Source organism: Theropithecus gelada, chromosome 13 (assembly GCF_003255815.1).
Source record: "Theropithecus gelada isolate Dixy chromosome 13, Tgel_1.0, whole genome shotgun sequence".
Taxonomy (NCBI): Eukaryota; Metazoa; Chordata; class Mammalia; order Primates; family Cercopithecidae; genus Theropithecus; species Theropithecus gelada.
In genome coordinates this window covers 13,178,644-13,250,732 of record NC_037681.1, presented here as the reverse complement: position 1 = coordinate 13,250,732, position 72,089 = coordinate 13,178,644, and positions in this window count along the sequence as shown.

Genomic DNA, 72,089 nt, shown 5'->3' with positions numbered 1-72,089 from the left:
AAATGTTTCAAAATTGTTAAAAAATAAAAAATATTTTTCATAGAATATAGCAAAAGGAATGTTTTTATTTTCTAGAAAAGCTATTTTCATATATGTTTTGAGTTATTGTGCATTGCTTAGCAATTTATGCAAAAGATTAAAATGTATCATGAAAATCATTAAGAGAGACAGTATCAAGTAAAACAATAATTGTGATTGCAGGGGATATTCATATTAAAATAATTCAATTAGTATTGGTAAGAAACCATTATTTTAAAATACTGTCAAAATTCAAGGAGTTTAAGGGAATTTACATGTTTTCTTTTTTTCACAGGATATGAGTTCATACTGTAGATAAATAGTATTATATGAGATTTTGAGCTTAGAACATTATTTAAAATAATATGAATTATTCATTTATATTTTATAATTAAATTATTAGCAATAATCTAGACAATACACAAAAGGCCAATGTAAATTTAAAAATTGGATGTATTCTCATTGCATACTTAGAATTAGGTGTGGGCACCAATGATGCTATCTCTTGTGAGTTAAACAAGGTGGAAGTTTATTTCACCCACATGTAGCAGTTCGCCCCATGCTGTCAGGGATCCAGGTTTTAACTGTGTTGGTGCTCAGCCACAAATAACTTTGACATCATGTTGTACTCCAGGATGATAATATCCGCATTCTAGGTGACAGAAAATAAAACGGACAAAAAAGAGAGCAAACCATCACTCTGAACTTTCTTAAAGAGGGTTCGGAAAAACTGCCAGTTAGACATACTGTCTCGTAGCTACAGTAAGATTCAGACACGAAGTGTGTATCCTGAATGGACACTTGCTTGCATTTTTACGATAAAGTGGAAGGAGAATAAAGAGTGATAAAGGAAGACCAGCAATCTCTTTCACATTCATGGTGACTACAGTTAATGTAGCAATGTATTTTTCTAATATTCTTTTTGTGTTCCTGTATGTGTGATTTTATATAAAACCAAGTAATGTCTCAAACTATTTTTTCATTTAATTTAACTGAATCAATATTCTTCAATGTTAAGCATTTCAGCTTATGTTAATTTATTTACACAATTCTCTAATGTTAAAAACCTAGCCTTTCTCAGAATTGTGTTGATATAATAATTTTTTTGTGATAAACATTAGCTTACTATAATGTGTTTTGTATCTTATCATTCCCTTATAACTAACAATATTTTAATATTACAGTAAGCCTCTTCAGCATGAAATAGAATACTTACAATTAAATATATGTTCTAATGAATTGTAAATTCATTCAAGTTACATGTTTAAAATTCGGGGCTGGGCACAGTGGTTCATGCCTGTAACCCCAGCACTTTGGGAGGCCAAGGCGGGCAGATCATAAGGTCAGTAGTTCGAGACCAGCCTGACCAACATGGTGAAACCTCATCTCTACTAGAAATACAAAAATTAGCTGGGCGTGGTGGTGTGTGCCTGTAATCTCAGCTACTCAGGAGGCTAAGGCAGGAGAATCACTTAAATCCAGGAAGTGGATGTTGCAGTAAGCCGACATCACACCACTGTACTCTATCCTGGGCAACAGAGCAAGACTCCGTCTCAAAAAAAAAAAAAAAAAAAAGACAATTAAAATCTTAAAATATAGTAATGCTTTTAAATGTAAATCCAATCACTTTTTCTTGCATTTTTTACTAACTTTTGAATTACCTACATATTTTAGATACAACTTTTTCTATTATTTAATGAGATTTACCAATTTCATTAAGTATGTTCCCTTAGACATTACAAACTAAAATTTCAAGTTTAACAGACTTTATTTTTCTCTTGAAAATTTAATATGGCAGACTTACAAATCTAACACATTGATCGTTATAAACATTTAACTTCTTTAAAAAAAGACATAAACATCTTAAGAATTTTAGATAGGTTTAAAAATTTTTTAAATCTATTACAAATTTGTTACTTTTCTACTTCTTTCTAAAATACCTATTTATTATTTTATACAACTTCCTGATACTACACGTCTACTCAGACAATCAAGAAAAAGCAAAGTTACCATTATCTGGACTATGGATATGCAAATCATCAAAAAACACTATAAACTATTTTTTAAAGCCACAAACTTAACTCATTCTCAGCCATGTCTAAAATGACTCTACAACATCCAATGGATTTATATTTTAGTGACCTCATAGCCATAGTAACATGTGACAAATAGAGAAAAGAATTAGAACATACAGTTCTGTCTTGTCCTTTGGTACATAAATATATTCATTGAAAACAAGAAACTACCCTTGACACTGAAATCACTATTCCACAAATCCTTTTCAAAATGTTGTATTAAACTCATTGTTTTTGCTCTTCCATTGCATACTCATTTCTTAACTAGTTTCATGCACGGAACTAAAACTGATATTCTAGAAGTATCAATGTCTATGGTAGTTAGAATGATGGCCAAAGATTCTCATGTCCTTATCCTCAGTACCTGCTAATATATTGCTATTCATAGTGAAGCATTTAACTCCTTTAAAAATAAGACATAAGCATCTTATGTCTTATGGGCATGGTGGTTCATCCTTTAATATTATGTGTTACTATTATTTGTTTTAGGATACGTTGAACCAACCATTGTTGAATAGAAATTAATCAGTTATTGATTAGATAGTTATACATTTCAGATGTGATTAATGTTACGGACTTTGAGATGGGCAAATTATTCTGGATTATCTGGATGTCTCCAGTATAATCTTAGTCCATAAGAGTGGAGAACCTTATGCAGCTATGGTTAGAGGAAAAGAGATGTGGCGGAATGCAGTGGCTCACACCTGTAATCCCAGAATATTGGGAGGCCATAAAGGGATGGTCGCTTGAGTCCATGAGTTTGAGACCAGCCTGAGCAACAAAGTAAGACCTTGTCTTCAAAAAAAAAAAAAAAAAAAAAGCCAGGTGTGGTACTGGGTGTCTGTGGGCCCAGCTACTCAGGAGGCTGAGGCAGGAGGATTGCTTGAGCCCCAGGAGTTCAAGGCTGCAGTGAGCTGTGATCACCACTGTACTCCAGCCTGGGCAACAAAGCAAGACCTTGTCTCTAAGCATCAAATATTTATCAGCCCTCAGTAAACATGGTAGTTATATTAGATATTAAATATAACAATGACTATCCATTTGAAAAGAATAAAAATGGATCCAAGCAATTTATAGGTAGAGATATATATATATAATATAACAAAATTTGCAATAGTAATAAAATATTTTGTTCAAATTACAAAAAATAAAAAATGTTCAAATAGATAAAAGATGGAGTTACAAAAGGAAATTTCTAAGTCTTTCTCTTTAAAATAATTATTTAGGATAATCGATGAGTAAAAAACCATGTATATATATACACACACACACTGTACAACATGATGTTGGATATATATATATATACACACACACACACACACACACATTGTGTACCTCACATACATGTCATTTCTTTGTTGTAAGAGCACTTAAAATCTGCTTTCATAGCAATTTTCAAATATACAATATATTGTTATTAACTGTTGTCGCTATGAGATATATAGCAGATCTTTTGAAATTTTTAGAAACAATATATGGAGAACACACACACATATATTTTATTTACACAGATTTTTTTTTACCTCCACTGAAACACTTTTTTATGACTTCTAGTTTTCAGAAAAATAACTATTACAGCAATGCAAAGTAAGCAATGTGCCTTAGATTTTGACTTTCAAAGTGAACTCCTCAAACTTATTTGTTTAGTGAAAGTAACCAAAAGAAACTGCCAAAATCATCCGTAATTCCCCACTCTCAGTGACAGCATTAGGCTTGACTAAGCTGGGAAAGGAAATAGCAGAGAGGAAAGGGCAGAGCAAAGAAGGGTGATGTGGAGTCTCAGCAAAGGGATCCTACACCCTTTCTGTTTCCTGAAGTTGAACCCACCAGACTGGATTCTGGAACACCAGTTCAGACACTGGAACACTTGTACCTGTTCCCACTTGGTGCTCTGGAAGGGTGGTAAGCCCTGGGTAGAAAACCTTCTCTGTCTTTTGGTATGGGGGCTTAAAGTAAAGATGGCAGAGGGGTGCCTAGGTTCAAGGAGAGAGGAGCTTAATTTCCATGTATTCTGAGATGAGCAGAGAAGTGGGTAAGAGAGAGAAGGACAGAGCCAGTGGCCTGGAAGAGTTTGATGCTAGCAGAATGAATCCTGTAAGCCACAGACAAGTGGAACTGGCTGCTTCCAGAAGACGCCATCATGAAGGATGCTGATGATGTCAGCCAGCACCTCTGCAGAGAAGGGCTGACAATCACTGTTACCTTTTCAGAATATAAGCCCTATTTAGGTAGGATGCTGCTGTATTCCCAGGGCCAACCACACGGTCCACACTCAATAAATATTTGTTGATGAATAAATGCATAATATATTAGCATGGGATATGGAGTCTGCTGAGCCTGTATTTGAATCCAGAATTTCACTGCTTACTAGCTGTATGTTCTCAGTTCAATCATAAGTAAAATGCAAATAATTCCTTCCTCAACAATAGGCTCATGAATATAAAGAATTTCTTACAGAATTGGGCACATCTAGATACTCAAAAATAACAGATTTAATACACTGTGGGAAATTTATGAGAACTTTTCATAATAGTAACTTTGAGAGCTAGATGGATGTAATTACTTGGGCAATGAATTTCTGATTAGAAAATCCACAAATATTTGAACCTTTATAGTTTTTTTCCCCCAATGTTGCATAGAGGAAAATGGTCTCATCAGAGACTAGAAACAGATAAACCAAAAGACAAAGCTTGAGTAAAGAATGCATACATGTATAAACATGACATCGAAAATAACAATCATATGTTTAGTTTGGTACCTGGGTAAAATCATTTCTAATTCACTGACTTTTCTAACCAATCAGCAGCTACACCTCTGAAACCCCCTGAGTCCCAAGCTGCCACTTACTGACACAAACACACATGAGCCCACGTTAGCATGCCCTTGCCAGGATACCTGTGGGATTGTGCTGCATAGCCTGAAGTGAAAGACAAACATGAGGCCTGGAGCAACATTTCTTGATTAACAGTACACAGTCCTTTAAAGAGATCACGTAAACTTTTATCTGAAACATGGCTTGGAACAGCTAAGCTAAAATCCGTTGCTATGAGAGTTCATTCAACTTTGGTAAATTCAGTGTGTGATAGATAATAACCTCTGTACTGTTTAATACTAGATTCCCTATTTCTGACGGCAGTAAATAATCCTTACCTTTCTTTGGTGAACAGTTGCTTCATCCCAAAGCCCAAAACCATGTGTGAAAACATTTTAGCAAAGGATTTTCAAGTAAACCTCACAGATCATGAAGATCTGACTTTGTCAGTGATTGCCTTGGGCTATCTTCCGTGAGCTTTCTGGTTTTCGCATTTTCTTGTGGGGTTGTCATTATCTAACATTTGTAAATATTTCAGAAATGTGAACTGTATGTAATCAATTGTAAATGCTATAGAGCTAAGGAATCTAGCTGAGATCTACAGCTTTGAAGAGAATGCATGATCATTAAAATTATAATCAATCTGTTTTCCTTTCTCCTAATATTTTTCCTATACTGTAACATGTTTTGGTACGATAGTTCAACATTATAAAATGACAATGTGATCTTAGGAAAAACTTTCCAGGACTTTTTGAAAAAAAAAAAAACTGGGAAAAACTGCTTTGCTTTCCTTGCTTTTTCACTGCTGTGGTTTACTAGATGCTCCAAGGCGTCATGTTGCCTTAAGTGCTGTCCGAGAGCATATTGATTTCCTTCCTTGGGCTGGCTACTCTCACCTTTTGACATCAAATGGGCTATATTGAAGAAGCACCAAATATAGTTTGCAATCCCCCATAGAGAAGGCATGAGAAAATATTCATCATTTAAAAAAACTAGTGTCTACATATACACACTCATGTAATGGGCCTATTCTTAAGGATTGTATAATAAACTGCTGAGAATATTCTTGTATTATTTTTGACCAGATCTCTGAATAGTAAGCACTTCATTGTGAATTTATAGCATTAAGAATAAAAATAGAACAACTTTCTTTCCTATGAATAGCTTCTATTCCATTTGAGAACTATTTCATTGGTTAATATCACTACTTCTGCTTTTCGAGGGGCTCTCTATACACAGAATAAAGCATTCATGAGCTGATTGTAAAACATGGTGATGTTGAGGAAAATAAAACATCTTAAAAGGAGAAATAGTCCATGTTCATGTATAGGAAGACTCAATATTGTTCACGCGTCAGTTCTTTCCATCTTTATTTAACACAATCCCAATCAAAATCCTAACAAGTTATTTTGTGAAAATCTAGTGTCTAATGTTTATATAGAAAGCCAAAAGATACAGAATTAAATATGATGATGATAGAAAAAAGGAAGATATGGGCAATGTCCCCAAGTTATAGGAATCTGAAAACTCCCTGTATAACATGGTTTGGATTTGATTCTAATGCATGAGCTTAGCGCAACAGATATAGATAGATACCTACAGATGTACTTCTATATCTATACATATATATGTGTGTGTGCATGTGTGTGTATATATATATATGGCTACAAGATTCTAAAGAAACCTGGAGGTTGGGGGTTGAACAGAAGAAAGGAGTAATACATATACATTATTCTGTAAGAAATATCAGAAAACGGGCGGGGCATGGTAGCTCATGCCTGTAATCCCACCATTTTGGGTGGCCGAGGTGGACAGATCACTTGAGGTCAGGAGTTTGAGATCAGCCTGGCCAATGTAGTGAAACCCCGTCTCTACTAGAAATACAAAAATTATCTGGCCATGGTGTTGCATGCCTGTAGTCCCAGATACTGGGAAGCTGAGGTAGGACAATTGCTTGAACCCAGAAGGTGGAGGTTGCAGTGAGCCAAGATTGTGCCACTGCACTCCAGCCTGGGCGACAGAGAAAGATTTAGTTAAAAAAAAATATATATATATATATATATGAAACTATTGAAAAGAATTGAATGTGTGGTATTAAGAAAAGAAGAAAATTGGTATCTCATCTAGTATCATAGTTGGTTTCATGCTGCTTTCTTATGGATCCATTACTGTGGGAGAAAATAACTTTTTCCCCTAAGTGAAATCATAAAAACAGCCAGAGCCTTTTTATTTTAAACATTCTTTCAAAACACACAAAAAGCAGGTATTAGAAATTATGAGAAAATTTGGAAGTATATTTTTCTTTTACTCTGAAGTAAACAGTTGAAATCCATACATTCATAGCCTGCTACAAAATACTTCTCAACTTCAGTGAGTTGGTGGTCTCTGTTGGATCCCACTAGACTAGTGTCCATTAGAGCAATTAGTTCTTATTAGCACACTTATTATCAAGGTTTTATGAGATCCTGAGAATGGATGGGCAGAAAAAATAATCCCTTTATCTCCACTAGTGCTGAACCCTCCAGAAGAGAAGATCGAAAGATTATTATGAATCTGTGAGGTAATTTCACTGCCACTAGCCCATTGGCCGCAGTAGCAGAGATCTGTCTCCTGATTCCTGCCTACAGCTCTCATGAGCATTATCTTCATTCCAGAAATGGAAAATAAGATTCCAAAGAAATGATCATGTTATTTACCTTCGTGGTTGAAAGCTCCCAAGGAATTCTAATGCACATTTTACATTTTAACATAATGAAAACCACTAAGTTCTCTTGCACTTCTTCTTAATATGGTTCAATGAAATAAGCAAAGTGTTTCTTATGCAATATATTAGTAAGTTTGCAAAATGTCCTCAAGTTTAATAGCTAATAATGCTTCTCCAACTTTTTCTTATACATCTAATCAGAAAAATATTTTTCTCATCCCAATGTGGGTTAGAGAAATACACCCTGAATGAATGTTTAAACCTACTTTGTATAGTAGAATTTTTTTTCCTCTTTATTGAATGATTTTGAACTCTGAGCATGACTGTGACTAAACAGTAAAAATCAATTTGATACCATAATGTGTACGAGATTTAAGATATTTTATTAGTTTATAAAAGTTATAAATCCATTATTCCTATTCTTCAGTTAACTTGAGAACTGTTTCATTGGTTAATATGACTACATACTGTATTGTATTTATTTAATATTATACTCCCCAAACTATATAGAGTTAAGAAAGCCATTCAAATTTTAGTTAAATTATCTTAGAATCATAAACACATGTAGAAAAAATTAAGAAATACTCCTAAAGCAATATAACATGGTGAAATTTTTTGAAAAGAAAATGTGTCAATATTTGTTAAAATTAAAATGACTACACCTTTGGGAATGTGCTGTAACTAAACTGGCACAAGTACTTAAATTTGTGGATATCCTTTTAAATTTATTTTGCTAGTTCTAACAATTCTGCCAACCATACATATATTAAACACACACAAGCATAAACACGGAGGGCATTTGTCTATATATGTGTGGCATAATTGTGTGTGTAGGTATCATATATGTATTACGTATGTGTATATATGCATGTGCATTATAAAACACAAATGTATATAACCCTATGTATATAGGTAAATAGGTAGAGATATATGTATATATAGATATACATACCTATATACAACTATGTACATAGGTATATATAAATGCATATACACTGATAGCACATATATAATATACAGGGTATATATTATATAGGTATATGTACACATACATGTATTATACACAAAAATACTGCATGTGTGCAGGTAGATAGGCATATATATGCATATAAATATACACATGCATATATACACATATTATTTATAGTATATATCATGCAGGCATGTGTACACATACATATACATGTATACATATTCATAGGTATGTACATAGGTAAATAGGTAGATATATGTATGTGTAAATATACCTATGTGTATATATATATCTATGTGTGTATATATACATACATATACATATATATGTATGTACATATTTAAGTACTTGTGCCAGTTTAGTTACAGCACATTCCCAAAGGTGTAGTCATTTTAATTTTAACAAATATTGACACATTTTCTTTTCAAAAAATTTCACCATGTTATATTGCTTTAGGAGTATTTCTTAATTTTTTCTACATGTGTTTACGATTCTCAGATAATTTTTTTATTTTTTATTTATTTATTTTTATTTTTTTTTTATTATTATACTTTAAGTTCTAGGGTACGTGTGCACAACGTGCAGGTTTGTTACATATGTATACTTGTGCCATGTTGGTGTGCTGCACCCATCAACTCGTCAGCACCCATCAACTTGTCATTTACATCAGGTATAACTCCCAATGCCATCCTTCCCCCACCCACTCCCCATAATAGGCCCCAGTGTGTGATGTTCCCCTTCCCGAGTCCAAGTGATCTCATTGTTCAGTTCCCACCTACGAGTGAGAACGTGCGGTGTTTGGTTTTCTGTTCTTGCGATAGTTTGCTGAGAATGATGGTTTCCAGCTGCATCCATGTCCCTACAAAGGACACAAACTCATCCTTTTTTATGGCTACATAGTATTCCATGGTGTATATGTGCCACATTTTCTTAATCCAGTCTGTCACTGATGGACATTTGGGTTGATTCCAAATCAACCCAATTTGCTATTGTGAATAGTGCCACAATAAACATATGTGTGCATGTGTCTTTATAGCAGCGTGATTTATATTCCTTTGGGTATATCCCCAGTAATGGGATGGCTGGGTCAAATGGTATTTCTAGTTCTAGATCCTTGAGGAATCGCCACACTGTTTTCCACAATGGTTGAACTAGTTTACAGTCCCATCAACAGTGTAAAGGTGTTCCTATTTCTCCACATCCTCTCCAGCACCTGTTGTTTCCTGACTTTTTAATGATTGCCATTCTAACTGGTGTGAGATGGTATCTCATTGTGGTTTTGATTTGCATTTCTCTGATGGCCAGTGATGATGAGCATTTTTTCATGTGTCTGTTGGCTGTATGCATGTCTTCATTTGAGAAATGTCTGTTCATATACATCACCCACTTTTTGATGGGGTTGTTTTTTTCTTGTAAATTTGTTTGAGTTCTTTGTAGATGCTGTATGTTAGCCCTTTGTCAGATGAGTAGATTGCAAAACTTTTCTCCCATTCTGTAGGGTGCCTGTTCACTCTGATGGTACTTTCTTTTGCTGTGCAGAAGCTCTTTAGTTTAATTAGATCCCATTTGTCAATTTTGGCTTTTGTTGCCATTGCTTTTGGTGTTTTAGACATGAAGTCCTTGCCCATGCCTATGTCCTGAATGTATTAACTAGGTTTTCTTCTAGGGTTTTAATGGTATTAGGTCTAACATTTAAGTCGCTAATCCATCTTGAATTAATTTTTGTATAGGGAGTAAGGAAAGGATCCAGTTTCAGCTTTCTACTTATGGCTAGCCAATTTTCCCAGCACCATTTATTAAATAAGGAATCCTTTCCCCATTTCTTGTTTTTCTCAGGTTTGTCAAAGATCAGATGACTGTAGATGTGTGGTATTATTTCTGAGGACTCTGTTCTGTTCCATTGGTCTAGATCTCTGTTTTGGTACCAGTACCATGCTGTTTTGGTTACTATTGCCTTGTAGTACAGTTTGAAGTCAGGTAGCGTGATACCTCCAGCTTTGTTCTTTTGACTTAGGATTGTCTTGGCAATGTGGGCTCTTTTTTGGTTCCATATGAACTTTAAAGCAGTTTTTTCCAATTCTGTGAAGAAACTCATTGGTAGCTTGATGGGGATGGCATTGAATCTATAAATTACCTTGAGCAGTATGGCCATTTTCACGATATTGATTCTTCCTATCCATGAGCATGGTATGTTCTTCCATTTGTTTGTGTCCTCTTTAATTTCACTGAGCAGTGGTTTGTAGTTCTCCTTGAAGAGGTCCTTTACATCCCTTGTAAGTTGAATTCCTAGGTATTTTATTTTCTTTGAAGGAATTTTGAATGGAAGTTCATTCATGATTTGGCTCTCTGTCTGTTACTGGTGTATAAGAATGCTTGTGATTTTTGCACATTAATTTTGTATCCTGAGACTTTGCTGAAGTTGCTTATCTGCTTAAGGAGATTTTGGGCTGAGATGATGGGGTTTTCTAAATATACAATCATGTCATCTGCAAACAGGGACAATTCGACTTCCTCTTTTCCTAACTGAATACCTTTATTTCTTTCTCTTGCCTGATTGCCCTAGCCAGAACTTCCAACACTATGTTGAATAGGAGTGGTGAGAGAGGGCATCCCTGTCTTGTGCCAGTTTTCAAAGGGAATGCTTCCAGTTTTTGCCCATTCAGTATGATATTGGCTGTGGGTTTGTCATAAATAGCTCTTATGATTTTGAGATACGTTCCATCAATACTGAATTTATTGAGAGTTTTAGCATGAAGGGCTGTTGAATTTTGTCAAAGGCCTTTTCTGCATCTATTGAGATAATCATGAGGTTTTTGTCTTTGGTTCTGTTCATATGCTGGATTACGTTTGTTGATTTTTGTATATTGAACCAGCCTTGCATCCCAGGGATGAAGCCCACTTGATCATGGTGGATAAGCTTTTTGATGTGCTGCTGGATTTGGTTTGCCAGTATTTTACTGAGGATTTTTGCATCGATGTTCATCAGGGATATTGGTCTAAAATTCTCTTTTTTTGTTGTGTCTCTGCCAGGCTTTGGTATCAGGATGATGTTGGCCTCATAAAATGAGTTAGGGAGGATTCCCTCTTTTTTTTTATTGATTGGAATAGTTTCAGAAGGAATGGCAGCAGCACCTCCTTGTACCTCTAGTAGAATTCAGCTGTGAATCTGTCTGGTCCTGGACTTTTTTTGGTGGGTAGGCTATTAACTATTGCCTCAATTTCAGAGCCTGCTACTGGTCTATTCAGGGATTCAACTTCTTCTTGGTTTAGCCTTGGGAGAGTGTAAGTGGCCAGGAAATTATCCATTTCTTTTAGATTTTCTAGTTTATTTGCATAGAGGGGTTTATAGTATTATCTGATGGTAGTTGTATTTCTGTGGGATCGGTGGTGATTTCCCCTTTCATTTTTCATTGCATCTATTTGATTCTTCTCTCTTTTCTTCTTTATTCATCTTGCTAGCGGTCTATCAATTTGGTTGATCTTTTCAAAAAACCAGCTCCTGGATTCATTTATTTTTGGAGGGCTTTTTGTGTCTCTATCTCCTTCAGTTCTGCTCTGATCTTAGTTATTTCTTGCCTTCTGCTAGCTTTTGAGTGTGTTTGCTCTTGCTTCTCTAGTTCTTTTAATTGTGATGTTAGAGTGTCAATTTTAGATCTTTCCAGCTTTCTCTTGTGGGCATTTAGTGCTGTAAATTTCCCTCTACACACTGCTTTAAATGTGTCCCAGAGATTCTGGTATGTTGTATCTTTGTTCTCATTGGTTTCAAAGAACATCTTTTTTTCTGCCTCCATTTTGTTATGGACCCAGTAGTCATTCAGGAGCAGCTTGTTCAGTGTCCATGTAGTTGAGCGGTTTTGATTGAGTTTCTTAGTCCTGAGTTCCAGTTTGATTGCACTGTGGTCTGAGAGACAGTTTGTTATAATTTCTGTTCTTATACATTTGCTGAGGAGTGCTTTACTTCCAATTATGTGGTCAATTTTGGAATAAGTGCGATGTGGTGCTGAGAAGAATGTATATTCTGTTGATTTGGGGTGGAGAGTTCTGTAGATGTCTATTAGGTCTGCTTGGTGTAGAGTTGAGTTCAGTTCCTGGATATCCTTGTTAACTTTTCTCGTTGATCTGTCTAATATTGACAGTGGGGTGTTGAAGTCTCCCATTATTATTGTATGGGAGTCTAAGTCTCTTTGTAAGTCTCTAAGGACTTGTTTTATGAATCCGTTTGCTCCTGTATTGGGTGCGTATATATTTAGGATAGTTAACTCTTCCTGTTGAATTGATCACTTTACCATTATGTAATGGTCTTCTTTGTCTCTTGATCTTTGTTGGCTTAAAGTCTGTTTTATCAGAGACTAGGATTGCAACCCCTGCTTTTTTTGTTCTCCATTTGCTTGGTAGATCTTCCTCCATCCCTTTATTTTGAGCCTATGTGCGTCTCTGCTTGTGAGATGGATCTCCTGAATACAGCAAACTGATGGGTCTTGGCTCTTTATCCAATTTGCCAATCTGTGTCTTTTAATTGAACCATTTAGTCCGTTTACATTTAAGGTTAATATTTTTATGTGTGAACTTGATCCTATCATTGTGATATTAGCTGGTTATTTTGCTCGTTAGTTGATGCAGTTTCTTCCTAGCATCGATGGTCTTTACATTTTGGCATGTTTTTGAAATGGCTAGTACCGGTTGTTCCTTTCTATGTTTAGTGCTTCCTTCAGTGCCTCTTGTAGGGTAGGCCTGGTGGCGACAAAATCTCTAAGCATTTGCTTGTTTGTAAAGGATTTTATTTCTCCTTCACTTATGAAACTTAGTTTGGCTGGATATGAAATTCTGGGTTGAAAATTCTTTTCTTTAAGAATTTTGAATATTGGTTCCAACTCTCTTCTGGCTTGGAGAGCTTCTGCTGAGAGATCTGCTGTTAGTACTAGATGGGCTTCCCTTTGTGAGTAACCCGACATTTCTCTCTGGCTGTCCTTAACATTTTTTCCTTCTTTTCAACTTTGGTGAATCTGACAATTATGTGTCTTGGAATTGCTCTTCTCGAGGAGTATCTTTGTGGCGTTCTCTGTATTTCCTGAATTTGAATGCTGGCCTGCCTTAGTAGGTTGGGGAAGTTCTCCTGGATGTTATCCTGAAGAGTGTTTTCCAACTTGCTTCCATTTCCCCCTTCACTTTCAGGTACCCCAATCAGACGTAGATTTGGACTTTTCACATAATCCCATACTTCTGGAAGGCTTTGTTCATTTCTTTTTTGTCTTTTTTCTTTAGACTTCTCTTCCCGCTTCATTTCATTCATTTGATCCTCAATAGCTGATACTCTTTCTTCCAGTTGATCGAGTTGGTTACTGAAGCTTGGGCATTTGTCACATATTTCTCGTGTCATGGTTTTTATCTCTGTCAGTTCGTTTATGGCCTTCTCTGCATTGATTATTCTAGCTATCCATTCTTCTATTCTTTTTTCAAGATTTTTACTTTCTTTGCGCTTGGTATGTAATTCCTCTTTTAGCTCTGAGAAGTTTGATGGACTGAAGCCTTCTTCCCTCAACTCGTCAAAGTCATTCTCTGTCCAGCTTTGATCCGTTGCTGGTGATGAGCTGCTTTCCTTTGGAGGGGGAGATGCGCTCTTATGTTTTGAATTTCCAGCTTTTCTGCCCTGCTTTTTCCCCATCTTTGTGGTTTTATCTGCCTTTGGTCTTTGATGATGGTGACGTACTGATGGGGTTTTGGTGTGGGTGTCCTTTCTGTTTGTTAGTTTTCCTTCTAACAGTCGGGACCCTCAGCTATAGGTCTGTTGGAGATTGCTTGAGGTCCACTCCAGACCCTGTTTGCCTGGGTATCAGCAGCAGAGGCTGCAGAAGATAGAATATTGCCGAACAGCAAGTGTTCCTGTCTGATTCTTGCTCTGGAAGCTTTGTCTCAAGTGTGTACCCCGCCTTGTGAGGTATGGGGTGTTGATTTGCACCTCAGTTGAAAATGCAGAAATCACCTGTTTTCTGTGTCTTTCATGCTGGGAGCTGGAGACTGGAGCTATTCCTATTCGGCCATCTTGCTCCGGGTCCAATTTTAAGATAATTTAAACTAAAATTTGAATTGCTTTCTTAACTCTATATTGTTTGGGGTGTATAATATTAAATAAATACAATACAATATGTAGTTATATTAACCAATGAAATATATATGTACATATATATGTACATATATGTGTAATACATATATAATACATACATAGAGATATGTGTACATATCCTTCTGTCTATATACACAACCATGTGTATATATGTTTGTGTGTATATACATGTTTATATGGGAGAATTGTTAGAACTAGGAAAAAAATGAAATGGTTGGCAATAAACTAAATATTAACCCTCAATAGACACCATATTATTTACTGTGTAATCACTAAGATAATGAATTGTTGGTGTATGTATTAAAGTAGAATCATGTTTACATTATAATAAGTGTAAAAATTGTATAGTAATGAAAATAGCACACGACTGAAGAAAGAAGTCATTTGGTTTCCTCTTTATGTTCTTATGCACTCTTATAAGTATAAAACCACATTTCAGTGAAAAATTGAATAGACTCTCTTAAATTCAACTATGAACAAGTTGAGAAATAAACAAATGAACAAACAAATGGTATAACTAAAGATTGGCAACATCAGCAAGAACATCAGAATTTTAAACAATATGACTTGGTGTATTTTCTACATTGCTGAATGTATTCAATATGAGATATTCAAGAATGGAGGTGCTGCCTTGTAAATGTTTAAAAATGGTATTTTTTTCTTTCAAAATATTTAGTGTCTACAATTCATCAGTGAAGCAAGTAAATCATGGCTTCTTCAAGTGCAAGGATCGAAACCAATTACCATTAGTGACCATCGGGTGCAGCCGATCCTTTCTGTCCTGTTGCCTGAATCTCAATGATCTCCCAAGTGTGCCCATGCAATTTAACAGAAAGATCAATATACCACAGCAGTTAGCAGCAGCTCTCTTGAAGTGCTTCACAAAACATGCTACATTTCTCTACCGAATAAATGTCAAAACATTCCAACAGCTACAATTCTTGGGAGAAATCGTTCTTCTGAAACATTATTGACATACTTTAACCCACATTTCCCGCTGCTCGCAGGCTTCCTACTGGCCAGTCAATTCTGATTTGGCAAGAGCCACATCGACATGTGTACCCTGCTGACTTCTCAGTTGGCATAAAAGATATCAGAATCTGGTAGATAGGTCTTGGGGTTCCAGGGTCAGTGGTCTAATGCTGACCCAAGGTCAAGGTGATGGCAACCTCTCTCCAGAGACTTGGCTTCATTTCTAATATGCCCTTAAAACCGATCAATATCATCACAGAGCTTGCCTTCCTAAGCATAAAAGACCTCCTGATCTAAAGGCTTTTGAGTTACTTCTGGCACACCAAAAGCTTAAAAGCTGTGTCGGTGCATAGTGGAGCAGACTTTATTTCTCACTTCTTTGAGATACTGACAGTGATTATAATTCTTCAAATGTATCTACGAACTATGATATATGTCACATATATTTATATATGTATATATGAGAGAAAAACATAAATATATTTTCATTACATGAGTTATTTTTTGTTAGTTCACATCAGAAGCTCTCACATTGTGGCCACATTAGTCTAATTTTCATATCATGCTCTGATGTTTTGGAGAAGTTTTTCGTAGTTGCTGATATCTGAAATGGATATTTTCCTTTGATGTTTGTTTTGTTTCCCTATGTTTTATGTCCTTTATTACAACTCCTTCCCTCCAATCTTTCTGTAGACTATTTTATTTGGAAATATGAAGATCTTCCAGTGTGAGAAACATTTCAACATAAGTATGAGCAGAAAACCAATGCAGTCGGTATAAGCTTTATTTTTCTGTATGTAACAAGGACCCATTAGGGCTGTCAACCGGCTTAATGACCCTGGAGGTGTCACTGCTCTTGGGCAATAATGAAAATAGTTATCCAAATGAAATAAGGTATATCAACTATTATTCCACAGAAATTTATTATTTAAAGATTTTTGGAAACCAAGCATAATATTATTTACCTAGATTAAGCTGTAACTTCCAAATAACACCTTAGTTTTACTGACTATAACACCTTAGTTTTAGTAATTCAGAAAGTTGTAACAGGTTAGGTGAATTGACTGTTGCATTTGGCTTTTCACACAGCTCTGCTGGTAGTGTTTATTGGGTCTACACTTAATATAGATTTATTTAGTGTTAGTTAATAAGAAAGAAGAGGTCTTCACAAAAAATAAAGTATTATCTTTTTTTCTTTCAGGTACAAAATTATTTTATGGAGTAAATAAATGTATATAATTGTTAAACATTCAGCAATTGCAATGGAGATATTAAGGTTCTTTTGCCTTAATTTTTCTCAACAAATATCAGCAATTGCAATTTCAGTGATATATTTTTCATTGACTCCACTTAAAATTACACACTCTTGTAAGCAAACAAGAGCCTCCTAATATTACCCATTATTAATTAATAGACCCTGAAGATAAGATATGAAGCCAACATTTTCATAATTCTTTTTTATTACCCTTTTCTCAGGACATTTCTCAAACACAGGATTTAATATAAAAATGGAAAAATTACATGAAGTTTCAAATATAACTTCCTCATGTAGGCAGTAACTAGATATCTCAGAAAAAGATCAATGTCACCCTCTCTCTTTTTTTTCAAATGCACACGCACACACAATCAATGATGCTGTAAATAACTATTTTATATATGTATTTTAGGTTATGAAAACATATTATGGAGGTAATGTGCAAGAAATACATACAGCCACAATGTCACCAACAAGACATGAGATTAATAATACAATAATAACCAGGATAGACGTTATTACACCTACTCACAAGTATACACACAAAAAGTGTCCTTGACTTAAATTCTGAGCGCTAGTCGTTAGCCAAAGATGTAATTATTATAATTGTGTATTAGCTAATTCTTACTCTAAAAAGAAACATCTGAGACTTTGTAATTTATAAAGACAAGCAGTTTAATTGGCTCACGGTTCTTCCAACTGTACAGGAAGCATAATGCTGGCCATCTGCTCGGTGTCTGGGGAGGCCTCAGGAAACTTACAATCATTGTGAAAAGCAAAGGGGAAGCAGGTGTGTTTTACATGGTGGGCACAGGAGGAAGAGAGAGAGCAGGGAGGTGCTACACACTTTCAAACAGCCATATATCATGAGAACTCACTCTCAAGTAACACCGGGGTGGGTGTGGGGGGGTGTTAAACCATTAGAAGCCACTGCCATGCTCAAGTCACCTCCCACCAGGCCCCACCTCCAACACTGAGGATTACAATTGAACACGAGATTTGGGTGGACACGCAGATCCAAACCATATCAAATCTTATGCAGTTTGAAAATTTCTTAAAATCACATGTGTTAGATAAATTGCCAGTCTTATTCTATAACTTGGAAGAAAATGAAATCTAGCCTATTTTAGAAGAAGATTCTTGTGATTAATATATTAACATTCATACATATTTTGTGTTCCATATTTTTAAGTATTTTGAGGGCAAGTTTTATTTTCTCCTCTGTGCTATACAAAATATATTTTAATTATATGCTATGCCCCTTATGAATGCTTACTACCTTTGACATCGCCTTTGAAAATCTGAATAGCCATTTGTTGAATGTTCACATTACATTTTTTACATCAGTTAATTTTCATATCACATTTTGAAGTAGATATCTTAATATTCTATATCAGGAGGTTGTGAAAGTTTAAGAAATTATTGTCTATACACTTTTCTTCGTTTTTTTTTTTTTCTTTTTTTTGAGACGGAGTCTTGCTCTATTGCCCAGGTTGGAGTGCAGTGGCGTGATATCAGCTCACTGCCACCTCTGCCTCCCAGGTTCAAGCGATTCTCCTGCCTCAGCCTCCAAAGTAACTGCGTGCTAGACACACCTGGCTAATTTTTGTATTCTTCGTAGAGATGGGGTTTCACCGTGTTGGTCAGGCTGGTCTCAAACTCCTGACTTCATGATCTGCCTGCCTAGGCCTCCCAAAGTGCTGGGATTACAGGCGTGAGCCACCACACCTGGCCTTATATTTTTCTTTTATAGAGACAAGTTTTTGCTATGTTGCCCAGACTGTTCTTGAATTCCAGAACTCAAGCAATCTGCCCACCTAGGCCTCCAAAGTGCTGGGGTGCTGGGATTACAAGTGTCAGCCACTACACGCAGCCATATTATTGTATATTTAGTTTCTAAGCTCAAGGCTATCTTAACCCAAAGCCTATCCTGTTAAGCAATATACTATTCTCATGCCACCTCACCAAGAGTATCTGAAGATGATGGGGTCATGGCCATCAGAAAGGAGAATTCTTAACAAAGGGAATTGATGCCTTATTTATCAGGTTTGGAGATGGTAGTAAACTAGGCAACTATCATGACAGTAAACTATCTAGGCAAAATATTAGTGAAATATACAGGTAGAATAAAGTCTTTCAGAATAAAAAAAGAATGGCTTAGCTCGCATGTACCTTTTCTTAGGAGGCTACTGCAATGCTCAGTAAACTGAAGAACGGGAAAAAACCAGAGTATAGTGACCGGGATAGGAGTAAAGAGAAGCCTCGCTTTGGCAGCTGTCCAGGAGGTCCAGAGAGCAACCTGCACACACTGGTTTTGTAAGACAGGGCTGAGAGAAGTCTCCTGCATGGGGCAGGGTTCCCGCAGGATTACGTGATGATCTGTTGGATCATTTAGAGCACGGTCATTTAGAGTGAAATTGGTTAATAGGTACAAAACTACAATTAGAGAGTTCAAGGAGTTCTAGATTTCAGTAAGTCCTAGAGTTCAATAGCCCAGCAGGGTGACCATAGTTAACAATAAAATTTTTGCATCTTTTAAAACAGATATACAAGAAGGTTTGGAATGTGCTCAAAGATTAAATTAAAGGTTAATGAATGTTTGAGTTGATGGATATCTCAATTACTCTCATTTGATGATTACATATTATATGCATGTATCAAAATATCACATGTGCCCCTGAAATTTATACAATAATTTTTATCAATTATAAAAAATAAAACTAAAGAAAATTATTAATTAAAAACAAAACATTGACGTAAAACAATAGGAGGTACATAATAAAATATAATAAAAATGAAAATAGCAACTACTGTATGGAAAAACATTGAGTGAAAAAAACTGTACTCATAATAGAACTTGGGTCAAGTATGAGTAACATTAATATTGTCATAGGAATGTTAGCATCTACAATATATTTTATATAACATTATGATTATTAGGGCTATCAAGTTAAAGAAAACAAAGGGTTTCCTTTCACACAAAGGTGATAAAAAATAATATAAAAGGTATAATTCAAGTAATAAAAAGATGCCACATGTTTAGGAATACTATATCCTCAAGCAATTCACTCACAAGACACCCACATACACACACAGCTTAAAGGATTCAATGTGTTTACATCTAAGAATCAGTAAGTAATCTGTATATTATCATAATCCTCTTAGTTATTGTTTATGGCTAGGTTCCCTAGGAGCACAGCCTGAGATAAGGATTTCAGGGCACAAGCTGTATTAAGAGAACATTCCTCTGCAAAAAGAAATAAGGGAAGTAGGATAGAGCAAGCAAAGGATGTCTTAGCTGGGGGGTACTTTGGACAGATCCCACTGGGAGCACTGGATGTAACCTCACCACATGGTGATCCCTGCTTGAGGCAGAGGACCTTCTGGACCTTTTGTCAACCAGTCCCAGTCTGCAGGCTGCCCTTGTTGGGGAATTGAGGAGTGAACTTGGCTAGAACTGTTGTTCTGAGAGGGATAACAGCTGTGATCCATTAGCAGCCAGAAATGTGGTGGCTGGGGGAGGTCTGCCCTGGACTGGGAAGGGAGTCTGGGTGCCACAGGAACATCTACTGGAGCACAATGTAATTTTAAAAATTATATGCCTATGCATTTGTTTTTATTTACTTAAAATTAATCTTAAATAAATATAGATGTGTACTGTAATTAACAACACTACGTGTTAAGAATCAAACATGCTTTTTAGTTGATTTTGAAGTTCATATGTTTAAAGAGTATTGTGTAGCACCAACAGCATGATTGATTTCATTTCCATCCCATTTTCTTGAGAAGATGGAGGTGGTCTGTCGTAACCTGCTTCATGTAGGTTACAAGTCAAAGAACCAATACTACAAGGTGACAGGATTGAATACTTAAAAGGGTAAAGTGCAATGGTAAGGCACTCAAACACCTGCCATTTTAAGAAATAGGTGAAGAAACTGGCGGTGTTTTGCCTGGAAAGGTTTACGAGAGATGGGATAGCTAATAATACTTCAGTTATCTTTCTATGATTTCAAAGGTTTTCAACATGAAAACAGTGAATATGATGGGAAACATGTTTTAACTTAAGCTAAGAAGAGGTTGTCTGACACTACCCAACTTTGGGCCTAATGAGACCCCTGCCACAGGCGTCTCATATGTACACAGGTCAAACAAGTTAGTGATGGAGAATCAATGACAGAATGCAACCATGGGAAGCAGAAAAGTTCGTTCTAGGTAGGCTCTAAGGCAACTTCCCATTTGGGTGTCAACAACCCGATGATATTTGTATAGGAGATAATTATGATGAGAAGGTGATCCTATTAGGCCAATTCATCTTAAATATTCGGTGATGCCATAAAACTCTCTTTGATACTTTTTTATCTTTCTAAAACATTTAATAAAGAAATTCTGGGCCTGCTGCAGTAACTCACACCTGTAATCCCAGAAATTTGGGAGGCTGAGGTGGGTGGATCATGAGGTCAGGAGTTCAAGACCAGTCTGGCAAAGATGGTGAAACCCGTCTCTACCAAAAGCAACAAGAATATTAGCCAGGCACGGTGGCAGGTGCCTATAATTCCAGGTACTCTGGAGACTGAGGCAGGAGAATCGCTTGAACCCAGGCAGCAAAGGTTGCAGTGAGCCGAGATGGCGCCACTGCACTCCAGCCTGGGCAACAGAGTGAGACTCTGTCTCAAAAAAAAAAAAAAAGAAATTCTGTAGGATTCCACTCTTTCTGCCCACAAGTGGTAAAACCACAGAAACTATATTATTTGGCACATAATATAGAAGGCTTTGCAAGTTCCTAAACACGCTTTTGGGAGGTGATGACATGGCTTTGAACGAGACCAAGAAGGGCTTTCTGTCTTGCATTCTTTGGCTCATCAGGGAGGCCACAAGGAAAAAAGAGATATTCTCATCAAGCCCAAAAAAGAATTAGAATTATGAATTCCATGTCAAGACCATTCAGACTAAATAAATAAAAATAATAAAGATGTTTGGAGTAAGAGGCACAGCACAGATAAATATGTTGTCTATCATGCTGCATAGCTTATCCAACCAAGCATTGTGAGAATTTTATTTGAATGCTTGTTGTAAATTATCTTTTGTAATTTAAAATATTTTAGTGACCAAAGCACTTCAAAACCTTTAAAATCTTTGTTTTCATGGATGGAGTGGTAGGCCCACATGGTGGGGTAGAATTTCAAGGGGTATGAGTGAAGGCAGAGAATTGTCAGTTTGACAGTGGCAAGCTAACTCTCACCATTTGTTAGTTCAACATTGGGTTAAAAAACAAATAACTCTAGTGTTGTCCTGGGCAAAGGAGGCTTGCGTTCTCCAGTTTGTTAAAGGCTCAGCTGTTCCCAGCCAATCACTTCCTACGTTGGTTGCCTGCCTGACACGACTCAGAATAGTCTGTAAGTTCCATGAGGAAAAGAGTTTGGTTTTTCATTCTTTTTACTTTTCTCATCATCCAAACATCTGGATTATGCCTAGTAGGCACTCTTTTCACTTGAGGGGATACAACAATGTCTCTCCTTCCATATTTAGTTTTTAAAGGATGGTGTTTATAAGATTTAGCAAATGTTAGTCGTTTTTAAAGTTATATTGGGACTAAATAAACCAGAAATATTATTCAACACATTCAGCTCATCTTGCTGAAGACTAGCACAAAAATATTAGAAAAGATCATTTATTCTTTCCAGAATGATTCACTGCTGTCTTTATGGTTGTATGATTTTTACTAGCTATTGAGGATTAGAATGAACTCACTGTCCATTCCCATATCCTCACTGCCTGCTGCATTCTTGGAAGGCAGAGTCCACACATCTTATGCATGGTGTCACATATCATCACAACAGTAGGTATGAGTGGAACAATTCACACACGTTGCTTATTTCCTAGGCATTCATAGGTCACTAGGCCTTTTTAGTTTTTAAAAAAGAGATATTATTTTAACAATTTCTGTCAAGTATCAATAAAGAGGGTTATTATTCCTCTATAGAGTTAATAGAGGGTAAAGTTGATTTACATCAAATGCTCAGAAGGTTGGTGCTGTAATGTTATCATATATCTAGAAAACGTGATTGAAATTGTCACATTATTTAATAATCAACACATGTGAAGCAGTATTTCAGCATGAAGTAAGAAGAATCATCAATCCACTTGCAGTCAAGACTATGTCTACAACAAATACTTGGAATGCGTTAACTGTAGGTTAGCATTGCCATAAAGCTATACTTTGTTTTTTTGTTATAGTGAATTTTAGTTTCTCTTTTAAGTAAATCAATAAATTGTCCTTCCTACCTGAAAGATTGACCCAAAAGTACCATTCTAATAGATTTATAAAAGAGCTGAAGGAAACACTATGATCACATGACTAAGAAAACACGTTATATTTCCTTGAGAAATAAATACAAAAAAATTCAAATGTTGCTTCTCCACCAGGTCAGCCTGCAATAATCTTTTCACAGACCAGATAGTTAAACATAAATGCAATATCAGAAACTTTAATTTTCTATAATTGCAACATGTTTTAAATGAATCTAGTGTTTTAAAAAATCTATCAATAGAAAGACAAAATGGTGGATACCCATTTCCAAAGTCTTAAGGCAACAAATATGAGACTTAAGTCCCTGACCAGGCTTAAGATTATGCTAAAGTAACAGCTGTCAACAGAATAAGAATATTACAGAGCAATCAATGGGCTTGCTGTCTGTTGCACATAGAAGCCAATACCATGGCACTGTCTTTTGAGAAAAGAAAAGCTTTATTGCAAGTCAACTAACAAGGAGACAGGAAGAAACGCTCAAATCTGTCTTGCCGAGTTGGAATTTGGGTCGGGTTTTATACGTGTAGGGTAATGAGGTGAGATCTGATTGAATTTTGCAATGAGGTGATGTCAGGGTACATGATATAACTACATCCTGCCTTGGGGTAGTGGCCAGAGCTTAATCTGATTGGATCCTGGATCCCAAACATGTCATGTTTACTTCTTAATTCAGTCTCCATTTCTTGGTTGGATCACTTAGGTTCCACCCATGGTTGCACACTTGGTTCATCTGAGCATGCTCAGATTATACGAACTTCAACCTGGGGTTCATTGCAACTGAAAAACAACTCAGAGCTTTGTTACATGAAAGTTCAACTAGAATGGTCTGATGCAGTTACAGGAAAACTGTTTCTTAGCCATGGTTCCCTGAAAGCATGGCTGAAATAAAGTTTTACTCAGGGGATCTTCTCAGAGTTGTCCACCTGGGGTAAGATAGGCAAAGGCTCTTACCAGCTGGCTCCCAGCCCTATCCCAGTGGCTGAGGTTGCCTCAGGGGCATGGACTCTCTCACACTTTCAGGGTGCACATGTGCAAATACCAAGGGTGTGGTGTTAAAGCAACCCAGAGAAGCCAGCAAGAAATAAATGGCACAGTTTAGGTGCTCAAAGCCATGGGAATAATGTACAGAATTGTTAGCCATATCAAAAGTAGGAATCAGGAAGAAGGCCATCAGTTTGTCATATACAGAGCCCAGAAATTTCACTTACTACCACCCCCTCTCACTAACCCTCCATGGAGAGTGAAAAATCCTCACTACATGGTCATCATACTGAAGTGTTCTGTTACCCACAGGCAAGGCTCCCTGGGTCCAGATATCAGCTCTATAAACGGTTATGTGACCTTGGACATGTCATCTAACCTATTTCTACTGCAATTTCCTCATTAAAATCAGATAATTAAACTTACCTTACAGTGTTGCTTTAAGAATTAAGTTACTTAAAATATGCAAAGTGATTAGAGCAGTACCAAGGACATATAATCATTAAATACATATATATATATATATATATAATCTATGAATTATATGCATTTGTGTATTGATTAATCAGATTATCTAAGGTAATGCAAATAATATTTATCTTGAACTCATTGAAAGGATCAGGAAAAGGGAGGTTTTCCACTTATTCATTGAAAGAAGACTTGAATAGGATGGTGAGGTAGGGTCTCCAATTCTTCCAGACATGAGTATATGAGGGAAGGAAATGTACAATAAAAAAAGGGTGATGGAACTGAGGACACAAGCCTAATTTCTGAGCACAGAGCAATGATGTCAGGATGAGTTGGCATTTGGATAATTATTTTGCATCTATTCAAGATGCAAAAGTTCAAGACACCTCTATTACACCATTTAATATTGCTTATACCAGTTCCCAAACCAAACGATTCCCTTGAGGAAAAGTTTGCTTTTGTAGAAAAACAAAGAATAAGAAAGAAGAGGAGAGCTGCCTTCTCATCATGGCTGACAGCAAATTTGGAGCGAACTATTATAGTAGGGATTTTCTGAGGAAACGACCTTTTATAACAAGATTTAACTGACTATATATGTCTTGATAGTATACTTAAATATGTTTCTTTTAGGGTCTACCAACTCCAAATATAATTCCAGAATGGGAAACTTTACCATACTGGGAACTTTTCAAAAAAGAGGACTTTCAGACCCCACCTATGACCCACTAAATCAGAATCTGCATCTCAACAAGGTTCTCATGTGCTGACTAAAGTTTCAGAAGTGCTAGTATAACGCACGTTGTTCAAAAATGATTTTTTTTGTTTTGAAATGGATGTCTATAAGCAAACATTTAACTTCTTAATTGCTGCTGAAGCAAAGTTAGGTGAACTTTCTCCACAAACATTCTAAAAATACGCTCTGAATTTTTATCTGGTCCAGTTTTTCTCTACTTTCTTTACCAAACAGAAAACGACTTCGAAGATTCTCTTCAGTTTAAATTTTGCAACTCTGTCTACCTTTGCCATTCTTATACGATTGAGATGAGCCAGCAGTCTTTGTAACATATCCAGTGGGAATATTGGAAAGGAGGTATGGAAAGAAATAAAGATCAGAGACACACAAAAATGTATATTTTCATATCATTGTTTGATACAGTTTGGCTCTGTGTCCCCGCCCAAATCTTACGTTGAATTGTAATCCTCAGTGTTGGGAGAAGAACCTGGTGGGAAGTGATTGGATCATGCGGGCAGATTTCCCCCGTTGCTGTTTTTGTGATAGTGAGTGAGTTCTCACAAGATCTGGTTGTTTGAAAGTGTGTAGCACTTCCCCTTTGCTTCCTCTCTCCTGCCCTGCCATGGTAAGATGTGCTTGCTTCCCTTTCATCTTCTGCCGTGATTGTAAGTTTCTTGAGGTCTCCTAACCATGCTTCCTGTACAGTCATGTGGAACTGTGAGTCAATTAAACCTCTTTTCTTTATAAATTACCCAGTCTTAGGTAGTTCTTTATGGTAGTGTGAGAACGGACCAACACCTCTTGATTTCCACTACATTGTAATTTTTATAATTCTACTGTTCCTCTCATTTTCATACAGCTCCAAGAATAATGAATAGCAGCATAATTATATATTTATTTCTATTCGTGAGCAGAGAGGCAAACAGAAGTCAAAATTATCTGTTTTTTGTTTTTTTATTTTCAAAAATCAGCTTTACTCATATACTTACTCTGGTGCTATTTATTGACCTTTTCTTTATACAGTCAGATGCACAGAACTAAACATAATGATATTTTCCTATGGGGTTCTTTATGACCTTGATATGTATGCAAACTCTTGCCCACTTGTGAACTCTGCCCTTTGTAATTCTGATAAACAGATTTATAATGCAAACTCCTGCTTCGCTTATTAATTTCTGAAGAATAAATCAAAATGATGAGCATGAGCTATTTTCCCAGTGTTCTTGTCAGGATTGTCAGGATTACATTTATTAAATGGAAAAAAAAGAAAGTTTTAACTCTTTATAAGACTATATGCCTCACCAAGGATGTTTTTATCAATAAATATGAAAATAAAAGGTAGTGTTTTTCCTGAAAAAATCGAATGACTCCTTGTGTTCATTCTTGATTGAAACCTAAAGTAAATTATCCCTTGGAAGCAGAGGTATTTTGGATAAAAATAAAAGCACTCTAAGAAGTTGATACAGACCATGGACAAAGGTAAAAAGCTTTCTATCTCAGCATCTTTTACTTATCTTTTCCCTATCTTTGAACAAGGAACCCCAGTTTTTATTTTGCAATGGGCCATATAGTGAATTGACACTCCACTGCTTAACACCTAGCTCCTGTGTCTGCTGTGGATCACGTCAAGGTGTCTAAATTGCCAGCTGAACATTTCTTGCCTTACAGCCCCTTACCCCAACCCATTTAGGTATATGCAGCAATCACTGGTTTTCACTCATTTGGAAATAATACCAAAAATTAAAGTAACTTTCTTGTATGGAGATGTGCATAATTAAAAATGAGAGAGGATGGAATTCAAAAAATTTTAACTGCCCTTTAAAGAAAATATAGTTAAAATATTGATAGGAATGCCAGTAGATGCCTAGTCTCCTTCTCTATCTTCTTAGAGAGATGTGCAGGTACAGTGACCACCCAGTCTAAATTCCTTGGGAAAACCCCAGTGTCCATTTACTAATCTGGAATCATTATCAATAGCCCAACCCCCTTCAGATGTGTTCAAAGTATTATGGCTTGTATGATTCATTACACACGATCACTACACACGTGGACAATAAGTGCCATGATCAGCACACACAAGGCAGGAGTTAACAAGAGTGTGGGTGCCTACTTGCAGAATTTCTAATTATCATCCTTCTAGAACACTAGGAACACAAAAACGCATCATGGTGATATTGCCTTGTGTAGTAACACATTGCGGCGCTCCCTTTCAAGAAGACGATTTTCTTGGTCCATGGTACACATGGTACTCTGTGTTGAGTAGTTTACTTTGGTACAGAAAGAGGCACAGTCCATTACGAATAACATCATGTGCTAGAGGCATGGAATGAGGACTTGCAGAGAAAGAGGGGCAGACCCAAAGTGCAGTGTAGAAGTGGTGAATAGATTAGAATGTGAAGTGGAGGATGTTGGAAAAAGTATAAATATTCACCTACATGTTGGCAGAATGAAATTGCAGAAACAGTCTTTATCAAGACCTAAAAGACCCCAGATTCAGTAACTAACTGCACAAGTTAAACAATTTTCTGTTGCAGGAAACAGAAAATCACAAATCAACTCAATCTGAGGGAGAAAAAGAATAATGGTTATGAAATATATTGAGTAAAGTACAAAAAATAACAAACAAAAGTGGAAAAAGGTTAATTCTAGACATGGTCCAATAGTCACTACACTTTTTATTTCCTTCTCTCAGCTTTGCCTTCCACAGTCCAGCACTGAGGTTGACTTCTCTTGTATTTTACATATGTTTGCTTTCAGCAATCCTCCTGTAACAGAGGATCCTGTAAACCGGCACCTGCCAAAAAAACATTTTCTAATGCCACATTTATACTAAATAGGTACAAGCATGTGACTGCTATTTGAAACTTCAAAAATATACATCGAAAATAAGACTACGTTTTTGTTTATTTTTTGTAGAGACATATTCTCACTATGTTGCCCAGGCTGGTCTGGAACTCCTGACCTCAAGAGATTCCCCCACCTAGGCTTCCGAAGTGCTGGGATTACAAGCATGAGCCACCACCATGCCCAGCCTAAAACAACATTTTAAAAGAGGAAAAGATGAGACAGATGCCTCTCAGCATACTGGCGAGCTTGGATAGAGAGGCAGAGCAATGGAACTGGGGAGATACAGGGAGCATCACAGACTTTTATCTCGGGGTTAATTAGTGGGTTATTGCGGCTGTGTCATCAAGAAAACATAGTGAATAACCCAATTATCAGGTTAAAGGAAACATAGTAAAAAAAAATATACATCCTAAAATTATAAAATATTGACATTTAAAAATGAAAATGTTTACAGCCTTCTTTTATATTTCCAAAGAAATATAAATGGCATAGACATTTCTTTCAATTTTCACAATCATACATTTAAAAACAAAGGGTGAACATTTTGTGTCAAAAAATGTAAATTATTTCTTTTCTGCTCAAGCTTATAAATTTATTCCCTTGCTCGATATCATGACATAATAATTCCCCTGTATTGTATCATGACATAATATCCTTTATTTTTAGTATTTTATCACCTGATCATATTTTTCTGCTATGAAAATGTGGTTAAAGTTTAATATTAATTTTTATATTTACATAAGAAATAAGACCCTAAGGCTTCAAGTGTTAAAAATGTTTATATATTTTATTGGTAAATATATTTCACTGTTAGATACTGCTAAAATACATACTGAGCTATCTTTTATAATTATCATTAAAATCAACAAAGTATTTTAATTTTGTCAAAAATTAAAATATAAAAATGAGTTTTAACACAAATGCATTTTTTAATGAGATAGATGGAAGTGGTTTTTTTGTTGTTGTTCATTTAATTCACTGGTACACGGATGAATAGTACTTTCTTTTTGCTGGAAGGAACAAGAGACAGGAGCTCAATTCTATTGTTTTGTTTTGAGATAGAGTTTCTCTCTGCTGCCTGGGCTGGAATGCTGCAGCAGCATGATCACAGTTCACTGCAGCCTCCATCTCCCAGACTCAAGGAATCCTCCCACCTCAGTCTCCCGGGTAGCTGGACTACAGATGTGCGCTACCACACCAAAGTAATTTGTATTTTTAGTAGGGACAGGGCTTCACCATGTTGCCCAGCCTGATCTCCAGCTCCTGGACTCAAGCAATCTGCCTCCCTCAGCTTTCCACAGTGCTGGGACTACAGGCGTGAGCTACTGCACCCAGCCAAGCTCTTGTCTATTCTATTATGTATTTCTTTATTTCTTTATTTCTATCATAGTAAGCTTTGATAGGACTTGTTTATAAATTGGAAAATGGAGTAAGTTATGACAATGCCATTTATTTACACTCCCTCCATATTCTTTGCCAAAACTCTATCAGTGGCCTTCTTTCCTGGAGTTTTATTGAAACTAAGTAATGGAAATCACCTGAGTTGCAAATATTTGTTATCTAGACTTTGGGGTTTTTCACTTCTATAATACTGATATGAATATTTCAAACTCCCCTTTGATACTTCAGATGTTTTACATGCTGAGGAAATAAATAATAGGAATACTGAAGAATGTGAGGAAGGGATTGAGACCAATCTTGGTATAAGAAAGTTCTTAGGTGGATCAGTTTTAGGAAAGTACCTGTATCAGATGAAAAATTAGAAACTGATTATCTTAAAATTATTTGAAAAATCTTAGGATAACCCAAGTTTATTCATTTTTAGACTGATTTCTAGAATTATTTTGTAGATGCTAGATCCTTTAGGAAGAGAGCGAGAAGGAATAGATGCAGAAGAAAATGGGAAGGAAACACATAAATAAATCAAGAAAACAAAGAAACCGAATAAATGAGCTAGTTAAAAAACAAAATTATCTGAAAGAAGAAATAAACAAATAGTATTTGTAATAAAGAAAGAAGGTAAAAAATGGCAAGATTTTGCCTACAGAAGATCTAGGTGCTTCTTATAGTTTGGTCACATGCAACATATTCACAAATATGTAAACAGCAGAAATGACATCTCTGAGCCATGTCGTATAGTTCTGAGATTAGAATATCTAGAGATGACCATGGAAAATAGAATTTTTAATCTTCACAGTAAGTTCTTCACTACTAACATCAGAACTAAAAGAACTAAAATTTCTGAACTGTTTATCCAACCTATTCAATGGACTGAGTTTTTGACAAGCTTAAAACAACACCTGATGTTATAGTGTGTGGGTAAATGGGCTTAAACAAAAAAAAAAGAAGAAAGAAAACCCTTGATTAGTAGGATTTTCCCATTTCCACATTTGACTACTATCATCAAGGCCGTTTTCAGAGTATTAACACACTATCACTGCACAAGGAATTGGGATAAGATGTGCACATTCAGCTCTTGCTGGTCAATGAAATCTTGCCCTGTCACACTGCTGGCGATGATAGAGGAAGAGTCCCATTTGCCATAGTAGCAGATTAGCTTGTAGCCAGCAAGAATACTCAGAAAAAATTAGAAATGATAGATACATACCGCCATTCATTTAAAAGAATTAGGAAGCTACCAAAGGAATCAGAAATGTAGGGGCTAAGATGCTAGAAATAAGGGAAACTTATCTAAGTGTGCCTAACATCTAACGACCTGTCGCCTCAAAGCATTTGATAGTTCTAAAGCGGTACAGAAGAGTTGAGAAGCCAATCAGTAAGAAAAAGCCAAGAGGCATATAACCTTTCCTGATTTGGAGGGAAATTTCACTGGGCTAAGGGGAAAGAATCTGCAATTTGCGTCTTCTAAGTCAGCTAGCCAGGTTAAGGTGAGGGGGTGGCTAAGATTCCTTAGAGAAGGAAATCATAGAGAAGTGAGCCTGAAAGTCTGTTATGGTTTATCATTCAAGATATTCTCATGGTCACTAGCTGTGGAAAAAATAAATAAATAAATAAATAAATAAATAAAAAACAAGAAAAAAGTGAAAGCCAAGGAGTTGAAGAGTTCCACAGAGCTTGTGATTGCCTCCAAGGGCTAAGGAGAGGAAAATCGAGTTCAGAGTTTGCCACAGGATCCTGGATAACACTGCAGATTTCCAGTGGAAACATCTGACATACGAGACCTAAGAGTGAGCATGAATAATAAATAAATGAGCCCTAACAAAAATGGAAAAACGGCCCTAAAGCAGCTGAGTCCTTTACTGAATTAAATTGATCTGCTCCTTTTCTAATCGTCTGTTGAAATATAAAGTTTCACCCAGAGTTTATACATATTTTTAATACACAATTTCTGTCATTCATATAAAAAGTCAGCAGGCATTTCAAGACACAAGACAAAGAGCTGGATCACAAGGTAATCAAGCTATTAGGATCATCACACACAGTCTTCAGGGTAGTTGATTTACCTATTTAAGAATATAGATAAAATCATAAATAATTTAAACACAGATTTTATACTGGTTTGCTATTTCTGAGTAACAAATTATCACAAACTTAATGACTTAAAATAACACACATGTTTTGTCTCACACTTTCTATGAATCAGACAGCATAGCTGGGTCCCCTGCTCAGGGTTTCATAGACTGTAAAAACCACCTCAGCTGGGCTATGTCTTCATCTGGAAACTTAACTGAGAAAGAGTCTGCTTTCTAACTCCTTAAGGTTGTTGGTCAAATTCATTTCTCATGGCTATACGACTTAAAAATAAAATAACTGAAATTGAGTATTCAACTGCTGTGTTTAAGAGTAGATTGGACATAACTAACAATAGGATTCTTGCTCTAGAGTAGAACTCAGTGGAAATGTATACATTGAATGATGGAGTAGCCGGGTGCATTGGCTCATTCCTGTAATCCTACCACTTTGGGAGGCTGAGGCGGGAGGATCACCTGAGGTTGGGAGTTCAAGACCAGCCTGACCAACATGGAGAAACCCCATCTCTACTAAAAAAAATACAAAATTAACCAGGTGTGGTGGTGCATGCCTGTAATCCCAGCTATTTAGGGTCTGAGGCAGGAGAATCCCTCGAACCCAGGAGGCAGAGGTTGCAGTGAGCCGAGATCGTGCCATTGCACTCCAACCTGGGCAACAAGAGTAAAACTCCATCTGAAAAGAAGAAGAAGAAGAAGAAAGATGGAATAAAAAAGAAGACACATACTAGAAAGACCATGAGAGAGATTTACGATGTAGTGAAAAGGTTAAATACATGCATAATCTCAGTTAAAATAAGAAAAGGGGATATAATGGTACCAAAGTATTATTTAAATAAACACTGGCCAAAATTATCAAAAACTGAAGAAAGATATCAAGCCACAGATTGAAGAACAAACAAATCCAAACTAGGACAAATACATAGAAAATCACTTTGCTCCTTCATCATCAAATTTGCCAAAAACAAAAGAAGATAAAATTACAAATATTTCCATAAGGAAGAAAAAAAGGCACATTGTTTAGAAGAAGTAATAATAATATTATTATTATTAGAAGTTTATATTATATTAGAAGTAAAATTATATTAGAAGTAATTATATTAGAAGTAAAAATAATAATAAATTACTTTAGAAGAAGTAGAATAATAATAATAAAAAAGTTGAATAATTAATAAAAATGGTGGAAGTCAGATGTCAGTTGAAAATGTTTATTAAAATGATTCCAGTATAGAATTATAAAATCAGAGAGACAAAAAAATAAAGATATTTCTCCAGACTTCCCTCCAGAAAATTGAAAACAAATTTATTGACAGCAGACAAATCACTTAAAAACATTTCGTCAGATTGAAGGAACATAATCCCATTATAAAATCATGAAAAATAAAGAATTACACAAAAAAATGTATATATGGCTAGCTATAAGTGAATATGATATGAAATAATACAACTAATATCATGTACATTTAAACTGTAAATGTAAACTGATATGCATGACAAAAATACAAAATTTGAGAGGAAAATAGGTATTGAGTTCTAGCATATCCTAGTTCAGGAAATGGTAAATTTACATATTTATATTGACATTTAAGATGCATCTATCATCCAGTATAAATTATGAAATAATTGTTAAAAAGCAATAACTTAAGAAGCAAATATAGGTACCAACGGAATAATGAAACACACATGATTAAAATGAGGCAATAGAGTACGTGGAATTTAGACTCAGTGGAAAAACATAAAGCAAAGAGTGAGTGATATGTGTAAATGCATGTATACCAGTAATAAGAATTAAATGTAGATACGATCATTTATATGTTTAAAATATAAAGCTATTCACATAGGATACAGTGAGCTATATTCTGCTTATAATATACAGACATCAAAAGTTTAAAAGTAAAATAGTAAATATCATATGCCACGTAAACACAAATCAAAAGTTAACTGGTCTAGTTATATTAATACCAAACAAAGTGATTTTTAATGCAAAAGCATTTGTTAGAGAGAAATAGGAATATCTTATATTTAGGAAGAGATAACAAGAAAGATTTTAAAAATCTGCTTGTACTTAATTTAATGGCCTCAAAGATGTATTAAAAATCAACAGAAAAAAAAATCCACAGTATGTATGATCTACAATATTAGTGGGAGATTTTAACACACTTATATCAGGAGGTAGTTCACGGAGAATTACCATCAATCTGACAAAAACTCTTCTTGAAAGTAGAAGAAGAGGAAACAATTCACAACTTATAGTATGAGGCCAAGATTATCTGATATCAAAACCCATGGGCAGGATCGAAAAGGAAAATAAGTGGCTATATCTTTTCCATCAATATATATATTTTTAATTCTAAATGACATAGTTTCAAATCCAGTTTGTATAAACAAGATAATATATCAAGATCAAGTCAACTTTATTCTAAGAATAAAACATTAGCTTCACTTTTATAAAACAATCAATATGATTAACTATGATAACATAAAGCAGGAGAAATAAAAACACATGATCACCCAAAGAGATTTAGAAAAAAAAACTTTGATAATATCAAATATTTTCATAATAAAAACCAGAAACTTTTAGAAAACTAGGAGTGTAAGAATACTTTATTAATATCAAAAGTTGTCAACAAAGACATTTACTACAAACATCATAATGATTGTGAAATTTTGAAAACTTTCCTTAGAAGAATAGGAAAAAGAAAAAAACACTTCTATCACCATTCTGTTTTATACTGTACTGGAGTAGCTGATAAACCCTATTTAGTGAAGAAAAAATACAGGCAATATTGGTTGAAAAAGAAGAAATTGTCATTATTCATAGACTACATGTTTGTATACGTAGATCATTTTTGTGAAATTGGAATAGGCAAAGATCCCCTAGACAGGACACACACACACACACACACAAATCCCAAAAAAGGCAAATTAAAAAAACTTAACCTAAAGATGAGATTCTAAAATCATATGTATATATAGTAAATTCCACTAGATAATTAATTGTCCAGACTTCTATTCTTATCTCAAACATGAAAAGATCTTGAAAATTGCCACTCCCGTCCTTATAAGACAGGACTGGGCAAAGTGAAAATAAATGACTTCTCATGAACACATTAACAACAACCCGAAAATCTAAAGAAGCAAGTATATCCAGAAAGACACAGTCTACGTTTACTTATCTGAAAGAGAAACTGCAAAAGTCATAAATCAATAGGATACATGGTACTTTTGATAAATTGCTGGAGGCGGACTGTTAACTATTATGAAGGCAAGAAATTCTGGGGGCTGTAGTCCGGTGGCATCCACGCTTTTGAAGATTTTACATCCTGAAACTCTACCGGGTTCTTACAATGAGGATTTATGCAGGATCTTCTGGCTCTGTCAGGGAAAGGAGAAAAATCCCTATGAGGTACTCCTAAAGCTTTCCAGATATAAAAGGCCTTGCCACCAGGCAGGAACATCTGTTCCAGAGCTTTACATCACCTGGAAGAAGGACTTTTTTTTTTCTCCATGGCCTCCTCTCAACTCCCTTCTCACCTACAGGGGAAGTACACCCACCCATCAGAGATCAGAACATCAAGGAAATAGATGAGGATCACTGCATCCTGGAAAAGAAATAAGTAACAGGGGGAAAACTGGAGAAACACTTGGGAAGGTAACAGTCCTGAGGGACTGGTCCACTAAAAGAACAGTAAGATTATACAACAACCCTCTTCCCCACACTTTACTAACAAGTGTATTAATAGGGCTGAAGTATAAGAACGACGGTTTGCAATTGAGAAAGCTGCAAGATGCAGAGTCGCTGAGGAGGAATACAAAGGAAAAGCCAAAGTCTAGAAGGGAAGGCATAAAAAAGGGCATTAAAAGAAATGAAAATCTCTGGTACATACAGCAAGAGCACACATTAAGCACAGCCCAATTTCTAGACACAGTAGTAGCACTACCTTTGCCTTAGACTGAAGGTCCATTTGCCTCCTTTACTGTTATTTGATACAATATGTCTAGTTTTCTACCAAAACTTATCAGGCATGCCAAAAGACAAGAAAAAAAGCAGCATCTGAAGGGACAAAAGAATTATCTGAACCAGTATGAAATATGATGGTGGTATTGGAATTACAAGACAGATAATTTAATTACAAGTGAATAATACTATTTAATTACAAGTGATTAATAACAATGATTAATAGATTAAGGGCACTTATGGAAAAAGTAGACACCATTCAAGGACATCTCTCTCTGTAAGCAGAGAGAGTGAAACTCTACGAAGGAATAAAAAGGAAATTATGGAAATAAAAGACAGTGCAACAAAATTGAAAAATGTAATTGATGGGCTCATCAGTAAACTCCACACAACTGAGGAATCAGTGAACTTTAAGGTAAGTCAACAGAATTTTATCAAACTGAAAAGCAGAGAGTAAAACAGTATATATATATATATATATATATATATACAGGTGTATATATATAACATATGACATATTATATATATATATATATATATATATATATAACAGAAACACCAAAAAAGTGGCACAATTTCCAAACATGGGAAATATACCCAACATAAGCAAAATATTTAAAGTAATAATAGCTGAAAATTTTTCAAGGTAATGACAGAAAATAAACTACAAATCCAAGAAACCCAAAGAACACTCTTCAAAATACATACCCCAAATTCCACGTCTAGGCATTCCCAAATCCCACATCTGGAATGCTATTCAGAATAAATACTCCAAATTCCACATCCATATTATATTCAAACCACAGAAAACCAAATAAAAATAGAAAATATTGAAATAACTCAATGACCTACCTTGTCTATATTTTTAAATTTTTCTATTTTATTTTTAATCATTACTACTTTTTTTTAAAGACAGTCTTATTCTGTTGCCCAGGCTGGAATGCAGTGGCATGAACATGGAACAATGCAGTCTGAACTTCTGGGCTCAACTGATCCTCCCACCTCAGCCTCCCAAGTAGAGGGGACTACAGGCACTTGCCACTATGCCCAGCTAATGTTTTCATTTTTTGTAAAGATGAAGTCTTGCCATGTTGTCTAGGCTGACTGCATACTCCCGGGTTCAAGTGATCCTCCTGCCTCAGCCTCCCAAAGTGTTGGGATTACAGGTGTGAACCACCACGCCCACCCACGTCTTACCTATAGATGAACAAAACCAAATTACATTAGATATGTCACTAGAAATCAGCAAGCAAGGAGAGAAGGGAGTTAAATATAAAAGTGTTGAAAAAATTGCCAACCTAGAATTCTAAAAACAGCAAAATTATACTTCAAAGGTGCAGAAGTACAGACTTTCTCTTTCTTAGGAAATCAATCACCCTTAAGCCTGCCTTGCAAAAAATGTTAATAAAAATTTTTCAGAAAGACATAAAATTATATAGAGCAGAAACTTGTGTCTACATAAAGAAAGAAAGGACATTAGAGAAAGACTAAAGCTTTTATTTTCATTAAAAAATTTTTTTAATTATTATTTTTTTTTAAGTTCCAGGGTATATGTGCATCATACGCAGCTTTGTTACATAGTTAAACATGTACCATGGTAGTTTGCTGAAGCTAACAACCCATCACCTAGGTATTAAGCCCAGCATGCATTAGCTTTCTTCCCTTATGCTGTCCCATCCCACCTCAGGCTTTCCCAACAGCCCCAGTAAGTGTTATTTCTCTCCCTGTGTCCATGTGTTCACATTGTTCAGTTCCCACTTAGAAGTGAAAATTGCAGTTGGTTTGCTGAGGATAGTGGCCCTTATTGTTTTGAGGTATGTTTCTTCAATATCTAGTTTATTGAGAGTTTTTTTTTTTTTTTTTTTAAACATGAAGGCATGCTGAATTTTATCAAAGGCCTTGTCTGTGTCTATTGAGGTAATCATGTAATTTTTTTCTTTATATCTGTTTATGTGATGAATTACTTTTATTGATTTGTGTATGTTGAACCAGCCTTGCATTCTGGGGATGAAGCCAACTTGATTGTGATGGATAAGCTTTTTGATGTGCTGCTGGATTCTGTTTGTCAGTATTTTACTGAGGATTTTTGCATTGATGTTCATCAGGGATATTGGCCTGAAGTTTTTTTTTGTTGTTGGTGCTGGTGGTGGTGTTCTATCTCTGCCAAGTTTTGGTATCAGGATAATGCTGGCCTCATAAAATGAGTTAAGGAGGATTCCCTCCTTTTCAATTGTTTGGAATAGTTTCAGAATAAATAGGACCAACTCATCTTTATACCTCTGATAGAATTCAGCTGTAAATCCATCTGGACCTGGGCTTTGTTTTCGGTTGGTAGGCTATTTATTTCTGCCTCAATTTCAGAACTTGTTATTGGTCTATCCAAGGGTTCAACTTTTTCCTGGTTCAGTCTTGGGAGGGTGTATGTTTCCAAGAATTTATCAGTTTCTTCTAGATTTGCCAGTTTACTTGCATAGAGGTGTTTATAGTGTTCTCTGACAGTTATTTGTATTTCTGTGGGGTCAGTAGAGGCATGCTTTTTATTGTTTCTGATTGTGTTTATTTGAATCTTCTCTCTTTTCTTCTTTATCTCACTAATGGCCTATTTTACTGATTAAAAAAAAAACAGCTCCTGGATTCATTAATTTTTTGAAGGGTTTTTCAAGTCTCTATCTCCTTCAGTTTTGCTCTGACCTTGGTTATTTATTGTCTTCTGCTAGCTCTGGGGTTTGTTTGCTCTTTGTTCTCTTCTTCTTTCAGTTGTGATGTTAGGGTGTTGATTTGACATCTCTCTAGCTTTTGAAGTGGGCATTTAATGCCCTAAATTTCCCTCTTAACACTGCTTTAGTTGCATCCCAGAGATTCTGGTACATTGTCTTTTTGTTCTCACTGGTTTCAAAGGACTTACTGATTTCTGCCTTAATTCAGTTATACCCAGGAGTCATTCAGGAGCAAGTTGTTCAATTTTCATGTAGTTGTGTGGCTTTGAGTGGGATTGTAATCTTGAGTTCTAATTTGATTGCACTGTGGTCTGAGGCAGTGTTTGTTGTAATTTCAGTTATTTGCATTTGCTTAACAGTGTTCTACTTCCAATTATGTGATCAGTGTTAGTGTGAGCGCTATATGGTGTGAAAAAATGTATATTCTGTTGTTTTGGGGTGGAGAGTTCTGTAGATAGTTATCAGGTCTACTTGGTCTAGAGCTTAGTTCAAGTCCTGAATATCTTTGTTAATTTTCTGTCTCAATGATCTAATACTGACAGTGGGGTATTAAATTTTCCCATTATTATTGTGGCAGGTGGGGGTCTAAGTCTCTTTGTAGGTCTCTAAGAACTTGTTTTATGAATCTGGATGCTCCTTTATTGGGTGCATGTATATTTAGGATAGTTAGTTCTTCTTGTTGCATTGATCCCTTTAACATTATGTAATGCCTTTTGCAACCCCTCCTTTTATTCTGCTTTCCATTTCCTTGGTAAATTTTCTTCCATCCCTTTATTTTGAGTTTATGTGCATCTTTGCACATGAGATGTGGCTCGTAAATACAGCACACCAATGGGTCTTGTCTTTATATTCAGCTTGCCATTCTGTGTCTTTTATTTCGGGCATTTAGACCATTTACATTTACGTTTAATACTGTTATGTGTGAATTTGATCTTGTCATCATGATGCTGGCTGGTTAATTTTGCAAACTTGTTAACATAGTTGATTCATAGTGCCATTGGTCTGTGTATTTCAGTGTGTTTTTACAGTGTCTGGTAATGGATTTTCCTATCCGTGTTTAGTCCTTCCTTTAGGAGCTCTTGCAGGGCAGGTCTGGTGGTGACAAAATCCCTCAGCATTCACTTGTCTGCAAAAGATTTTATTTCTCCTTTGCTTTATGAAGCTTAGTTTGGCCAGATATGAAATTCTGAGTTGAAATTTATTTCTTTAAGAATGTTGAACATTGGACCCTACTGTCTTCTGGCCTGTAATGTTTCTCCTGAGAGTTCCAGTGTTAGTCTAATGGGCTTCCTTTTGTAGGTGACTTGGCCTTTCTCTCTGGCTGCCGTTAACATTTTTTCCTTCATTTCGACCTTGGCGAATCTGATGATTATGTGTCTTGGGGGAGACATATTTTCATGGAGTATCTTATTGGAGTTCTCTGGATTTCCTGAATTTGAATACTGGCCTGTCTTGCTAGATTGGGGAAGTTCTCCTGTATGATATCCTGAAGTATGTCTTCCAACTTGTTTCCATTCTCCCCATCTCGTTCAGGTACTCCAATCAGTCATAGGTTCGGTCTTTTTATATTCCCATCGTTCTTGGAGGATTTGTTCATTTCTTTACTTTTTTTCCCTGTAATCTTGTCTGCCTGCCTTATTTTAGCAAGATAGACTTCAGGCTCTGATATTCTCTCTTTCACTTGGTCGATTTTGCTATTGATACTTGTGTTTGTATCATGAAGTTGTCAAACTGTGTTTCTCAGCTCCATTAGGTCATTTATGTTCCTCTCTAAACTGGTTATTTTAGTTAACAGCTCCTGTAATCTTTTATCATGGTTCTTAGCTTTTTTACATTAAGTGAGAACATAATTCTTTAGCTCAGTGAAATTCGTTATTACCCACTTTCTGAAGCCTACTTCTGTCAGTTCATCCATCTCAGTTTCAGCCCAATTCTGTGCCCTTGCTGGAGAAGTGTTGCAGTCATTTGGAAGAGAAGAGACATTCTGGTTTTTGAAATTTTCAGCGTTTTTGCGTTGTTTTTTCCTAATCTTCGTGAATTTATCTACCTTTGATCTTTGAGTCTGATAATCTTTGCTTGGGGTTTTTGTTGGGTCTTTTTGTTGATGTCGTTGTTGTTACTTTCTGTTTTTTTTTTTTTTATTTTTTTTTATTTTTTTATTTTTTTTTTTGAGACGGAGTCTCGCTCTGTCGCCCAGGCTGGAGTGCAGTGGCGCGATCTCGGCTCACTGCAAGCTCCACCTCCCGGGTTCACGCCATTCTCCCGCCTCAGCCTCCGAGTAGCTGGGACTACAGGCGCCCGCCACCACGCCCGGCTAGTTTTTTGTATTTTTAGTAGAGACGGGGTTTCACCGTGTTCGCCAGGATGGTCTCGATCTCCTGACCTCGTGATCCACCCGCCTCGGCCTCCCAAAGTGCTGGGATTACAGGCTTGAGCCACCGCGCCCGGCCTGTTTGTTTTTCTTCTAACAGTCAGGCTCCTCTTCTGCAGGTCTGCTGCAGTTTGCCTGGGGTTCATCCCAGAACCTATTTGCCTGGGTATCACCAGTGGAGGCTGCAGAACTGCAAAGATTGCTGCCTTCTCCCTCCTCTAGAAACTCGTCCCAGAGGGGCACCAACCTGATGCCAGCCAGAACTCTCTTGTATGAGCAGTCTGGCGACCCCTGTTGGGAAGTCTCACCCAGTCAGGAGGCACAGGATCCAGGACCCACTTAAGGAGGCCCTTTGACTTGCCCTTAGTGGAGCTAGCACGCTGTGCTGGAGGAATCCCCTTAATTGGAATCAGCCTGTCTTAAGTAGCTGAACCTGAGACTGTGACCACCCCTCCTTCAAGGTGCTCTGTCCCAGGGAGATGACAGTTCTGTTTCTAAGCCCCTGACTGGAGCTGCTGAAATTCCTGCAAGGATGGCCTGCTTGGTGAGGAGGGATGGCTGTGGGTCCCAGCTAAAGAGGCAGTCTGGCCACGATCTGCAACAGTCAGTTTGCTGCACTGTGGGGAGTTCTGTCCAGTCCAAACCTCCTAGTCTCCTTTGCACTGGTTAGTGGAAAGTCACCAACTACAGTGGCAGTAATGGCGGTCACCCCTCCCATTGGGAGCTCAGTTGTCCCAGGCAGCGGGGATCTCAAGCCAGTGAGTCTTAGCTTGTGGGACTCCATGGGAATGGGGTCCCCTGATCAAAACAGCTTCAGCCCCCTTTCCACAGGAGTGGACGGTTCTCCTTCCCCACTGTAGAACCTCAGTGGTTCTCCAGGCACCACTGTAGTATGTAAAAACTCCTGCAGCCCAGGACCTGCCCAAACAGGCTGACAGGAGCAGCTGTCCTTGGTTTGCCCAGTTTTGTGGTTAAGACCCAGGGCCCTGGTAGTTTAGGTTCACAAGGAACTCTCCTGAGACACAGATTGCAAAAATCCATCGGAGAAGGGTAGTGCCCCTGGCGAGTAGCACAGACCCTCACCACTTCCCTTTATGGCAGGAGGGAGGTCCACCCACACTGTGCAGCTCCCAGATAAAGTGACGCTCCACCCTGCTGCTCATTCTCTATGGGTCGTGCCAACTACCTAGTCAGTCCCAGTGAGATGAAGTTGGTACCTCAGTTGGAGAAGCAGAAATCATTTGCCTTCCCCTTTTGTGTCACTGGGAGCTGCAGACTAGAGCTGTTTCTATTCAGCCATCTTGGCCCCTCCCCAACTTTTCTTATTCTTATTCAATTTAAAAGATAACTGTTTAAAGTAAAAACAAACAATGTATTGTATAATTTTATAATAGGTAAATGAAATGAATGACAGCAATGTCACAGAGATGGAAGGGAGGAATTTTTAATGTTCTTGACTAAATATCTATTGGTACTTGAAATTGAATTTAGATTAGTTTAGCATGTTTATTGTAAACTCTGCCACCACTAATATTAACTTTTAAAAAAGTATAACTAGTATTCTAAGTGAGGTGATAAAATGGAATTATATGAAATGCTCAATTAAAACCAAAGAAGGCAGAAAAGGAGGCAAAAGAATAATGTAACAAATGGAAAAGTTACAGACATGATGGATATTAATCCAACTATATCAATTATCACATTAAATTTAAATGGCCTACATATATCAATTAAAGGAAAGATTATCAGAGTAGATGAGAAGAACCAAATTATATGTTGTCTAGGTAAAAACAACTTTAAATACAAAGAACAAGATAAGTTAAAAGTGAAAAAATTGAGAAATATCTACCAATCTAAGATTAGTCAAAAAATTAAAATAGTTATTTTAGTTTGAGACAGTGCAGACCGTAGAACAAGGAAGATTGTCAGGGATAAAGAGAGGCACTACATGAAGATAAAGGGATCTGAGAAGACATAAACTTCTTAAACATGCATACATCTAACAGAGTTATAAAAATGAATGAGGCAAAAACTGATATAAGAAAATAAGAAACTGAAAGGAGAAACAGACAAATGCAGTATTACAATTAGAGACCTCAATAGTTGTCAGTAATTGATAGATCAAGCAGGTAGCAAATCAGTAAAGATACAGAAAACTAAACAGAACTATAAATTAACTCAATCTAATTTATATTTATAGAGTATGCCATAAAACAATAGACAATACTTGTTCTCAAGTTCACATGAAAAATTCATTGAAATAGACTACATTCTGGCCATAAGACATGATAACAATTTATTTAAGCAATCTACAAAGTGTGTTCTTAAAGCACAATGGAATTAAACTAGAAATCAATAATAGAAAGGTAGATTTAAAATTTCCTAAATATTTGAAAATAAACAATACACTTTTAAATAAGCTTTGGATCAAATAGTTCTTCATATAAATTTAAAAATATTTTTAATTACATAAAAATGAAAATAACTTACCAATACATAGGAAGTTGCAAAAATTGCTTAGAAAGAAATTTATAGCATTAAAAGCATACATTAGAGAAAAATAATGATTTACAATAACCACCCAATCTTTCACATTAGGAAACTAGAGAAAAGAAAAAGAGCAACTTCACCATAAAGAAAACAGAAAAGTACAATAAAGTGAATCTTTGCACAGACCATACAACTTTCTAAAAATTAACTCGAAATGAATCACAGACCTAAAATGCAAAACCTCTAAAACTTCTGAAGATGACATTGGAAATAAATCTAGTTGACCTTCTTTTTCATAATGATTCTTCATTTCGAAAGCAAAAGCATAGTCCATAAGAGGAAACAAAAGGTAACTGTAAGTTCTTCAACTTCATTCTTTTTTTAAAACTATTTGCTCTTCTGGGTGTTTTCTATGGGTATACAAATTTTTCTGATTAGCTTGTCATATTCTGCAAAAGATATATCATGTTCATGGATTGGAAAACTCAAAATTGTTAAGGTGTCTATTCTCTCCAGTTTGATCTATGCATTCAATTCATTTCATCAAAATGTCAGGGAACTTATTTGTAAATTCTGACATGCAGTTTGTAAAATGTATATCAAAAGGAAAAAGAACTAAAAGGGGGATACATTTTTTTTAAAAAAATCAAAAAGAGTGTTCACACTAGGCAGTTTTAATACTTATTAAAAAGCTATAATAATCAAACAAGGTGTTATCAGTGCAAAAAATACACATAAATCAATGAAACAGAATAAAGATCCATAAAAAGATCCATAAAAATATAGTCAATGAGTTTTTGTTAAGTGCAAAGGCAATTCAATGAGGAAAACATAGACTTCAAAATTGATACTGGAACATTTCTAAGTCCATATGCAAAAGAAATTAATTTCAACACATACCCCACATATTATACCAAAATGAGCTAAAATGGAACATAGATCCAAATATAAAGAGTAAAAAACTGAAAATACTTATAAGGAAACATAAAAGAAAATTTGCACAGTTTTTAAATATTATGTTGAGTTTCGGATATGACAACAAAAGCAGAATCTATAGAAAATTATAGTCTAATGTTATCAAAATATAAATGTTTTCTCTGTGAAAGTCATTGTTGAAGGATTGGAAAGTAAGCAAATAACTGAGATAAATATTTGTAAGTCATATATCTGATAATACATAAAGAACTCTTAAACTCAACAAGGAAAAAAATGTAATTTAAAAAAATGGACAAAAAATCTGAACAGACACTTCACCAAAGAACATATATGGACATCAAGGAAGCATATGAAAAGATGTGCAAAAATCACTTATCATTAGGGAAATACAAATCAAAAGTACACAGAAATACCATTACACATCTATTATAATGACACCCAGTGCTGGCAAGGATGCTATGTTAGTTATCTAGGGCTGCTAAATTAGTCTGCTATGGCTGCCATAACAAATTACCACAAAACAAGTAGCTTAAACGGTGTAATTTTATTGTCACACAGTTCTGGAAGCAACAGTCTAAAGTCAAGGAGCCCTCCGGGTTGATGCTTTTTGAGGACTGTGAGAGAAGAATCAGTTTCAGTTCTCTCTCATCAGCTTGCAGGTAGTCATTTTCTTCCTCTCTATGCTTGCCTGTATCTTAATTTTCCCTTTTTATAAAAATACCAGTCATATTGAATTAGAGCACCCCCTAATTACCGCATTTTAACCAAATAAAATTACATCCTGTGGTACTGAGGTTTAGAATTTGTTTTTTAAAAAAATATCATTTTACTTTAGATTTAGGGGGTACAAGTGCATGTTTGTTACATGGATATATTGTGAAAAGGTGAAGATTTGGCCTCTACTGTACTCATCACCCAAATATTGAATATTGTACCCAATAGGTAATTTTTCATCCCTCATCTTTCTCCTACCCTTTTGGAGTCCACAGTGACCATTACTTCCATCTGTATGTCTGTGTGTACCCCATATTTAGCTCCCATTTATAAATGAGAACATGTAATGTTTGAATTTCTGTTTCTGAGTTGGTTCACTTAGAATAATGGCCTCCAGGTCAATCCATGTTTCTGCAAAGGATATGATTTCATTCTTTTTTGTGGCTGTATAATATTACATGGTGTATATGTACCATATTTTTAAATCTTCTCAACCATTTAGGGACACATGGTTTGGTTCCATGACTTTGCTATTGTGAGTGATGTTTTGATAAACATATAAGTGCGGGTATATTTTTGTACATAATGATTTACTTTCTTTTGGGAAGATACCCAGTAGTGTGATTACTGGGTCAAATGGTAATTCTATTTTTAGTTCTTTCAGATATCTCCATACTGTTTTAGGTAGAGGTTGAACTAACTTGCATTGTACCAGCAATGTATACCCATTCTCTTTTCTCTGCATCCATGTCAACACTTGTTGTTTTTTGAAGTTTGGGGGCCCCAATTCAACCCATAATAGATGCTGAGAAGAAGGAATGCTCATTCATTATAGATGGGAATGCAAAATTGGACCGCCTCTCTGGAAAACAGTTTGCTAGCTTCTCATAAAAGTAATCATACACTTTCCAGGTGACCCACAGTCACACTTTAAAATATTTACACGTATTCACAACTATGGAACTCAGTAAAAATAAGGAACTATTGTATTACACAATAACATTAAGTTATGTTAAATATATGTATTGCTATTTAAAGAAGCCAAATTCCAATGGTACACATTTCATTACATATAGAAGGCATTCTGAAAATAGACAAAATTATATGGGGAGAAAACCAAACACTAGCTGGCCTAGTATGGAGAAAGTGAATGAGTTGACTACAAAGGAACCACAAAACTGAAATTTTAGGATAGAGACACTGGCTTGTGTGGTATATACCTACCTCTAAATACTTGTCAAAACCCATAGAAATGTACACAGCAAATAATGAACTTAACTGTGTTCAAATAAAAACATATAACCCAGGATGTTAGGAAATTCCTGGATTGAATGTACTGTGACAAATGACTCTAACTGTATTACAAATGTTTGACATAACCTTACTGATGGGGGTGGAGAAAAACAAACTGAACTAAGCAACTTTGGAAAACAGTGCTTTGACCAGATGCTGTACAGCTGAAGATGAAGACATTCTATAAAAAAATATTGTTATCTAGTTGCTAATTGGTTTCTTGTAGGGCACAGTTTAGCAATTTGAAAACTACTTCAGATAGATAGATAGATAGATAGATAGATAGATAGATAGATAGATAGACAGTCAAATATTCAAATAAAGTTTAGATGATGCAAACCAGGTTTCTCTTTAACAAAGAAATAAGTTAACTTACAAATAAGAAAGAATGACTACAGTGAACTCTTGGTGCTGAATTAAAACCAGGCATTACAGATATTTGAGTACTAACTCATGTTCATTTTAATATCTGTATATTATATATTTTATATATATATATATAGAGAGAGGTAAATGCAGAAATACTTATAGATATGCATGTGTAACCTGGTTTTAATACGTGTTTTAATACATGTTTCCTATTGAACTCCTGAGACAGCCTAGAAGCAGCAATATCCCCAGTAATGAGCTCACTCAGCACCCAAATCTGGGATGATAAATACCATTTTCCAATAAATGTAGCCAAGGATCATTAAAGAAATGGCTAAATCTAGAGTTGGTACAGGAAAGACACAAAATAAGCTTATATCCCCTTGTAATGTTAAAAAGTAAAAATTTGCTAAATAAATAAATAAAAAGTAAAAAGGAGGGAGCATGTCATCAAAAGGACACAGAAGTCAACCTGAAAAAATCTCTCAAGGCTGGAACAATTTGAAGGATATATAACATAATGATAGTATTGGATCATAATCAAAAGAAGAAACTAAATAACAGTGAGTTTATGCTGCTATAAATGTCTGAATAAAAAAAAAAAAAAACAATGTTTCTTATGGAAGGATTTCAATTACTAAGCACGAAAGGAATGAGAAAAAAGGGAAAATCACCCTTAGAAAACTATAGTAACAAGCACAGGCAAAATTAAAATAAATTGAAGAAACTTTAAAGGGAACAGGACACTTAGACTCCAATTATCTCCCCTGCGTGTACTAATGATTGTGGCCATTTTAGCACGTGACCACAATTATTTGAAGCTGTTTTCAACTAGGAGGTAAAAGTTAACGTCTCCCTACTTGAGTGAGGCCTGGACTTAGTGACTCATTTCTGAAAAAAAAGAGTATGGAAAGCAAAAATTCGTAACTTTACAGTGAGAAAGCAGGCAGATTCTTTCCTAACCAAATGACCAAATCTAATAGCACCAATGATAAATTATGCTGGTATCACATGCCCCCGATATGATGTGATAAGAAGAGCATATCTAATAGTTTCCTTTACCATGATACTAAAGAGCAGAGTTTACAGACAGCCTCACCTTATTCTTGACAGTGAGAAAGATTCTGACATTTCCCCCATTAGATTGGGAACAGGCTGACTTCTCTGATATGCATAGTCATGTTGGGAAGGAATCCATCACTTCCTGTTTCACTATATTTGTTTTTCAACTTCATAGAGGAGTTTGTCATAAATACAGAAAATCACAAAAATCTTAAATTTGTAGGTCATTTGTTCACACACCCTGAACATACCCTTGAATGCAACAACTCGATCAGGAACAGAACATCCCAGCACTCCAGAATATATATACATTTTGTTACGCCTTAAGTCACCAAAGACTACAAGGGGAACAAAATTCCAAGTCTTCACTACCGAACGTTGGTTTTGTTGGTTTTGACCTCGACGAAAATGTAATTATATAGTATGCACTCATTTGTATCTGGTGTCTTTTACTACATATCATGTTTTCAGTGTTCATTTACATTGGAAATGTAGTGGGAAAACTATCCATATTTGAAGAAGCCTTGATGCTATATCTGGAAAATTCAACTGTTCGCTTAGTATATTAGAAGGTTATTGAGTTATCATTTATAGATGTAAATAATAGCTAGATAAAACATAATGAAAGAGCAGATCCTACTTTTATAGCAAATGAGAAAATAACTGGTATAATTTTAGCTAGAGATATCTAAAGCCAATAGAAGGAAAACTAGGAAATACCCTGAGAGAGAGAAAAAAGAAAATCCTTAAAAACTAGAAAGACATATTACATTCTTGCACAGGAAGACAAGATCATTAGCATGTAAATTATCCCTAAGTTAATGTGCATATTAAATGTAATCCTAATAAAAATACCATATTTTTTTCTGTACCTAAGGTAATTATAAATTTTATTTTAAAGAAAAGAAGTAGTCTTACCCAATACTAAAATATACCCTAAGATTTTCATAACTAAAATGTCACTCTTGGTGCATGGATAGGAAGACAGACCAACGGAATAGAAGGAAAAATCCAGAAATATTCCCAATTACATACACACACATTTAGTGTATGTTAAAGCCAACATCTTAAATTCATTATGAAAATATCAGGCTGGGTTTTCTGGCTCACACCTGTAATCCTAGCACTTTGGGAGGCTGAGACTGGCTGATGGCTCAAGCCTAGGAGTTCAAAGACAGTCTGGACTACATGCGAAACCCCGTCTCCGCAAAAAATTCAAAAATTAGCCAGGCATGGTGATGGGCATCTAGAGTCCCACCTACGCAGGAGGCTGAGACAGGATGATCACCTGTGCCCAGAAGATCAAGGCAGCAGGGAGCCCGGAACACACCACTACATTCCAGCCTGTGTGACAGCGTAAGACCTTGTCTCAAAAATAAAAGAAAAAAGGAAGATCAGCTGTTTAAAGATGACATTGAAATAGCTGGATAGCTATATGGAAAACAGATGTTATAACAAAGAAACAATTTTAATTCTACTTACCATATATCACAATAAATTCCAAATAGATCAGATAATTTAAAGTAAAAAGTGAAAGTGTGCATTATCTAGGAAAAAATATCAGTGAATACCTTTATAACGTGAAACTAAGAAATAGTCATAATCATGACTGAAAATACAGAAAGAGTAATTAAAAGATAATAAAGTTAGAAAGCAAAAAAAGAAAAAGGTTTTTATTTTTTCTTTTTTGACGGGGTCTTGCTCTGTTGCCCAGGCTGGAGTACAGTGAAAGAATCATAACACACTGCAGCCTCAACCTCCCAAACTTAAACAATCCTAACACCATGCCTGGCTAATTTAATCTAATTATTATTATTATTATTATTAATTTATTTTTTTTTTTGGTAGAGATGAGGGCTCACTATGGTTCCCAGGCTGGTCTTGAACTCCTGGACTCAAGCCATCCTCTCACCTTGGCCTCCCCAAATGCTACAATTATGGGAGTGAGCCACTGCACACGGTCACAACTTTCAAATAAGAAAATAAATCAAAAGCAAAATGAAGACGCATATACTGTGAAAATATATATGAAAAATATATATGTGTATATATTTGTTCATGTATGTGTGTGTGTATGCATACATACACGTGTGTGTGGTGTTTGTGAATATATGGGAATATTGGTTTATATCTCTAATGACATTTCTAAGAGTAAAAAAGAAAAAAATCAGCAATCTGACTGAGAAATTCAAATTGCTTTAAATCTTAACAATGCTTAAGCTCATGCATGACAGAAACATTGCCAGCCTAAACTATGTTATCTGTAATTTCTCAGCTGCTGGTTGGTAAAATCAAAAAGCTTGCAGTATCCTCTGTTGATGAAGCTCTTACACATTGCTAGAGTGCATAAAAATGTTACAGATTATATGATGGGGAGCTTAACACTATCTAGCAAAAATGCATATGCATTTATCTTTAACCTAGTTATCTTTTAGGAGTCACCCAAAAGATAGGTTGGCAAAAATGTGAAAAGACTATGTACAAGGCTTTTTTATTTTAGAAAAAATAACAACAGAATGGAAGCAACTCCAGAGTCCATTTATTAAACTGCATCAGCTGATTCAACTATAGTACATTCACACAATAGATTCTAGAAAGATGTAAAAATCAACAATGAATATTTCTGTTTTTAAAAGAAAAAAAGAAAGTAAATTTTAATGAGTATGTTACGTGACTGACCATTTTTTAAAGAAAAAGAAGAAAAAATGTTTAAAAATAAAGACATTCTAAGTACTATTATTGCTCCACTTCCAAGCTACATTATTAAGTGTAAATAACGACAGAGACGTATATGTATAGTGTAATACCCTTTATCTAAGAAGGGGCTAGATTAGAGAGATAAGCAGGTAGATACATAGAGAGATAGAGACAGGTAGATGATATGATAGTACATAGGTACATATTTTCAAAAACTTAAGTAACAATAAAAACATATATAATACATATTTATATCTATTATTTATATATTAAATATTTATTTATTTTTTTTTTTGGGAGGGGACAGAATCTCACTGTGTCACCCAGGCTGGAGTGCAGTGGCGCCACCTTGGCTGACTGCAACCTCCTACTCCCCGGTTCAAGCGATTCTCCTGTCTCAGCCTCCCGAGTAGGTGAGATTACAGGTGCCCGTCACCATGCCTGGCTAATTTTTTTTTTTTGTATTTTTAGTAGAGATGGGGTTTCACTATGTTGGCCAGGATGGTCTCGACCTCCTGACTTCGTGATCCACCCGCCTTGGCCTCCCAAAGTGCTGGGATTAGAGGCGTGAGCCACCTCACCCGGCCAACACAATAAAATATTTTAAAGTAACCATCTGTAGGGAGAAGGGACATTCTCTGAGGATTTCTTTGATACATTTTACAGAGATTTGGCTTTGGAATCACACAAATATATAATTGTAAAATTAAATTGTAAAAAGAAATCCCTAAAAATAAAAGAAAAGCAAATGGATGTAAATGTGCATTCAATTTGTGTCATAACCATCAGGAGAAATTATGCCAAGGAAGTTTAAAACATAGTAATTAATTGTGCATCTCTAGTGTAATGTGTACTGAGAATGAAAAATAACTGAAAAAAAAATCTTAAATGTTAACTATATTGTTGGTTGTAGTGTCAGTATTGTCATTCTAACAATGATGTGTGTAATAGCGGATAAAGCAAATGAATAAATTATAAGGTATGTTGATTCAATTATTTCCAAGGCCAATGAGATGGGGGTTTCACAGGGAGTGGGCAAGATAAAGTAGTAGATAAAAGAGATTTAAAAAGAAGTCTATAATCCTGAATTTGATTTGGAAGTATCAGTATAAACTTGTGATATATTTGTCTCTAGCCTAGCTTTATCCACTGCAAATGCCTAGAAACAATGACCAAACCAGTTACAATGAGCATCCCACCAACCATATTGTGATTTTGTGTTAACATCGCCAAAGTTCCTGAAAAACAGGTGAATGTGCAAAATAAACCTGAATATCTTATCAAAATGAGCAGTAAGGATACTAACAAACACCATAAATGATTATGTCAAAAGGATCATGTCAACTGGAAGTGGCCCTCACTTATTCATAATAGGATAATCTGAACATCAATAAGGATAACTGCAATGGATTGCAACGTATTGAACATATTTAAGTAACTGAATTTATAAGGATACTAAAGCAAAAATGACAACCATAAGGAAAAAGAAAACAAATTTGTGACTGTAGAAAAGAGTCATTATTTTGAAATTTGACAAATAAGGAAAGAATTAATCATTTATATTCCCCATAATATGCAAACTCTACTACCAGTAAATAAGTAGTCGATGTAGGAAACACTTTTCTTTATTAAATTGTTTCAAATAATAAATGAATAAGTTATGACAGCACAGAATATGAATATTTCTCAATCCCAATGATATAATGAAACTGCACATTAATTATTATGGTTGCTAGCTTAAGAAAAGGAGAAAATCAGACATAATGTGCCTCCTGATGGAGAAGCACAACTCATTTGATTAAATAGTTTTGCCAGAACCCTAAAAGGAAGGGTTATGGGGAAGGGAAAGAAGGTGAACCAGAAACCTTACCAAGCCTCTAGATGTAACTACCAATTTACAGGAAATATAGTAAATACAACAACATGGTCAATGGCACCATGGAGAAGCAATAAGAAAAACCTATACCGTGGCAATCATTAAAGGTAAATGGTTAGTTTTTTGCTTGTTTTTTCTAAATTTTATTTTATTTTACTTAAATTCCAGGTTACATGTGCAGGACGTGAAGATTTGTTACATAGATAAACTTGTGCCATGGTGGTTTGCTGCACCTAGTAACTCATCACCCAGGTATTAAACCCCACATGCATCAGCTGTTTATCCTGATGGCTCTCCCTCTGTCTGCCCCCCACCCCCCAAAAGGCCCCAATGTTTGTTGTTCACCTCCCTGTGTCTGTATGTTTTCATTATTCAGCTCCCATTTATAAATGAGAATATGCAGTGTTTGATTTTCTGTTTCTGTGTTAGTTTGTTGAGGATAATGGCTTCCAACTCCATCCATGTCCCTGTAAACTTGTTCCTTTGTATGTCTACATAGTATTCCATGGTATATATGTACCACATTTTCTTTATCCAGTCTATCATTGATGGGTATTTCGGTTGGTTCCATGTCTTTGTTATTGTGAATAGTGCTGCAATGAACATACACATGCATGTATCTTTATAATAGAATGATTTATTTTCCTTTGAGTATATACCCAGTAATGGGATTGCTGGATTAAATGGTATTTCTGGTTCTAGGTCTTTAAGGAATTTCCAGACTGTCTTCAACAATGATTGAACTAACTTACATTCCCACCACCAGTGTAGAAGCGTTCTTATTTCTCCACAGCCTGGTATCTGTTGTGTCTTGACTTTCCAATAATCACCATTCTGACAGACATGAGGTGGTGTCTCCTCGTGATTTTGATTCACATTTCTTTAATGATCAGTGATGCTGAGATCTTTTTCATGTTTGCTTTTGAGCAGTGTCTGTTCATGTCCTTTGCCCACTTTTAATATGTCTGTTTTTTTCTTGTAAATTTGCTTAAGTTCTTCATAGATTCCGGGTATTAGACCTGTGTCAGCTGCGTGTATTGCAAAAATGTTATCCCATTCTGTAGGTTGCCTGTTCACTCTGATGATAGTTTCTTTTGCTGTGCAGGAGCTTTTTAGTTTACTTATACTCCATTTGTCAATTTCTGCTTTTGTTACAATTGCTTTTGAGGTTTAGCCATGAAATCTTTCCCTGTGCCTATGTCCTGAATGGTATTGCTTAGATTTTCTTCTAGGGTTTTCATAGTTTTAGGTTTTACACTTAAAACTTTAATTCGTCTTGAGTTAATTTTTGTATAAAGTGTAAGGAAGGAGTCCAGTTTCAGTTTTCTGCAAATTGCTAGTCAGTCCTCCTAGCACCATCTATTAAGTAGGGAATCCTTTCCCCCTTGCTTGTTTTTGTCAAATTTGTAGAAGATCAGATGGTTGTAGATGTGTAGTCTTATTTCTGAAATCTCTATTCTGTTCCATTGGTCTATGTGTTTGTTTTGGTACCAATACCATGCTCTTTTGGTTACTATACCCTTGTAGTGTAGTTTGAAGTCAGATAGGGTGATGCCTTCAGCTTTGTTCTGTTTACTTAGGAGTGTCTTGGCTATATGGGCTATTTTTTGGTTCTATATGAACTTTAAAGTAGATTTTTCTAGTCCTGTGAAGAATGTCAAAGGTAGTTTAATAGGAATAGCATTTTATCTATAATTTACTTGGGGGCACTATGGCCATTTTCATGATACTGACTTTTTTCTATCCATGACCATGTAATGTTTTTCCATTTCTTTGTGTCCTCTCTGATTTTCTTGAGCAGTGGTTTGTAGTTTTCCTTGAAAAGGTCCTTCACTTCCCTTGTTAGTTATGTTCCTAGGTATTTTATTCTCTTTGTTGCAATGATAAATGGTAGTTCATTAATGATTTGGCTCTCTGCTTGTCTGTTGTTGGTGCATAGCAATGCATTGCTTTTGTATCCTGAGACTTTGTTTTAGTTGCATATCAGATTTAAAAACTACTGGGCTGAGAAGATGGGATTTTCTAGCTATAGGATCATGTGTCAGGAATTGGTGGGTTCTTGGTCTTACTGACTTCAAGAATGAAGCCACGGACCCGCGCGGTGAGTGTTACAGTCCTTAAAGATGGTGTGTCCGGAGTTTGTTCCTTCAGAGGTTCAGATGTGTCTGGAGCTTCTTCCTTCTGGTGGGTTAGTGGTCTTGCTGTCAGGAGTGAAGCTGCAGACCTTTGCGGTGAGTGTTACAGTTCTTAAAGGTAGCATTGACCCAGAGAGTGAGAAGCAGCAAGATTTATTGTAAAGAGTGAAAGAATAAAACTGGAGGGGGTTGCCGCTGGCTGGCTGGGGCAGTCTGCTTTTATTCCCTTATCTGGTCCCACCCACATCCTGCTGATTGGTCCATTTTACAGAGAGCTGATTGGTCCACTTTACAGAGAGCTGATTGGACCATTTTGACAGGGTGCTGATTGGTGCATAATCCTCTAGCTAGACATAAAAGTTCTCCAAGTCCCCACTAGGTTAGCTAGATACAGAGTACCAACTGGTGTATTTACAAACCTTGAGCTAGACACAGAGTACTGATTGGTGTATTTACAAACCCTGAGCTAGACACAGAGTGCTGATTGGTGCATTTACAATCCTTGAGCTAGACACAGAGTGCTAGACAGAAAAGTTCTTCAAGTCCCCACTAGGTTGGTGTATTTGCACACAGTGAGCTAGACACAGAGTGCTGATTGGTGCCTTTATGATCCCTTAGCTAGACATAAAATTTCCCCAAGTCCCCACCAGACTCAGGAGCCCAGCTGGCCTCACCCAGTGGATCACCCCCTCCCCTGGGTTGCCGGCTGAGCTGTCTGCCAGTCCCAGGCAGTGTGCCCACAGGCCTCAGCCCCTGGACTTTGTGGCACTGGTTGCAGAGGCTCTGGCTGCTGCAGGAGCCCACCATAGGGGTGGGGTTTGGGCATGGCAGGCTGCAGGTCCCCAGCCTTGACCAGCCAGGAGGTGGCTGAGGCCAGGTGAAAATTTGAGTGCAGTGCCTGCAGTGCCACTCGGGGCAACCTCTGCAGCTGCTGGCCCAGGTGCTAAGCCCCTCACTGCCCTGGGCCACTCGGAGTGCCAGGGCCATTGAGCCCATGCCCACGCCCCTGGAATTCCCGCTGGCCTGCCTGTGCCTCTCCCTCCACACCTCCCCACAAACAGAGGAAGGCAGCTCTGGCCTCGGCCAGCCAAGAGAGGGGCTCCCACAGTGCTGTGGTGGGCTGAAGGGCTCCTCAAGTGCTGCCAGAGTGGACCCTGAGGCTGAGGAGGCTGGGAGAGAGAGGGCTGCTAGCATGTTGCAACCTCTCAATGTTATCTGCAAACAGAGAGAGTTTTACTTTTCTTTTCCTATTTGAATACTTCTTTCTTTCTTTCTCTTGCCTGATTGCCCTGGCCAGAACTTCTAATACTCTGTTGAATAGGAGTGGTGAGAGAGGGCATCCTTGTCTTGTGCCGGTTTTGAAGGGGAATACTTCCAGCTTTTGCCCATTCAGTATGATATTGTCTCTGGGTTTGTCACAAATAGCTCTTATTATTTTGATGTATGTTCCATCAGTACTTAGTTTATTAATAGTTTTCAACATGAAGACATGTTGAATTTTGTCAAAGGCCTTTTCTGCGTCCTTTGAGATAATCATGTGGATTTTTGTCTTTAGTTTTATGTGATGAATTATGTTCTTATTATGGCTTTTTAAAAAAATTAAATGCAAATAACAAAAGAAAATATGAAAATGGAATGTTAAATTAAAATACTTAAGAGACCTATCCATCAATCACAATATTGAAATGCTTGTGAAACCAGGTATAAACATCCAATGCCTAAACAAATATATTAATGAATGATTGTCGATATTTCAAGTTTATTGTATTGTAGTTATGCTGCAAGATAGTTCTTTCCCTTAAAAAACATTTTGAAATATTTTTTCATGGAACTAAATACTATCTGAAATTTGATCTGAAATCATATGGAAAGGGGGAAATGCAAGGAGGTGTGGATAAAACTAGATTGACACTGAATTTTAATTGTTCGAGTTAATTGTTGGGTAACCAGAACATGATAGTTCATTATATAACTTTATTTATTTTTGTGCACCCTGGAAAATTTTTCATAATATGAAGTTAATAAACAATAAAATTCGTGGCATTAAGTTGAAGAAAATGGCAAAACATACATGTTGCTAATAATAATAGAGTTTTAAATGTGTACATATTTATGAGTTACATGTGATTTTTTTTTACATGCATAGAATGTGTAACAATCAAGTCAGGGTATTTGGACTTCTGTCACCTAAAGTATTTATTATTTTTATGTATTTGTAATATTTCAAGTCCTCTCTTCCAGCTATTTTGAAATACACAACACATTGTTTTCGACTATGGTCACTCTACTCTGCTATCGAACATTAGAAATTAATCCTTCTAACTGTATGTTGATACCCATTAATCAACCTCTCTTTACCCTCCCTACCCCTACACACACCCTTCCTAGCCTCTGATAGGTCTTATTCTACTCTCTACCTCCATAAGATCCACAGTTTTAGCTCCCACATATGAATGTGAGAATACACAATATTTGTCTTTCTGTTCTTGGCTTATTTCACTTAACATGATGATCGCCGGCTCCATCCATGGTGCTGCAAATGACAGAATTTTATTATTTTGGTGGCTGAATAGTATTTCATTGTGTATACATACCAGTCATTCTATATCCATTTGTTTGATGATGAGCATTTAGGTTAATACCATGTATTTGCTATTGTTAGTAGTGCTGCAATAGATTAGGTATCTGTTTCACATACTGATTTATTTTCCTGTGGATTAATGCCAAATGGTGTGACTGCTGAATAATAATAGTATCTGTATTTAGTTTTGTGAGTTCTATTTTTAGTTTTTTGAAAAATCTCCAGACTGTTTTTCACCATTGCTATACTAATTTACATTTCAATCAACAGTCTGTAAGATTTCCTTTTTCTCCACATCTTTGTCATCATCTATTATTTTCATCTTTTTAATGATGGCCATAATAACTGGAGTAAGATGGTATCTCATTGTGGTTTTTATTTGCGTTTCCCTAATGATTCATGATGTCGAGCATTTTCTTCGTATGCCTGTTGGCCATTTGTATGCTTCTTTCTCTTGAGGAATATCTATTCATGGCCTTTGCCCACTTTAAATGAGATCTTGTTTTTATTTAAACTGTTGAGTCATTTGAGTTTTTGTATATTGTGGATATTAGTTTCTTCTTGAATTAATAGTTTGCAAAATTTTCTCCCATTCAACAGGTTGTCTCTTCACCCTGTTGATTGTGTTGTTTTGCCGTATAGAGGCTTTTTAGTTTAATATAGGCCCATTTATCTATTTTTGTTTTGTTGTTTATACTTTTGAGGTCCTAGTAACAAAATCTTTGCCTAGGCCAATGTACTCAAGTGCTTCCTCTATGTTTTCTTCTAAGTAGTTTTTAGTTTCAGTTCTTGCATTTAAGTCTTTAATCCATTTTCAGTTGACATTTTTAATATAATGTGAGATAAGGATCTAGTTTCATTCTTCTGTATATGGATATCCAATTATCCCAGCACCATTTATTGAAGTGGGTGTTGTTTCCTCCAATCTGTGTTCCTCACACCTCTGTCAAAAATCAGTTGGCTATAAATATGTGGATTTCTGTCTGAGTGCTCTATTCTTTTTCATTGATCTATGTGGCTGTATTTATACCAATACCATGTTGCTTGGGTTACTATGGTCTTGCAATATATTTTGAAGTCAGATAGTGTGATTCCTCTAGCTTTGTTCTTTATGCTTAGGATTGCTTTCAGTATCAAGAATCTTTTTTTTTTTTTTTTTTTTTTGGTTTAATGTATATTTTAGGATGCTCTTTCTTATTTTTGTTAAACATGACATTGGTATTTTGGTACAGATTGCATTGAATCTGTAGATTGCTTTAGGCAGCATGGTCTCTTAATATTAATCCTTCTGACTCATAAGTGTGGAATGTCTTCCCTTTGTTCATGTCCTTTTCATTTTATTTCATAAGTGTTTTGTAGTTTTTCTTGTAGAGATATTTCACTTCTTCGCTTAAATTTTTTCCAAGGTATTTTATTATTTTTGTGGCAGTTGAAAATGGGTTTCCCTTTTTTATTTCTTTCTTAACTCGCTTATTATTAGTTTTTACAAAAGCTACTGATTTTTGTTATGTTGATTTTGTTTTCTGATACTTTATTTATTTACCAGATCTAAGAGATTTTTGGTGCTGTCTTTAAGTTTTCTAGATATAATATTGCATCATTTGCAAAAAGGGACAATTTGACTTCCTCTTTTCCAATTTGGATACCTTTTATTTATTTCTCTTGCCTTATTACTCTGGTCAGGGCTTTCATTACTATGTTGAATAAGAGTGGTGGAAGTGGACATCCTTGTCTTGCTCCAGTTCATAGAAGAAAGGCTTTCGGCTTTTCCCCATTTAGTATGATGTTAGCTGTGAGTTTGTCATATATAGCCTTTATTAAATTGAGGTATGCATATTCAATGCTTAGTATGTTGGGAGTTTTTAATCACAAAGGGATGTTGAATTTTATAAAATGCTTCTGCATCTATTGAGACAATCAAAGTTTTTGTCATGTTGATGAGATGTGTCACATTTATTCATTTGCATATATTGAACCATCCTTGCATCCCTGGTATAAATCTCACTTGGTTATATTATCTTTTTCATGTTGTTAGATTTATTTTTCTAGTATTTGGGGAGGATTTCTGCATCAGGCATATTGGCCTATAGATTTAATTGTTGCATCCTTGTCTGGTTTTGTCATCAAGGTAATGCTGGTCTCACAGAGTGAGTTAGGGAGGATCTTCTCTGCTTTAATTTTTTTAAATAGTTAAAGAGAATTGGTTCACCTTTGAAAGTTTAGTAGAATTTTTCAGTGAAGCCATCTATTCCTGTACTTTTCTTAGTTGAGAGACTTTTTATTGCTGATTCAATCTCAATACTTGTAATTGGACTATTCAAGTTTTCTATTTCTTCCTTATTCAATTTTGTCAGATTGCATATTTCTAGGAATTTATTAATTTCCTATAGGTTTTATAGTTTCTGAGCATAAAGTTGTTCATAGCAGTCTCAAATGATCTTTTGTATTTCTGTGACATCAGTTGGAATGTCCTCTTCTTTATCTTTAATTTTGGGTCTTTTCTTTTTTTCTTGGTTACTCTAGTTTTTGGTTTATTGATTTTATTTTTTCACAAAGCAAACATTTGTTTTGTTCATCCTTTGTGTTTCTTTAGTTTCTATTTCATTAACTTTTGTTATGACCTTTTTAATTTTCTTCCTTCTACTTACTTGAAGTTTGGTTTGTTTGTGCTTTTCTAGTTCCTAGATGACTAGGAACTGGAGCAAGCCCCAGACATAGCACAGCAGCTCTACAGAGAAATTGCCAGACTACTTTTTCAAGTAAGTTTCAGATCCCAATTCTCTTCAGTGGGTGGAATTTCTTGACTCAACTCTGCAAACACCCACCAGTGTTTCTGACCAGCAACAGTTTCAAAACTCCTTGGGATGAAGCTTCCTGGGGACAGGTGTGTGGGGGGGTGTTGGCTACCATATTTGCTCTTTTGAAGGCCATTGTTGCCTTTGGGACTGGAGAGTCTGAATGACTGAAGGCTAAAGCAGACCCCCAACATAGCACAACTCTTTAAAAAAAAAAAGCAGTGAGAGTGATTTTTTATTTGAGTGCCTAATCCCATTTCCTCTCACTCATCAAGACCTCCAAACCAAGGTGTTTAGCACCCCCTGCCAGTGTTTTTTGGGTAAGACCAATTTCAAACCTCCCTGGGATAGAGCTCCCAGAGAGAGGGGCAGGCCACCATCTTTGCTGTTTTGCAGCCTTCACTGTTGATACCTTCAGATGCTGGAAAACCCAAGATAGCTAGGGGCTGGAGTGGACCCTCAGCATACTGTAGCAGCCCTATGAAAAAGTGGCCAGTCTGTTACATACATTGGCTTCTGTTATCTCCTCTGTGAATATCTTCACTGGGTAGGTTCTCTCCCATACTGAGTCTCTAGCCACTCCCTTCTGGGGCTATTGAGCCAGTTGCAGCTCTACAACTCCCTGGGATAAAGCCCCCTTTGCCATTTTTGCTGTCTTGCAACCCTCACCCTTACTGTCTCCAGGCTCTGGAAAGTCCATGGGGACCAGGGGCTGATCCAGACTCCCAGCACCGAGTACCCATCTCAAAGAAAAGTAGACGGACTATTCCTGCCTGACCTGGACCTCCAGTACAATCACCCTGCTCCAGTCTGACCTCATAAGTCAGAGGCAGTCCAGCAGTTAAAGGAGCACTAACATGCAGAGATGAGAAAAAAACAACACAAAAACTCCAGCAACTCAAATGGCCAGAGTTTCTTATGTCCCTCTAATGACCTCTAATGACCACAGAGGTTCTCCCACAAGGGTTCTTACCCAGTCTGAGTTGGCTGAAATGACAGAAATAGAATTCAGAATGTGAATAAAAATGAAGATCATCAAGACTGAGAAGGAATGACAAATTTTAATCTAAGAAAACTAAGAATCATAATAAAATGATGCTGGTGCTGACTTGAAACAGCCAGTATATAAAAATATGCTAACCAATATGATGGAACTGAAAAACAAACTACAAGAATTTCACAATGCAATTGCCAGTATCAACAGCAGAATAAATGAAGCTGAGGAAAGAATCTCAGAAATTGAAGACTGCCTCTCCAAAGTAACACAGTCAGACAGAAATAAAGAAAAAAGAATTAAAAAAAACCAATCAAACCCTTTGAGAAATACGGGATTAAATATAGAGACCAAATGTATGAATTATTGGCATCCCTAAAAAGGACAAGGACAAAGCAAACAACTTGGAAAACATATTTCAGAGTTTATTATCAACAGATCTACCTTACAAGAGATATTTCAAGGAACACTAAATATGGAAAGGAAAGATCGTTACCAGCCAATAGAAAAACACACTTAAGTACACAGATGAATGACACTGTGAAGCAAACACACAAACAAGTCATCATAATAGCCAGCTAAAAGCACCATGACAGCATTAAATCCACACATATCAATACTAATCTTAAATATAAATGGGCTTAATGCCCTATTTAAAAGGCACAAAGTGTCAAGCTGAATAAAAAAACAAGACCCAATGGTATGCTGTCTTCAAGAGACCCAGGTCACATGCAATGATATTCATAGGCTCAAAATAAAGGAATAGAGGAAAATCTACCTAGCAAACTGAGATCAGAAAAAAGCAGGGGCTACAATCCTAATTTCAGACAAAATATACTTAAAACCAACAAAATTCAAAGAAAATTAAAAAAGAAGGACATCATATATACTGGTAAAGAGCTCCATCAAACATGCAGACCCAACTATCGTAAATGTATACACACCCAACACAGGAGCACCCAGATTTATAGAGCAAGTTTGTAGAGATGTGCAAAGAGACTTGGGATACCACAAAATAATATTGAGACTCTTCAATACTCCACTGACAGTATTAGACAGATTGAGAAAGAAAATTAACAAAGTTATTCAGGACCTGAACTCAACATTGGACCACATGGATCTGATAGACCTATGTAGAACTCTACATCCCAGAACAAGAGTAGACACACTTTTCATATTGACACATAGCACATACTCTAAAATCAACCACACAATCTGACATAAAACAGTCCTCAGGAAATGCAAAAAAAAAAAAAAAATCCCAAAATCATACCAAATCTATGCTTGGATCAGAGCACAATAAAAATAGAAGTCAAGACTAAAATAATTGCTCAAAACCATGAAATTACATGGAAATTGAAAAACTTTCTCACAGATGACTTTGGGGTAAATAATAAAATTAAAGTTGGCATCAAGAAGTTCTTTAAAACTATTAAGAACAAAGATACAATATGCCAGAATCTCTGGGACACAGCTAAGGCAGTGTTTAGAGGGAAGTGTATAGCACTAAATGCCCACATAAGAAAGTTAGAAAGATCTCAAATTAACCTAACATCACAACTGAAAGATCTAGAGAAGCAAAAGCAAACCAATGCCATAGTTAGCAGAAGACAAGAAATAACCAAAATCAGAGCTGAACTGCAGGAGATCAAAAGATGAAAATCATTTGGAAGATCAGTTAAACCAGGAGTTGGTTTTTAGAAAAAATTAGTAAGATAGGCTACTAGCTAGACTGATAAAGTAGAAAGCAGAGAAGATCTAAATAAACACAATTAGAAATGACAAAGGGGATGTTACCATTGACCCAACAAAAATACAACCAACAGAGACTACTAGAAACTCCTCTATGCACACAAACCATAAAATCTAGAAGAGATGAATGATTCCTGGAAACACACACCCTCCTAAGATTGAACCAGGAAGAAATTAATTCTCTAAACAGACCAGTAACAGGCTCTGAAATTAAATCAGTAATAAATAAGCTACCAACCAAAAACAAGTCCAGAACTAGACAAATTCATCCATGAATTCTACCAGATATATAAAGAACACCTGGTACCATTCCTACTGAAACTATTTCAAAAAATTAGGAGGAGGAACTCCTCCCACATTCATTCTGTGAGGGTAGTGTCACTCTGATACCAAAATCCAGCAGGGTAAAAAACAAAAACAAAAACAAAAAAGAACACTTCAGGCCAATATCCTTGAAGAACATTGATGCAAAAATACTCAACAAAATACTTGCAAACCGAATCCATCAGCACATCAAAAAGCTAGTCTAACAACATCAAGTAGACTTTATTTCTGGAATGCATGGTTTGTTCAACATAGGCAAATCAATAAATGTTATTCATCACATAAACAGAACTAAATGCAAAAACCATATGATTATCTCAAAAGATACAGAAAAGGCATTCAAGGAAATTCAGCATCCCTTCATGATAAAAACTCTCAATAACTTAGATATTGAGGAAGTATACATCAAAATCATGAGAGGCAACTATAAAAAACCCACAGCCAACAGCAGACTGAATGGGCAAAGCTGGAAGCATTGCCCTTCAAGACCAGTACAAGACAAGGATGCCCTCTCTCATTCCTCTTATTCAACATAATATTGGAAGCCCCAGCCAGAGCAATCAGAAAAGAGAAAGAAATAATGGGCATCCAAATAAGAGAAAGAAAGTCAAAATATTTATTTGAAGATGACATGATTCTATATCTGGTAAACCCTATAGTTTTGGCTCAAAATCTCCTTCAGCAGATAAACAACTTCAGCAAAATCTCATGATACAAAATCAATGTACAAAAATCACTAGTATTCTTATACAATAACAACAGCCAGGCTGAGAGCCAAATCTGGAATACAATCCTGTGTACAATTTCCACAAAAAGAATAAATTACCTAGGAATACAGCTCACCAGGGAGGTGAAAGATCTCTACAATGAGAATTACAAAGCACTGCTTAAAGAAATCAGACATGACACAAACAAATGGAGAAACATCCCATGTTCACAGATAGGCAAAAATCAATATCATTAAAATATCATACCACCCAAAGCAATTTACAAATTTAATACTGTTTCTATCAAACTACCAATGACATTCTTCACAGAATTGGAAAAAAACTATTTTAAAATTCATGTGAAACCAAAAGAGAGCCCAAATAGCCGAAGAAATCCTGAGCAAAAAGAACAAAGTTGGAGGCATCATGTTACCTGACTTCAAACTATACTACAGGGATACCGTAATCAAAAGAGCATGGTAACGGTACAAAACCAGACATGTAGACCAATGGAACAGAACAGTGAGCCTAGGAATAAGCACACACACCTAAGCCATCTGGTCTTTCACAAAGCTGACAAAAGCAAGCAATGGAGAGAAGTCTCCATATTCAATTAATTGTGGTGGGATACCTGTCCAGCAATATGAAGAAAGTTAAAACTGGACCTCTTTATTACACCATATACAAAGATGGTATAACAACCTAGATGTAAACCCCAAAAGTATAAAAACTGTGGAAGACAAACTGGGTGATACCATTCTGGACATAGGAGCTGGCAAAGATTTCATGACGAATACATTGAAAGCAACTGCAACAAAAGCAAAAATTGACAAATGAGATCTAGTTAAGTTTAAGAACTTCTGCACAGAAAAAGAAACTATCAACAGAGTAAACAGACAACCTACACAGTAGGAGAGTATATTTTTGCAAATTATGCATCTGACAAAGATCTAATATCCAGGATCATTAAGGAACTTAAATTTACAAGAAAAAACAAGCAAACCAATTAAAACTGGACAAAGAACATGAACACTTTTCAAAAGAAGACATACATATGGCTAACAAGCATCTTTTAAAAAGCTCAGTATGACTGACCATTAGAAAAATACAAATAAAAACCACAATGAGATACCATGTCACTCCAGTCAGAATGACTATTACTAAAATTTCAAACAATAACAGAATCTTGTGAGGTTGCAGAGAAATGGGAATGCTTTCAAACTCTTGGTGGCAGTGTAAATTAATTCAACCATTGTGGAAAGCAGTGTGGTGATTCCTCAAGTAGCTAAAAACAGAACTACCATTTAAACCAGCAATCTCATTATTGGGTATATACCCAAAGGAATTGTGATGGTTAATATTGAGTGTCAACTTGACTGGATTGAAGGATGGAAAGTATAGTTCCTGGGTGTGTCTGTGAGGGTGTTGCCAAAGGAGATTAACATTTGAGTCAGAGAACTAGAAGAAGCAGACCCACCCTCAATCTGGGTGGCCATCATCTAATGAATTGCCAGCGTGGCTAGGATAAAAGCAGCCAGAAGAACATGGAAGAACTAGACTGGCTAAATCTTCTGGCCTCCATCTTCCTCCTGTGGTAGATGCTTGCTGTACGCAAACAATGGACTCCAAGTTGTTCAGCTTTTAGACTTCTGGACTTACACTAGTGGTTTGCCACAGGCTCAAAGGTCTTTGGACACAGACTGAAGGCTGCACTGTCAGCTTCCCAGCTTTTGAGGTTTGTGGACTCATGCTTGCTTTCTTGCTCTTCAGCTTGCAGACAGCCTATTGTGGGACTTCACCTTGTAATCATGTGAGAAAATACTCCTCAATAAACCCCTTTGATGTATACATCTATCCTATTAGTCCTGCCTCTCTAGAGAACTCTAATACAGCAATATAAATTGTTCCCTCAAAAGACACATGCACACGTATGTTCACGGCGGCACTATTCACAATAGCAAAGACAAGGAATCAGCACAAATGCCCATCAATGGTAGAGTGAATAAAGAAAATGTGATGTGTATATACCATGGAATACTCTGCAGTCATAAAAAAGAAAGAGATCATGTCCTTTGCAGGACATGGATGAAGCTGGAGGCCATTATCTTTAGCACCTAATGCAGGAACAGAAAATCAATTACTGCATGTTCTCACTTATAAGTGGGAGCTAAATGATGAAAACACATGGATACATATAGGGGAACAACAGAGACTGGGGCCTACTTGAGGGTGGAGGGTGGCAGGAGGAAGAAGACCAGAAAAACATCTTCTGGGTACTAGGCCTAGTACCTGGATGATGAAATAATCTGTACAACTCCCTGTGACACAAATTTACCTATATAATAAACCTGCATGTGTACCCCTGAACCTAAAATAAAGGTTAAAGAAATGGAAAAAATAAGACAAAAAAATGCAATGTTTCTACATTTTAAATGTACATGGAAATTTCTATAAAGTCCCATCTTAGCATACTTTTGCTGTATCTCATAGGTTTTGATATTCATGTGTTCCAAAAATTTTTAAATAATTTTCTCCTTAATTTTTTCATTGAACAAATTGCCATTCAGAGGCATCTTGTTTAATTTACACATATTTACAGTTTCCAAAGTTCCCGTTGTTATTGATTTCTAGGTTATTTTTTATTGTGACCTGAGAAAATACTTGATATGATTTTGATTTGTCAAACATTTGCTGAGACTTCTTTTGTGTCCTAACATACAGTGTATCTTTGAAAATGTTACATGTGGTGATGAGAAGAATGTGTTTTCTGTAATTGTTGGATGAAATATGCTGTAAATGTCTTTCAGGTCCATTTGGTCTAATGTGCAATTTAAATTCAATGTTTCATTGTTGATTTCCTGTCTAGGTAATGTGTCTAATACTGAGTTTGGGGTGTTGAAATCCCCCACAACTATTGTTTCGAGTCTGTTTTTCTCTTTAGATCTAACAATATTGGCTTTACATATGTTGATGTTCTGGTGATGGATCCATACATGTCTAGGATAGTTATATTTTCTGGCTGAATGGATCCCTTTTTCATTGTATAATCACCTTCTTTGTCTCTTTTTACCATTTTGACTTAAAGTCTGTTTTATCTCACATAAATACAGCTACTTTTACTTACTTTTATTTTACATTTGCATAAAATACCTTTTTCCATCTTTCTTTTAAGCCTACGTATGTCTTTACAGGCGAAATGAGTTTCTTATTGGACAGCACACAGTTGAGTAATGTTTTCATTTTTGTTTTCCACTTATTAGCCAGTCTATATATTTTAAGTGGAATGTTTAATCTGTTATGTTCAAGCTTATTATTGATATGTAAGGGTTTATTAAAATTATTTTATTAATTGACTTCTACTTGTTTTGTCTACCACTTATTTCTTTCTTTCTCTCCTATTACTGCTGTGGTTTGGATCTGTGTCCCCACCCAAATCTCATGTCAAATTATAATCCATAGTGATACATGGGTGGAGGTGACTGGATCATGGGGGCAGATTTCCCCATTGGTGCTGTTCTTATGACAGTAAGTGAGTTATTGTGTGATCTAGTCTTTGAAAAGTGTGTAGCACCTCCCCACTCTCTCTCTTCCTCCTGCTCTAGCCATGTAAGATTTACCTGATTCCCCTTGGCCTTCCACCATGATTGGAAGTTTCCAAGGCCTCCCCAGAAGCCATCATGCTTCCTGTATAGCCTGTGAAACCATGAGTTAATTAAGCCAATTCTTTTCTTTACATTACTCAGTTTCAGGTATTTCTCTATAGCAGTACCAGAATGGACTAATACAGTGGTTTTCTGTAGTGGTTTCACATGAGTCTTTTCCTCATTTGTGTGATGTCTTCTTCTGAGGAGTGTCTGTTTATGTCTTTTTCCCAATTTTCAATGAGGTTGTTTGATTTTCCTTGTTAATTTGTTTAAGTTCCTTATAGATTCTGCATATTAGACCTTTGTTGAATGCATAGTTTGCAAATATTTTCTCCATTCTGCAGGTGGTCTATTTATTCTGTTGATAGTTTCTCTTGTCGCACAGAAGCCCTTTAGTTTAATTAGGTCCCACTTGTCAATTTTTGGTTTTGTTGCAATTGCTTTTCAGAACTTAGTCATAAATCCTTTGCCAAGACTGATTTCCAGAACAGTATTTCCTAGGTTTTCCTCTATGGCTTTTATTGTTTTTGGCCTTACATTTAAGTATTTAAACCATGTTGAGTTGATTTTCGTGTATAGTGAACAAATAGGGGTCCAGTTTCAATCTTCTGCTTATGGCTAGCCAGTTATCCCAGTACCATTTATTGAATAGGGTGTCCTTTCCCTTTTACCTGTTTATGTTGACTTTGTCAAAGATCAGATGGCTGAAGGTGTTCAGTATTATTTCTGGGTTCTGTATTCTGTTCCCTTGGTCTATGTGCCTCTTTTGTATCACTGTCATGCTATTTTGGTTACTGTAGCCTTCTTGCATAGTTTGAAGTCAGGTAATGTGGTGTCTCTGGCTTTGTTCTTTTCATATAGGATTGCTTCGGCTATTCAGGAGTTCCCAAGACAAAACTAAATGAAATGAGATGTAAATTTTAGGATAGTGTTTTTCTAATTCTATGAAAATGGTTTTTGGTATGTTGATAGGAATACCATTGTATTAATAATTTGCTTTAGGCTGTACGGCCATTTTAACAATATCTTTTCTTCCTATCCATGAGCATCAGATGTTTTTCATTTGTTGTGTCATCTCTGATTTCTTTCAGCAGTGTTTTGTCATTCTCATTGTAGAGATCTTTCACTTCCCTGGTTAGTTGTTTTCCTGGGGGGTGTGTGTGCGCGCACATGTGTGTGTATATTGTGACTGAGACTGAATTCTTGATTTGGTTCTAAGTATGAATGTTGTTAGTGTATACAAATGCTACTCATTTTGTACATTGATTTTGTATCCTGAAACTTTGCTAAAGTTAATCAAATCAAAGAGTTTTTGGGCAGAGACTATGGGGGTTTCTAGGTATAAAATTATATTGTCTGTGAGGAGAGATATTTTGACTTCCTCTCTTCATATTTGGAAACTTTTTACTTATCTCTCTTGACTAATTACTCTGACTAGGACTTCCAGTACTATGTTGAGTAGGAGTGGTGATAGTGGGCATCCTTGTTCTGGATCTTAAGAGGAACACTTCCAGCTTTTGCCCACTCACTATGATGATGACTGTGAGTTTGTCATAGATGGTTTTTATTATTTTAAAACATGTTCCTTCAATTTCTAGTTTGTTGAAGGTTTATAACATGAAGAAATGTTGAGTTTTATCTAAAGCCTTTTCTGTGTCTATTGAGATGATCATATGGTTTTTTGTTTTTAGTTCTGTTTATGTGATGAATCACATTTATCGATTTGTGTATGTTGAACCAAAATTGCAAACCACGAATAAAGCCTACTTGATCTTGGTGGAACAGCTTTTTGATGTGCTGCCGAATTTCATCTACTAGTATTTTATTGAAGATTTTTGTAACTATGTTCATAATGAATATTTGCCTGAAGTTTTCTGTTCTTGTTTTCTCTACCAGGGCTTGATATCAGAATGATGCCAGTCTCAAAGAATGAGTTAGGGAGGAACCCCTCCTCCTCAATTTTTCAAAATAGTTTTAGTAGGGTTAATACCAACTCTTCTTGATACATCCAGTATAAGTCAGCTGTGAATCCATCTGGTCCAGGCCTTTTTTTGGTTGCTAGGCTTTTTATTACTGAATCAATTTCAGAGCTCATTACTGGTTTATTCAGAGTTTCAATTTTTTTTTTTCCTGGTTCAATCTTAGGAGGTTGTATGCTTCTAGGAATATATCTCTTTCTTCTAGGCTTTCTAGTTTGTAGGGATAGCTTTGCTCATAATAGTTACTGAAAGGTTCTTGTATTTCTGTTGTGCTGGTGGTAATGTCCCCTTTGACATTTCTAATTTTGTTTATTTGATTATTTTGTTTCTCTTTATTAAGCTAGCTAGGAATCCATCACTCTTATTTATTCTTTCAAAGAAAATGAACTTTGGGTTTTGCTGATCTTTTATATGGTTTTTCATGTCTCAATTTCATTTACTTCAACTCTGATTTTGGTTATCCTTTCTTCAACTAGCTTTGAGGTTGATTTGCTCTTTTTTTTCTGATTTTCCTAGATATGATGTCAGGCTGTTAATTTGAGATTTTTCCCACTTTTTTATTTTTATTTTTATTTTTAAGTTCTGAGGTACATTTGCAAGACATGCAGGTTTGTTATGCAGGTAAATGTGTGCCATGGTGGTTTGCTGCACCTATCAATCCATCACCTAGGTGTTAAACCCCACATGCATTAGCTGTTTATCCTGATACTATCGCTCCCTGGAACTGCCCAACAGGCCCCAGTGTGGGTTGTTCCCCTCCATGTGTACATGTGTTCTTGTTGCTTGGCTCCCACTTATAAATGAGAATGTGCAGTGTCTGGTTTTCTGTTCCTGTGTTAGTTTGCTGTGGATAATGGCTTACAGCTCCATCCATGTCCCTGCAAAGGAACTAATCTTTTTTTTATGTCTGCATAGTATTCCATGATGTATATGTACCACATTTTCTTTATCCAATCTATCATTTATGGGCGTTGCGGTTGATTACATGTCTATGCTATTGTGCTTAGTGCTGCAATGAACATACACATGCATGTATTTTTGTAATAGAAAGATTTATATTCCTTTGGGTATATACTCAGTAATGGGATTGCTGAGTCCAATGATATTTCTGGTTCTAGATCTTTAAGGAATCGTTACACTGTCTTCCTCAATGGCTGAACTAATTTACATTCCCACCAATAGTGTAAAAGCATTCCTATTTCTCCACAACCTCACCAGCATCTGTTGTTTCTTGTCTTTTTGATAATCAGTACTCTGACTGGTGTGAGATGGTATCTCATTGCCATTTTGATTTGCATTTCTCTAATGATCAGTGATGTTGAGCTTTTTTTTTCATATGTTTTCTGTCCGCATTCATGTCTTCTTTTGAGAAGTATCTGTTCATGTCCTTTGCCCACTTTTTAACGGGGTTGTTTTTTCTTGTAAAGTTTAGGTTCTTGTTTAAATTCCTTGTAGATTCTGGATATTGAACCTTTGTCAGAAGGACAGATAACAAAAGTTTTCTTCCACTCTGTAGGTGGCCTGTTTACTCTGATAATAGTCTCTTTTGCTGTGCAGGAGATTTTTAGTTTAATTAGATCCCACTTGTCAATTTTTACTTCTGTTGCAATTGCTTTTGCATTCTATGTCCTAAGACATAGAATGCATGCCTATGTTCTAAGTGGTTTTGCCTAGATTTTCTCCTGGGATTTTTATAGTTTTGGGTTTTACATTTAAGCCTTTAATTCATCTTGAGTTAATTTTTGTGTAAGATGTAAGGAAGGGATTCAGTTTCAATTTTCTGCATATGGCTAGCCAGTTTACCCAGCACAATTTATTAAGTAGAGAATCCTTTCCCCATTGCTTGTTTTTGTTAGGTTTGTCAAAGATCAGATAGTTGTAGATGTGCAGTCTTATTTCCGAGTTCTCTATTTTGTTCCGTTGGATGCAAACAGGAGCTGATACCCTTTCTTCTGAAACTGTTCCAAACAATTATAAAGGAGGAACTCCTTCCTAACTCATTCTGTGAAGTCAGCATCATCCTGATACCAAAAAGCTGATTGAGATACAACAACAACAAAGAAAACTTCCAGCCAATATCCTTGATGAACATTGATGCCTAAAGTCTCAATAAAATTCTGACAAACTGAATATAGTAGCACACCAAAAAGGTTATCCACCACCATGAAGTTGGTTTCATCCAAGGGTGGTTCTACATACACAAATCAGTAAATGTAATTCATCACATAAACAGACCTAAAGACAAAAATTTCATGATTTTTCAATAGACACAGGAAAGGTCTTCAACAAAATTCAACACCCCTTCATGTTAAAAACTCTCAATAAACTAGGTATTGAAGAAACTTACCTCAAAATAATAAGAGCCATTATGATAAACCCACAGCCAATATCATATTGAATGATCAAAAGCTAGAAGCATTCCCCTTGAAAACTGATACAAGACAAAGATGCCCTCTCTCACTGCTCCTATTCAACATAATATTCCAAGTTCTGCTCAGGGCAGTCAGGCTAGAGAAAGAAAGAAAGAAAGAAAGGGTATTCAAATAAGAGAGGCAGTCAAATTGTCTTTGCAGATGGTGTGATTCTATATCTAGAAAACCCCATCATTTCAGCTCAAAAGCTTCTTAAGTTTATAAGCAACTCCAGCAAAGTCTCATTGATTTTACAAAATGAGTGTGCAAAAGTCATAAGCATTTCTATACACCAACATCAGTCAAGCAGAGAGCCAAATAATGGATGAACTTCCATTCACAATTGCTACAACGAGAATAAAATACCTGAGAATATAGCTAACAAGGCAAATGAAGGACCTCCTCGAAGAGAGCTACAAATCACTGCTCAAGGAAATCAGAGAGGACAGAAACAAATGAAAAAACATTCCATGCTCATGGATAGGAAGAATCAATATTGTGAAAATGGCCACACTGCTCAAAGTAATTTA